The 60,948-nt window shown below is 49.0% G+C and overlaps 1 protein-coding gene across 3 annotated transcripts; it reads right to left on the bottom strand.

Moving 5' to 3' along the window:
• Window positions 1–993: 993 nt before the first annotated feature.
• Window positions 994–47,992, bottom strand: CALCOCO1 (calcium binding and coiled-coil domain 1). 3 transcript variants are annotated; one of them, XM_081898642.1, is made up of 15 exons: window positions 47,886–47,992; window positions 38,189–38,337; window positions 30,865–30,970; window positions 27,590–27,789; window positions 26,137–26,295; window positions 24,764–24,912; window positions 23,928–24,018; window positions 21,460–21,615; window positions 19,015–19,269; window positions 17,077–17,202; window positions 15,309–15,404; window positions 12,518–12,629; window positions 10,606–10,820; window positions 8,507–8,613; window positions 994–7,874 (listed from the first exon to the last, which is right to left on the bottom strand). In XM_081898642.1, the coding sequence occupies exons 2-15, from the start codon at window positions 38,327–38,329 to the stop codon at window positions 7,673–7,675; spliced, it is 2,115 nt and encodes a 704-aa protein (XP_081754768.1). In that variant the 5' UTR covers window positions 38,330–38,337; window positions 47,886–47,992; the 3' UTR covers window positions 994–7,672. The 3 variants fall into 3 exon arrangements, with proteins under 3 accessions (XP_081754768.1, XP_081754767.1, XP_081754769.1); XM_081898641.1 differs by having other exon boundaries at window positions 47,858–47,926; XM_081898643.1 differs by lacking the exon at window positions 47,886–47,992 and adding an exon at window positions 47,671–47,833.
• Between the last annotated feature and the right edge of the window lie 12,956 nt (window positions 47,993–60,948).

Below are 60,948 nucleotides of genomic sequence, written 5' to 3'. Positions count from 1 at the left end.
CTTTTGAATTATGGTGCTGGAGGAGACTCTGATCGCCAAAGAATTGATGCTTTTGAATTATGGTGCTGGAGGAGACTCTTGAGAGTCCCATGGACCGCAAGAAGAACAAACCTATCCTTTCTTAAGGAAATCAGCCCTGAGTGCTCACTGGAAGGACAGATCCTGAAGCTGAGGCTCCAATACTTTGGCCACCTCATGAGAAGAGAAGACGCCCTGGAAAAGACCCTGATGTTGGGAAAGATAGAGGGCACAAGGAGAAGGGGATGACAGAGGACGAGATGGTTGGACAGTGTTCTCGAAGCTACCAGCATGAGTCCGACCAAACTGTGGGAGACAGTGGAAGACACGAAGAGTCGGACACGACTAAATGACTAAACATGTCCCTGATCATTTTCAGAGTTTCCATAATAATAACATTTTCAGAGGGCAGGGGAGGCTAGATACAAGCTCAATTAGTCAATACATTTCCACAGCTATGGGTAAGGGAATTGGTAATGGAAAATTTCATGGTGGCAAAACCCAGGCACAGTCATACCTCGGGCTACAGATGCTTCAGGTTCCATTTTTTCGGGTTGCGGACCGCCGAAACCCGGAAGTACTGGAACGGGTTACTTCCGGGTATTGCCGGTTGAGTATGCGCAGAAGCGCCAATGCGCAGCTGAGGGTTGCGAATGCTGTGGGTTGCGAACATGCATCCTGCACAGATCACGTTCGCAACCCGAGTGCCCATTGTATTGATCTTGACCATATGAAAACTGACCACATCCCCATCACTTTTTATCAATATTTGCTTTTCCCACTCAGCAAAACTTGTGGCCTGCTCGCATCCATGGTTGATGTCATTTCCGGGTGCTGGAAGCAAGCTGGCCAGGCCTGATGACAGAGAGAGGAGCCAAGGAACATTGTGTGTGTGTGTGTGTGTGTGTGTGTGTGATGTGTGATGTGTGTGTTTCCCCCCAGGAACCACAATATTCAACAGACAAGATAGGCAGGTTGTTGCAGAGAGGCCGCATTTTATTAGAATAGCTGCAACATGTCATATAAATATAAATATAAATATATATATGTACACCCTATACATAGACTTGGGGGTATGTCAAGATGTTGAGGGAGGGGAGGGAGGGGTTATTGCTTTGAACTTTTCGCCATTGACTATTATATTCAGTAAAAAACAAACAAACCACTGGGTGGGGAAAAAGCAGGTGAGAAGAGCTCACAGCCACAAATGCGTCACACAATCCAAAGGATCCCGCGCAAGCGAACAGAGGCGTCACAGCCTCCCCAAAAGGCACAGTCACTAGAGAGTCACCATCTCTGGTCATGTCCACGCCATGCATTTAAAGCCCTCCTACACCACTTTAATGGGGAATTCTGGGAACTGTAGTTTAAGGGTTCTGGGAATTGTAGTTCCGTGAGGTCAGCACTCTTAACTACAGTTCCCAGTGTTCTTTTTTTTTGGAGGGGGGAGGAGGCAGCATATGAGTGCTTTAAATGAGTGGCACGGATGTGACCTTTCTCTCCAGCTGCATACAAGCCTTGCATCCTTCTTCTCAGGGCCTGGCACAGACGCCAGGAAGAACAGGCAGAATAAAATGAAGGATTTGCAACCAAAAATTAGCAGAAAGCCAGTGCAAAGCTCAACTAACAGGGGGGAGCCAGAGGGTATATTTACAGGGAGGTGGGAGGAGGGATCAAAAGGGAGGGAAACTAATAAACCAAACACAATGGGACCCCAGCAAGGGGTGCAAATGTACTGGAAGGGAGATGCATGCAGTAGCAGCAGCCAGTAGGTAGTTTGGAGAGGCATGTGGCAGGGCACCATTGAGAAAGGGCTTCTTAAAAACAACAAAACAGGAAGGAAAAAGGGCAGGGAACCAAGTCTACTTAAGGAATTACGACTGGGGAGGAGGGTCACCTCTTCATTCATCCCTTCTCTGCTTCTGGCAGTTCTCACAGAGTACAGTTCCAAGGTGTAAATCTGCTATCATCAATCACCATGTGATGAGCCATCAGGGACCCTGGCCTCCAAACCGGTCTCAGAGCCCGTTGAAACATCCAGCAGAATCGGAGCATGCAACTTTCCCCATAAGGCACTGTTTCCCAAACTTAGGTCTCCAACTGTTTTTGGACTACAACTCCCATCAGCCCTAGCTAGCAGGACCAGCGGTAAGGGACGATGGGAACTGTAGTCCAGAAACAGCCAGAGGGCCAAGTCTGGGAAACACTGCTTTAAGGTATCACTTCAGGCCGCTGAAGTGTTCAGAATGCTCTCCCCTCAAAAAACTAGAGAAACTAGCAGAAAGCGAGGGAGGCTCCAACTGAACCGCTCTCCCTGCCACACTAGCTTTCAGTGAGCAGGGAGTTCAAAGGTGTAATTCCCCTACTACAGTTTAAATGGTACAGGCCGGCCACACATGTAGATTGGCTGTCAGACAACTGCCCAACAATGGGAACCAGGCTGGGAGACGACAAGGTCGTTGGGTTGGAGGGGCAGACTACTGTTCCTTAACTAGCTTTGACTATCACTGCAGCTAGATGTGGGTTTTGCTCCTGTTTCAACGGAGGCAGGAAGATCTTAGGGAATAACTGCTCAACCAGTAATGGTATGTCAGGGTCACCTTTGCTCCGGGTTGCTCCCCATGGCACCAATAACACACCTAACTGTGACTGTAGTGGAGATGCCTATTTTGTGGAAGTTGGGCATAAAAGAAACCCCACATGTCCTGCCCATGTCAAACCTGTGTGTAAGGTAAAGGTAAAGGGACCCCTGACCATTAGGTCCAGTCGTGACCGACTCTGGGGTTGTGGCGGTCATCTCGCTTTATTGGCCAAGGGAGCCGGCGTACAGCTTCCGGGTTATGTGGCCAGCATGACAAAGCTGCTTCTGGCGAACCAGAGCAGCACACGGAAACACCATTTACCTTCCTGCCAGAGCGGTGCCTATTCATTTACTTGCACTTTGACGTGCTTTCGAACTGCTAGGTTGGCAGGAGCAGGGACCGAGCAACAGGAGCTCACCCCGTGGCGGGGATTCGAACCGCCGACCTTCTGATCGGCAAGTCCTAGGCTCAGTGGTTTAACCCACAGCGCCAGCCACCAGCGTCCCAAACCTGTGTGTACTGGCAAGCAAACACACACACACACACACACACACACACGATCATTATCTTCCTGCTGCACAATAGCCCAAACATGCCAAACGTGTTTTTCCTTAAAGAAACTGGGTTTCCTCCATGTTAAAATGGGGATCATCACAGCCATTCTGTGTGTATTCTGCACATCAATGGTTCCCAGCTCAGAAAAACCCAAAAGCTCTCCTCGTTTCATGCACTTAGGATGGCAAAGATAAGCTGATGAATGTGATTCTGGTTTCCCAGGTATGCCCTCCCTTTCATAGGTTGGCATCCTTCCTCCACAACTTTCCTCTGTGGCTACTCTCGACTAACACCCCTCTGCTGCGGGCATCAGTCTCCATGCCCTTCTCTGCCCTTCTCATTCTCTCGAAAAGATCCTACAGTGGCTTGGTACTGTTTTTGATGATGCGGGCTCTTCCCTATTAAAATGCATGCTTCAATAAATCAGCAAATGATTTAAGGTGCTACTGGCCTCTCCTGTAGTCTCCTTTTCTTGCTTCTCTTCTGAAATTTAACCCCATTTGCTATCCTTTATTCTGGAAGAGTTTGTGCCAAAATGGTGCAAAAATATTCATACTTTGCCTAATTTATTTTTGGGGGGAAGAATGTAGGGGTATGGGCTGAGTAGGAAACACAACTCTGATAATCAGGACTGAGATGCCTAGTCCCCAGCTCTAATTCTGCACCCTACAAAATGCAGCTTCCTTAATTTCTTTTTTAAAGCAAACCCCAAGTGCTGCCCATGTTTTTAGCTCTTATTATTGCACCCTACAATAAATGAGTTGCTGCACTGTCTTTCCTGTAGTAGCCCAATCTGGCCTTTGATTCTGAAATATAAATATTTGCTGTTCTTTATTGTGGATGCAGAATTACTTCGCTGCTTGTGCATAATTTGCCCAATTTACATTGGGGCAGGGGGATGCAGACCCCCACCCTGATCAACAGCATGTGGATTCATCCTTAATTTAAAAATACCCCTTGTGAGTGAACTTCTCTACTTTTTATTCCTTGCTAAGAAAGGAATGGCTTTTACCTCGCATCACTCTAGCGCTCCTGTTCCCCCCCCAAAAAAGTTTAAATAATATTGCTGGACTATTTTCTGAGCTTGAATTATCATGGAATAAATAACCTTAGTGTTTAGCTACTTATGCAAAGGCAGCAGCTACATTTAGGAAATATATTGATCATGTTTAAAGTGGGAGGGGAACTGCCTGGAATTTATATAATTTCTTTCCCTGGCGGTGTTGAGGCACACAGAAGGTTTTTATTAGAAGTCTTTTCTCTGCTTTATTCTAATTTATGTGTCTACTACCCTGGTTGCTTTAGTTGTTATTTAAAACAAAACAACACACACACACAATGCCATATACCATATAAACGCAAGCAATAAAATCTTTTGGGTATTGCTGGAGTATGGGCTATAGCTAGAACGATAAATACACACTTTCGTTCATTTGCATCCATCTGTTTGCTTTCTGCTCACGCACACTCAAGAATTAAAAGTTAGGTGAACAGAAGCCTCACTAGGCATCTGTGGCTGGGCTGGTCCTTTTCAGACTGTGGGGAAGAGTGGGAATATATACTCTGACCAGGGAAATGCCATCCTCGCTAGGGAAACACTAGTTGTAAATCAGCCGTGGACCACCAACTCTTTACGTAGAAGGTTCAGTCCTAGGCAGGGGTCAGTAAACTTTTTCAGCAGGGGGCTGGACTATATTTTTTTTGGGGGGGGGGGAATAAACAAATTCCTATGCCCCACAAATAACCCAGAGATGCATTTTAAATAAAAGCAGACATCCTACTCATGTAAAAACACCAGGCAGGCCCCACAAATAACCCAGAGATGCATTTTAAATAAAAGGACACATTCTGATTCCCGGACCGTCAGTGGGCTGGACTGAGAAGGTGATTGGGCTGGATGTGGCCCCTGGGCCTTAGTTTGCCTACCCATGGTCCTAGACATCTCTAGGAAGGGGGTGAGGGGGAAAGAGAGAGATGCCGTCTGAAACCTGCCAGTCAGAGTAGACATTTCTGAGTGAGATGGACCAATTGTCTGACAACTCAGTAAAAGGCAGCTTCCTATGGCCTCGGGTGTGTGTGTTGTGGAGTTGGGTCCAGCTACTTTGGGGGAGGGCTACAGTCGAGTGGTAGAACATCTTGCTTTGCAGTCATAAAATCCCAGCTTCAATCCCTCGGGGAAAACCCTGCCTGAACCCCTGACGAGCTGCTGCCAGTCCATGCAGCCAGTACTGAGCTACGTGGACCAATGAGCAGACTCTGTTTAAGACGACTTCCTATATTCCTGACATGTAAATGTTGTACATGTAGGGGGCACTCTATGGGAGGAAAGTGCTCAAATCATTCAACCTGTAGTCTGGGATGCTGCTATTCATCAGTGTGTGTGGGGGGGGAGGGGGGTTCCTGCTCATTTGCTTCGCCCCAAAACCCCTCTCCTTGTGAAGATATATCCTTCCCTCTCCCTCTTTATTTATTTAAAAATTATCCTATGTCAAGCACGTCTAACGCGGCTTAGAACAAATAAAGAACATAACTGCAACTATATATATTTATATATAACCAGTGTTACAAAAACAAAAAAAAGATAACGCACACTCAAAACCTCCGTAACATTCCAGCTTCGATCCAACAAAAGGGGGCAACATTACTCGGAAAAGGCTGGCCAATGCAAAACAGGTTCAAAGGCCTTCTGAAAACCCTGCGGCATGCCACAGTTCTAGTGGGAGGGAGTTCCAAAGGCAAGAAGCTGCTACAGAGGAGACTCCCTTCCTTTGGGGGGGAGGGGGGGACACAGCTCACAGACCGAGGGTGTGGACTCCCCAAGAGGGCCTCTGACTGAGATCTCAAGTATGTGGGAAGGATGGTACAGGTCCAGACCCCATCAAGGGTCTTAAGACGGGTGCATGTTATGTGTGCTATGAATCCCTTTACCACCATGTCTACAGTATGCTTCAAACTCATGGCCAAAGCCGGTTCTAAGCTTATCAGTGCAGGGATCGCAGTCATGGCGCCCATGGGGCTTAGCAGTTCAATAATCCTTAAAATGTGTTTTGGGTTTTCCTGAACAACTTGACCCGTGTTGTTTCCTATGCTATCAGGGCCAACAGCTGGAGCGAACGGACTTTGAGTGAGAAACCCACCCGTTTGTGTGTGTCACCATGAACTTTTGGCATTCTGGTGCTCAGAGTGGAATACTGAAATGCCACGTGTCCCAGTGACTCTTCTGTCCCCAGGCTACAAACTGCAAAAGGATGTGAGGATGAAAGGGCGTTTCATGTCTGAACTGCCCAACACTATGAGGCTGTGCTTACCATTTTAAGAGTGTTCTGTGGATAAAAAAACAAGCAACCCATGTTGCACGAACAAAGAATCACAGGACACCCCTTCGCTGAGGTTGCAGTGGACCTCCGCTCAGCCCACCAAAAGGTGACAACCATTCGCAAGGCCTGTTTTGGGTGGGGGCAGCCAATGCGGTGCCTTCCAGCTATCGCTGTTACTGTAATTCCCATAACCCCTCATCACTGGCCAGGCTGGCCGGGGCTGATGGGAGTTGGAGTCCAATGGACAATGCCATGTGAACTACCCCTTTGTTATTGTTTCGCCAGGATGAGCAAGAAGAGGAGAGTCAAGAGGCCTCTGAGTTTGCCAGGGATTGACGGACCCTTTTTCAAACTTGCTTGCCATCGCAGGATAACTGGCTGTGAGTAAACAGGGTCTCATGAGGTGTAGCGGGTGTGTGTGTGTGTGTGCAATTTTTCCGAGGGCAAAATTTGCTCCTCACACCGCCCCTGCCAGCCCTGTGCTGCTTTGCGGGTCTGATCCCATATCCCAGCCTCACAAAACAGCAGAGGGTTGGCAGGGCATCAGGAGGGCACAATGGGCATGGACCAAAGGGCGCCTGCCTGCCCTGCTGCGCCCTCCTCACGCTGCCCCTCCAGCCCGCACCGGCAGGGTGGCATGAGAAGGACACAACAGCCATGTGCTCTTGGGTCCCAGCCTTGCAAAGCGAGGGTGAGCCTGGGATCAAGAGGTGCAAGGCTGTTGTGTCTTTCTCACGCCACCCTCCCTGAGCCGCTCTGCAAGGCTGGGATCATCGGGGCTGGCGTTGCATTGGCGACGAGGCTGGCGCATTCTGCCCCCCCCCCCTGCACACATGTGCCTACCCTGGGTGTCATGAAGACACGCTCTTAACTTCTGAGCTCTCAGTCACTGACACTCAGCTTGGCTGAATGTGTGCACATATAGGTGTGTGTGTGTGTGTACATAACTAACTTTGCTGCTCCTAATGCAAGTTGACTCTGACTGTGGAGAGGGTGTCCCAGGAAGCTGGGAACCCCTTGCTACCACCTAGCAGCTGAAGCCACCCTTCCTGGGGCAAAGCATTCCTCACAGCAATCTCACTATCAAGGGAGAAGGAAGGGACTATATCCCCAGCCTGGATCCCATGGAAGAGAGAGGGGAAAACAGAAGGGGCATGGTGGTGGTTGGGAGGAAGGGGGTTCGGGGGAGGGGAGAAACGGTTACTCAAAGGTGAAGGGGTCATGGGTGCTGAAAAAGAAGTGCCCATCAACATGTGTATCCAATGTTTCCTTGTCGCTCTCGGGCGGGAAGCGCTCGTGGCAGATGGGGCACTCCTTCCAATGGGCCGGTGAGGGCAGGTCTAAGGGAGAGACCCCCATGCCGCAAGCCCCCGGCTCCGACATCTGCCGCCCTGTCAGGCCACTGCAAACAGAGGGAGGGAGAAAGAGGAAACAGTGCAAAATGAGCTGGTGAAGTGCTACGTCATGGAACTGGAAATCTGGCAAAATGATGTCCTGGCTGGGTTCGGAGTGGAGGTGGTTGCTTGGGCTACAACAGGGTTTCGCAATCTTAGGCCTCCAGCGGTTTTTGGACTACAGTTCCCACCATCCCTAACCGCTAGTCCTGCTAGCTAGGGATGATGGGTGTTGTAGTCCAAAAACAGCTGGAGGCACAAGTTTGGGAAACCCTGGACTACGCCATGCAAACCCATGGTAGAGTAAAGAGTCTTGTAGCTTGCTGCAATAGCAGACAAGGTGCATGACTCCTGGAGATGCTAATGGGGCCGTCACGTTAGGTACAGTCCTATTTTAAGACATATGCACGCACACACCCTATCTCAAGGTGCTAATTCACTAAGAGCCTGTACAAGCGGGTCTGGGAAACCTGCGGACCTCCAGATGTTGTTAAGATTACATCTCCCAACATCCCTGAACCGGAGCTCCATAGCATCTGCAGAGCCACAGGTTCCCCCCCCCCCACTGATGTACAGCCCTCTCTCTGAAAAGGGGGAACTGTAATCAAAATAGACTCTGGAGCATCCTAGCTTCTGTTACCTGGCCACTTCATAGAAGCCGCTGCCCAGCTCTGGAAGGAGCAGGTTGGTTTCTTCGCCACCGCTCTGGGCAGCTGCCATCAGCACTGCCTTCTCGTCCTCAGCCTCCTAAATACAGAATGAAAAAGTAAGAAGCGGTACAGGAAGGCCTGGCTTCTGCCAACCCAATGCGGCTCAACCCCCAACTTCCTTTGCCCATCACTGAGGGGAAACAGATGATGGCATGCCTAGGTTGGCAGGGGAAGCTGTCCTGGGTTCTCTCTTGCGTATGTGAGCAAACGAGAAGCCACTAAAGGTAAAGGGACCCCTGACCGTTAGGTCCAGTCATGACCGACTCTGGGGTTGCGGCGCTCATCTCGCTTTATTGGCCGAGGGAGCCGGCGTACAGCTTCCGGGTTATGTGGCCAGAATGACTAAGACGCTTCTGGCAAACCAGAGCAGCACACGGAAAAAACGTTTACCTTCCCACCGGAGCGGTACCTATTTATCTACTTGCACTGGCATGATTTCGAACAGGAGGTGGGACCGAACAACAGGAGTTCACCCCGTCGCGGGGATTCGAACCGCCAACCTTCCGATCGGCAAGCCCAAGGCTCAGTGGTTTAGACCACAGTGACACCCGCTAGCTGCACATAAAACGGTATATAAGCAGGCTGGGCCGTGGGCAAGGTGGGGAACCCTAAAGTTTGCAGCATTACAAATATATACTTGGAAAACAGAAAAACTAGGGAGGTTAAATACCCCTTTGCCCACCTCCCATAAAACAGACCACTGAGGACTGAGCAGGCTCAGTGGCTAAAGAGTGATGACTGACTATTGGGGGTGGGGGGTAGGTTTGGGTGATATCTGGTTTGCAACATCGCGACATATCACTAGCTAAGCATCGCGATATACCGATATATCAGAATGTCCGAAATAAGGATGGTGCTGGGTAGAGGCATTGGCTGGCTTCAGTTTCTCCTGCATCACAATTTTTGCGTAGCACACCCATGGATCATGATTCACAATATATTGCCAGGTCAATAATTATGAAACTGATATCACGATATGGACTTCAAATCCTTTTGGGATGATATACTGCCCAGCCCTTAACACACATCATGATTCAAGATATATTGTCACGTTAAAAATTATGAAATGGATTATCACCATATGGACTTCAAACCGGTTTCGGATGATATACAGTAATACCTTGGTTTACAACCATAATCCGTTCCGGAGGTCCGGTTGTAAACCAAAACAGGTTGTAACCCAAGGCACGCTTTCACCAATGGGGCCTCCCCCCCCAAAAGGGTTGTAATAATATTAATAATAATAATAATGATAATAATGATAATAATGATAATAATGATAATAATGATAATAATGATAATAATGATAATAATGATAATAATAATAATAATAATGGGTCGTAATCCAAAGAAAGGGACACACACTTCAGGGTTTGACGTGGTTGTAATCAAAAACGGTTGTACAGTGGTACCTCAGGTTTCATACACTTCAGGTTACAGACGCTTCAAGTTACAGACTCCGCTAATCCAGAAATAGTACCTCGGGTTAAGAACTTTGCTTCAGGATGAGAACAGAAATCGTACTCCCAACAGCAGCAGGAGGCCCCATTAGCTAAAGTGGTGCTTCAGGTTAAGAACAGTTTCAGGTTAAGAACGGACCTCCGGAACGAATTAAGTACTTAATCCGAGGTACCACTGTCACCCAAAACGGTTGCAAACCAAGGTACCACTGTATGAATATACCGCCTAGCCCTAGTGGGGAGGAAAAGCAAGTGGGAGGAGGGATGGAATGGAGTGTTGTGGCGAAGGGCATTGCTTGCTGGCTGGCAGTGAACAAGAGCAGTCTGCACTGAAACAGTTTATTTCAGGTTCCACTTGCGCTAGCTAAAATGGGAACTTCTGCATTCTCTAACACGCCCTGCTTGAGAGCCTCCCAGGAGTATCTGACTGGCTGATGATTAACACAACACACTAGCTAGATGGAGTTTTGGCCACAACCAGCAAGGAAATTCTTCAGTTCTTAGGTTTGGCCAGATCCATGACCTCCCCTCAGCTGATTTGCACCCTTCTCTGCCTCCCAGGGCCTCACCGAGTCGGAACTGGAATCCTCGGGCGGCTGCTTGATCTGATTGGCAATGGGTGCCGGCTGGCTGATCACCACGGTGTGAGCGGGTCCCCGGGCACAAGGCGGAGTGGTAGTAGCTGCCCGGTTGTCACACAAACTGTAGGACCCAAGCTGCGCAGGCAGGCGCATGTCCTCGGGACACTCATCCTCCGAGTCGGACAGCGGCGAGTCCAGGGAGCCTGGGAGAAGGGACAGGAGAACAAAAACACACGGTCAAGGGAGAAAGTGTGTGTGTGTGTGTGTGTCAGAGTTACCGTATTTTTCGCTCTATAGGATGCACCTGACCGTAGGATGCACCTTGTCTTAGAGGGGGAGAACAAGAAAAAATAAATCTCCCCCTCTCTGCTCAGCGCCCCTTCAGTGAAACGGCAGGAGAAAAGGAGCCCCTTCCATTTCTCCTCCCGCTTTGCTGAAGGGGCTCTGCGCAGCTCTCCCTCTCTGCTCAAGCCAGGAGAGTCTTGCTCTCCCGGCTTCAGCAAAAGGAACCCAAAGCCTTCGGAGTGCAGCACGAGTTCCCGCTGGACTCCAAAGGCTTCAGGCGGCTATCCCTGAAGCCTGGAGAGCGAAAGAAGAAGAAGAAGAAGAAGAAGAAGAAGAAGAAGAAGAAGAGGAGGAGGAGGAGGAGGAGGAGGAGGAGGAGTTTGGATTTGATATCCCGCCTTTCACTCCCTTTAAGGAGTCTCAAAGCGGCTAACATTCTCCTTTCCCTTCCTCCCCCACAACAAACACTCTGTGAGGTGAGTGGGGCTGAGAGACTTCAAAGAAGTGTGACTAGCCCAAGGTCACCCAGCAGCTGCATGTGGAGGAGCGGAGACGCAAACCCGGTTCCCCAGATTACGAGACTACCGCTCTTAACCACTACACCACATTGGCTCTCAAAAAAAGCAACGCGTAGCCTCTGGAGCGCGGAGGGAGCGCTCCCTCTGCGCTTCGGAGGCTTCGCGTTGCTATCGCTGAAGCCAAGGAGCCTGCATTCACTCCATAGGATGTACACGCATTTCCCCTTAATTTTTGGAGGGGGAAAAGTGCATCCTATAGAGTGAAAAATACGGTAATTTTCCTAGAGAACAATGGTGCAATTGATGCCAGGTTGTGGCTCCAGAAGCAAATCCGTCTCTCTCTCTCGAATAATTTATTTTAGGATGCAAAATTAGACCAGGCCGCTTCAGAGACAGGTGGAAAAATCTCAGGTGCTGGGTTGCTTAGACGCCAAAAGATTAGATGCTGGCCCTCAGGAAAACCTTTAGGGCAGGCATCCCCAAACTCGGCCCTCCAGATGTTTTGGGACTAAAATCCCATCATCCCTGACCACTGGTCCTGTTAGCTAGGGATGATGGGAGTTGTAGTCCCAAAACATCTGGAGGGCTGAATTTGGGGGTGCCTGCTTTAGGGGAGGGGTCACCCAACCTTTTTGGACCAGGGGGCACATTTTGAATTCTGAGCAGCTGGAGGCACCAGTCACAAAATGGCTGTTATGAGCAGCTGTTGCATAACGCAACATGGTTGCCACGGGCAACGCATAACACAAAATTAGAGAAGCCTTTTCCGTAATTGTACTTCCATATGAGAAAAGTCTTAACTTGTTGGATTTCTTTCTTAAAATTAAGAGAGAAGCAGCAAAAGTGCATTAAAAGGAGAAAAGCTTAGAGTCTGGGGCCCCTACTTAGGCCCTTGGGATTTGGGGGCAGGGCGGTGGTGGTTTGGCACTCGGGAATGCTGAGCTAATAGATGTTTGGGTTTCTAGGATCTAAAGAGCTTTCAAGTTGTAAAAAGAAAATTAAATACATTTTTTTTTTTGCCACGACACTGAGTGGAGATGGGGATTGGTACGTATAACTGGGCATGCAAAGCGAGGCAGGGTGGCGGGAAGACTGACCAGGAGTCTCTGGCGCTGCCTCCTCTTCATCGCAGAGAATAGATTCACTCCATTTCTCGTCGGCCACTTTCTCCAGACGCTCTTCAAGGCGTCGTATGTATACCAGCAGCTCCTGAGGAGCAGGGAATCAGGAAAAGGTGAGCACCAACTTCCAGAAAGAAACTGGGTAGGAGGCGTCACTCCACCCACCTTCTGTTAAAGACTCTTCCCATACACCTCCCACATTCTAGGTTCAAGTTCTACATTATTATTATTATTATTATTATTATTATTATTACATTTTTTAAAAATTACAGAGAAAGCATAAATTAAGCATTACATCCAGATATTCAAAAAGAAAAAGCAAAAAATACAAAAGAAAGAAAAAAATTAGAAAGAAAATAAAAATAAAAAACAAAAAAGGAGGGGGAAAGAAAACTGATACATAATAAAAAATGAAAAAGAATTAGTCAAGAACAAAATTGTTCAAAAGATGCAAACACTAATTTGAATGTTCTACAGGTTCTCAGAAAGAAATACATTTTAAATCCTTCTTTTCATTCTGTCTTTACAGTGACTTTCTTTCTGTTCCAGAAAACTAGTTTGAATCCCTGCTATATTAGTTGACTTCCCTCTACCTCTTTGCGGCTTCAACACTTCTCTTAAGTGACAAATATTCTGTATTCGTGTATTAAAACCAGTTTTTCCTATTATATCTATGAAATTAATCTAAGCACAACCAAATACTGCTTTTGGAACCATATTTTGTCAGATAGTTTTTAAAGCAATCCCATTCCTTTTTTTACCTTGTCACCTGAGTGATCTCTTATTAATTCTGTCATTTTGGCTAGTTTGAGGTACTCGCATAACTTTAATTGCCACTCGTCTTTTGTTGGTATTAACTCACTGTTCCACTATTTCCTATTAGCATTCTGGCTGCTGTTGTCGCATGAAGAAACACTCTTTTATTTTCATTTGGGATGCTAATTGTTAGAATTCCTAATAGGAAAGCTTCAGGTTTCTTTAAAAATGTGTGTTTTAGTATTCTTTTTAGTTCCTCATAGATCATGTCTCAAAAATTTATTAAGGGACATGTCCACCACATGTGGAATAAGGTTCCTTCGTTTTGTTTACATCTCCAACACATATTGCTGTTCTTTTTATTTATTTTTGCTAACTTGGATGACAATAAGAGCAATATGTGTTGGGAGATGGAAACAAAATGAAGGAACCTTATTCCACATCATCATAATATTATTATTATTAATAATAATTGATTATTTATACCCTGCCCATCTGGCTGGGTTTCCCCAGCCACTCTGGGCGGCTTCCAAGAAAACACTAAAATACAATAACCTATTAAACATTAAAAGCTTCCCTAAACAGGGCTGCCTTCAGATGTCTTCTAAAAGTTTGGTAGTTGTTGTTCTCTTTGACATCTGGTGGGAGGGCGTTCCACAGGGCGGGTGCCACTACCAAGAAGGCCCTCTGCCTGGTTCCCTGTAACTTGGCTTCTCACAGCGAGGGAACCACCAGAAGGCCCTTGACGCTGGACCTCACTGTCTGGGCAGAACGATGGAGGTGGAGATGCTCCTTCAGGTATACTGGACCAAGGCTTTTTGGGCTTTAAAGGTCAGCACCAACACTTTGAATTGTGCTCGGAAACATACTGGGAGTCAGTGTAGGTCTTTCAAGACCGGTGTTATGTGGTCTCGGCGGCCGCTCCCAGTCACCAGTTGTAGTTTCCGGGTCACCTTCAAAGGTAGCCCCATGTAGAGTGCATTGCAGTAGTCTAAGCGGGAGATAACCAGAGCATGCACCACTCTGGCGAGACAGTCTGCGGGCAGGTAGGGTCTCAGCCTGCGTACCAGATGGAGCTGGTAAACAGCTGCCCTGGATACAGATTTGACCTGTGCCTCCATGGACAGCTGTGAGTCCAAAATGACTCCCAGGCTGCGCACCTGGTCCTTCAGGGGCAGATACCCCATTCAGGACCAGGGAGTCCTCCACACCCGCCCGCCTCCTGTCCCCCCAAAACAGTACTTCTATCTTGGCACGATTCAACCTCAATCTGTTAGCCGCCATCCATCCTCCAACCGCCTCCAGACACTCACACAGGACCTTCACCGCCTTCACTGCTTCTGATTTGAAAGAGAGGTAGGGCTGGTGGACATGTCCCCAAATCAAGTTCTGTGTTCAAGTTCTAGCCATGGGCTGTGGGCAGCATCCAGCGAATGTGACCCGTCAGCGCAAGCATATCCGCTTGCACAATGGGACTTTCCCCTCTCCTCCCCCCACACTAATGCCATACCCTTCCCAAAAGGGGCTGCAAGGGCAACCCCTAGAACAGAGAAGAGGACACGGAGCATTGGTTCCCAACTACAAGAAGATTCCACCTAAACATTAGGAAGAACTTCCTGACAGAAAGAGCTGTTCGACAGTGGAATTTGCTGCCAAGGAGTGTGGTGGAGTCTCCTTCTTTGGAGGTCTTTAAGGAGAGGCTTGACAACCATATTTCAGGAGTGCTCTGATGGTGTTTCCTGCTTGGCAGGGAGTTGGACTCGATGGCCCTTGTGGTCTCTTCCAACTCTATGATTCTATTCTATGATTCTATGATTTAGGGGGTGTGCGAGGGCAACGAGTCCCCCTGCGCAAGCGTAAACCCTCACGCAGAAGGGGGCCACGATGTCGTGCAACCTAGCAACCTATATAACCTAGGACGCCTTTCCCCTCTTTCTCAAACTTGTGCTTCCTGGTTGCTCTCCCCTTTTGCACCTCTTCTGCAAGCTTTCCGAGACGGCCTCTCACCAACCTGCTTTTCGGCTTGGAGCTGCTCTTTCTCCTTCTGGGCAACCTGCAGTGCAGCTCTCAGCTCTCGCAGTTCCCGGCGGCTCTCAGAGACCTGCACCTGATGGGGCAAAAGCGAGAGTTTGCACATTCCAGAATATTATTCCACCCCCCAATAATATTTATTGAATTTCATACAAACACATTACTTCAATAAAACAAAAATAAGAAAAATAATAGTAAAAGAAAAAAGTGAAATAATATAAACCTAGCAAATAATAACCAAGAATACAGCCATATACACAAATACAATAAACCTTGATTAGTTAGTTAAGCTTCCAACTTCATAAACATATTACTTGACTTCCTCTAATCTCTTCCATCTGAATTGAATGTAGCAGTTTTGCAATATCATATCGGTTATAATCAGATTTCTTAACTTTTCTTCTTGTTCTATTTCTCATTTATTTATTTAATCCTAATTTAATCCTAGGCCTATTTAGTTTTTTCAAGTAATTACTAATCTTTAATGTTACAATATTTCTACAAATAATCTTTAAATTTCTTCCAGTCTTCTTGATATTCCTCTTCTTTCTGGTTGCGGATTCTCCCAGTGAGATCAGCCAGCTCCATAAAGTCCATCATCTTCATCTGCCTGCACATTCCAGAGTATTAAGGCAATGGGTGGGATGCAGGGTAGGGCAGCTGGTGAGCCAGGGAACTGGCTGTGGAGCCAAATATCCAATCTGCAGAGTCTTACGCATCCCTAAGGCTTCGGCTGTTTTCAACTATGAGCCAGACCTCACCCCTCTCCAACAAATGCCCCCTAAATACCTGCTGTTACGGTCCTCCTGTTGGGATCTGACCCTCTTTTCCTTCGATTTCAAATGTTCGGGAGCGAGTGTCAATCCCTTTGGAGCCAAAATGACAGCATCCACACAAAAGAGGGAGGCGCCAGCAAACTTGGGTGATGGGGACCCCAAGGCTTGTAGTACAATGGTTTTTTGTTTTGTTTTTAAATTCAAAAATCCCTAAAGGGGAAGGCAAGAAAAGCTTCCCAAAAGAGTACAGTGGTACCTCAGGTTCAGAACTTACAGTGGTACCTCGGGTTACAAACACTTCAGGTTACAGACTCCGCTAACCCAGAAATAGAACCTCGGGTTAAGAACTTTGCTTCAGGATGAGGACAGAAATCGTGCTCTGGCGGCGCAGCGGCAGCGGGAGGCCCCATTAGCTAAAGTGGTACCTCAGGTTAAGGACATTTTCAGGTTAAGAACGGACCTCCAGAACGAATTAAGTTCTTAACCCGACGTACCACTGTAATTCATTCCGGAGGTCCGTTCTTAACCTGAAACCATTCTTAACCTGAGGTACCACTTTAGCTAATGGGGCCTCCCGCTGCCGCGCGATATCTGTTCTCATCCTGAGGTAACGTTCTTAACCCGAGATAATATTTCTGGGTTAGCGGAGTCTGTCACCTGAAGCGTCTGTAACCTGAAGCGTCTGTAACCTGAAGCGTCTGTAACCCAAGGTACCACTGTATAATGTATCTGATGCGGGCTTTACAAATTGGTAAGGACACTGCGTTGTATTGAACCAACCTTGACTCAGAAAACACACACGGAAATTAATGGACCTGAGTTGGTGACACTAACAATAAACAAGGGCAAGTAGTTTCTACTGGCGGGTGTTAGGTGCTGTATAATGAAACCATCAGAACTCAAAGGGATTATTATTTTTCTCCTGCCCAGGGCAATGGGGACCCCCCCAACTCCCTCAGGGCCCCAATTTACCAGACTGGAGTCACGTTCCTGTGCCAACTCCAAACGCAACACCTGGCGCTGTGCCCGCTCTTCTTGCAGGCTCTTCTCCAGGCGCAGCACTTCGGCGCTCAGCTTCAGGATCTTGTCCTTCTCTGCCTGCCGAGACCACAGGGTTGCAGTGAATGGGTGGGGAGGGGCTGGATGGGACTCCTCCCCACCCCATGCCCATCCCTCAACGCAGCAAACTAATCATGCAGTAGTTTTGGAATCATTTTGGAGCGTGTATGGAATCCACAAATCGGAGGGAAAATCGTGCCAACATTTAAAACACACAGTTCCAAAGTCAAATTCAAAGACGTGATTTCTACAAGTAACATGGGAGATGACAGAATGTGCCTCCCATGCATTCCCTGCATTTAAAACGTAGCTTTAGTTTGCAAATCAGATTGTCTAGTGCAGCATACTTGGAAATGTTTATTCACATCTCCGTATGCCTTATAGGGAAGAAGTAACTTGGGGGAATATTTCATGTTTGAAAACACAGAACGCTGAGTTCCCTGATTCCCTACCTCCACCCTGAACATTGGCCTGCCATCAGAATCCCTGTACAAAGAATGACTGACTCCCATCTTCAAATATCTCAAGGACTGTCACATGGAAGAGGGAATAAGCTTGTTTCCTCCTGCTCTGGAGGATAGAACTCGAACCAATGACGTCAGGCTACAAGAAAGGTGATTCCAACTAAACATTAGGAAAAGTCTTCTGACAGTAAGAGTTGTTCAATAGGGGAACAGTCTGTTAGAATTCCTACTTCCGCAGTCATGGGATTTTTGTCTTTCACATGACGGTATATTTTTTTATTCCACAGAGTGGGAAATGATGGAGACATGATGTTTGTGTTACTGTGTTCTGTGAAGTGGGACTATTGTCCTTTGTTCTTTTTCCTCTTTGCTGTCTGATGCTAGAGAGAGAGGGAGCCATGTTGCAGTGCTCCGTGTGTGTTTATATGTAAATAAAGTAGATTAGCCAAAATGCTGAGTTGCTGAGGTCTGTTACGCAACTGCGCAGACTCTGCGGATCCCTAAGTGTGCCGGTGTCGGTTGGCATCGGTCGCTGTGATGTTTAGGCAGAAGAAAGCTTTTGAAGCTCCCGAATGATCGACCAGGAGGGAGGGAACATGCCAGTCGGGCATGTGTCTCTACCAGGGTCCAACTCGTGTGTAGGCTGAGCTCCTGACACGGAGGCTGTGGACTCTCCTTCCTTGGAGGTTTAAAAGCAGAGGTTGGATGGCCACCTGTAATGGATGCTTTAGTTGAGATTCCTGAATTGCAGGGGGTTGGACTAGATGACCCCTGGGGTACCTTCCAACTCTACAATTCTATGATTGAATCTGTGTTTGCTACGTTCCACTTCATCCATGGCACTTTACCCCTTTTCCCACTAAAAACAGAAGACAATGCTGAATGCGTGCTTGAAGCAGGTAGCAGCTCTTGGGCCGAGGATGCTTCCCTGACCTCCCATCCCTGGGCAAGGGGCAGGCTGAGGCTCTCGCCAAAATCTCACAAGATCTCATGCACTCTGAGAGATCTCACTGGAACCTGCCGTGGTCACTGCTGCTTTGCAGGTGCCACCACGCAACCCAGGTAAGGGAGGCTTCGGCAGGCGTGGGGTAGCGGCAGCAGGGTGGGGTAGCGGCAGCAGGGTGGTGTGGCAGCTCCCCTCTTTGCCTCAGGTGGCAAAATGGGACGCAGCGCCCCTGATCACCAGTGTCGCTGCAACTTACTGAGATGGAAAAGGGAGATGTCAACATGGTGCAGATGCACTGGGGAACCAACTCAGAACTTCCAAGGGTGAGTTTGCACTGCGCTGACCTTCATCCTCCCTTGTCTCCCTCCCGGGAAGCCAAAGTGATAGGGTTTACCATCAGTTACTAAGCACAACTGGGGAACCTGGGTGGCTCAAACGAACCTCCATGCTCTGCAGCAGTGTGGCCTTCTCCTTCCACCACTGCCCTTTGCCCTCTTTCCACTTGAGAGTCATGTCAGCCAGCTTGATGTTGATCTCGGCTGCCTCCAGGCGGCTCTTGTGCAGATCGGAGATGGTGCGGTCCCGGATGGAGGCCACGCTGGCCAACTCTTCCCCCAAGAGAGCCACTTTCTGCTGGCTGGCAGCCAGAACGTCCTGCGTGGAGCGCAGCTGTTCGCACAGAGACTCCATCTGCACCTGAGACAAGACAGGATGGGGCACGGGTGGGACAAGGGAGGCAACGAGAGGATGCGTGGGTAGGGATGAGCCCATATGACCTCCCAGAATTCTCCATGCTACTTTTGGGAAGGGTGGCAGCTCAGTGGAACAGTATTCGCTCTGCAAGCAGAAGGTGCCAGATTCAACCTCCAGGTAGGGCTTGGATCATATCCCATCTCAAACCCTCAAGAGCTGCTGCCAGTGTAACTAATGTGTGGGTTTGGGGTTTGATGGAGTGGGGAGGTGAAGTCCTCCAATAGGCTTTCCATGAATCTTCTCTTCTGACAAAGTTGGGCTCCATGTTGAACGGAACTGTTTACAGTTGGTTTCCATTGGTGGGTGAAGTGGGCAAAGAGAGATAGGACTGGAAGGAGCAGGGGGCCAAGGTTATTGCTTCCTTCAACACTATTAAAATAATACTGAATGATTATTAAAACACAGTTGCTGCCAAAATATATGGTGAAATTGTGGAGGCCATTTTGCGAAACATCCTCTAGGGAAGAATTGGCGTTCTGCCAATGGTTTGGGAGCAGCATGAAAAATAATAATAAAAAAAAACCTGTCAGAAGTTTTCTCTCTTTTGGCAAAAAATCAGCCATACCCTATTATGGGATGTCTTGCCTGTAGCGAGGCCTTGTGGGAACTGTGGTATAATAGCAAGTGGCCCATACCCCTCGCAACCATCAGTGACGCTAATCAATATGCAACCTAATCCAGCGAGAGCCAATATGCTATCCCTCAAGGTGTTGTTGGGCTCCAACTCCCATCAGCCCCCAGCCAGCATGGCCAGTGGTCAGGGATGATGGGAGCTGGACTCCAAGAATATCTGGAGGGTACCATGCTGTCTATGAAAAAAGGTAAAGGAACCCTGACAGTTAAGTTCAGTCGCAAACGACTCTGGGGTTGCAGCGCTCATCTCGCTTTACTGGCCGAGGGAGCGGACGTTTGTCCACAGACAGTTTTTCCGGGTCCTGTGGCCAGCAGGACTAAGCCGCTTCTGGCAAAACCAGAGCAGTGCATGGAAATGCCGCTTACCTTCCCGCCGGAGTGGTACCTATTTATCTACTTGCAATTTGACGTGCTTTCGAACTGCTAGGTGGGCAGGAGCTGGGACCGAGCAACGGAAGCTCACCCACATCTCAGGGATTCGAACTGCTGACCTTCTGATTGGCAAGCCCTAGGCTCAGTGGTTTAGACCACAGCGCCACCCACGTCCCACCATGCTGTCTACTCCCACCCTAATACCTCTCTCATTCCTTGTTCTCCACTGACACCCAACTCTTACAAACCCAAGACTACCACCTGACTTCTTTCCCAGAGACAAGAATCAAACCCTCCTCTTCTCTACAAGGTCTGGGGGAGCAATAGTTTATGGTGGACCAGGAGTCTATCTGGGTTTTGGGTCCGTGAGCTTCCTTATCAGGATCCAAGCCCAATTTCCAGCTTTTTCCCCACTTCCCCGGTTATCTCTACCTCACCCTGTTTTGAGCTCCTCTAGAATGGGGGTAACGGGACGCGGGTGGCGCTGTGGGTTAAACCACAGAGCCTAGGACTTGCCAATCAGAAGGTTGACAGTTTCAATCCCCGCGACAGGGTGAGCTCCCGTTGCTCGGTCCCATATCCTGCCCACCTAGCAGTTCAAAAGCACGTCAAAGTGCAAGTAGATAAACAGGTACCGTTCCAGTAGGAAGGTAAACGGCATTTCCGTGCGCTGCTCTGGTTCGATAGAAGCGGCTTAGTCATGCTGGCCACATGACCTGGAAGCTGTATGCCGGCTCCCTCGGCCAATAAAGCAAGATGAGCGCCGTAACCCCAGAGTCAGCCACAACTGGATTTAATGGTCAGGGGTCCCTTTACCTTTAGAATGGCGGTGGGAGGGGAAAATTGAGTCCCCACTGCTTTATTTCATGGTTACATTCATATCCTGCCTTTTCCTGCAAGGAGCTCAAAGCTATATATGCGGTCCTCTCCCGCTCCATTTATCCTCACAACAACCCAGCGAGATATGTTGGGCTGAGAGACAGTCCCTGGCCCAAGGTCACCCAGCCTAGTTTCATGTCTGAGTGGGGATTTGAGCCCTGGTCTCCCAAGCCCAACACTGTAAACACCACTGCCTTGGAGACAGAGTGCCTTGCTGTGGTTCAGAATATTCTGCCGTCCGGCACTTACGGTGCGGCGATTAGCAGCTGTCAGCTTCTGCTGCAATTTGCTGATGTCCTCCTGCAGCCCCAGAGTCTGCGAGACCTTCTCCCCATGGAGGGTCTTCGCTTCCTGAAGATCAGAGGCCAGGCTGCGGCTCTCCTCTTCTGAGGCCTGCAGCTTTACCTGAGAAGGAGAAAGGAGGTCATAGTCACAATTTTGAGGCTGCGATACTTCCCTTCCATTGACTCAGAGTTCCTACTCTCCGATTTGGTCTACTCAAGGACCTCATTCCCTTCTGGGAAGCCTTTTGGGGTCAACATCCCAACGGCAATAGGGCTTGGTGAGATCTAGTTTTCAACGCTGTGATTTATCACCAGCTAAACAAACCAATATATCATGTTGTCTAAAATAAGAATGGAGTTATGCAGACGCGAACAGTAGGGCTGGGTGATATTTGGTTTCCAACTTCGTTAAACATCGCAATAGAATCATTTTTAACAATGTCTGGAAAAAGGATGGAGCTGGTTTTCAACTTTGTGATATATCGCCAACTAAACACCATGATATACAGTGGTGCCTCGCAAGACGAAATTAATTCGTTCCGCAAGTCTCTTCGTCTTGCGGTTTTTTCGTCTTGCGATGCACGGTTTCCCATAGGAATGCATTGAAAATCAATTAATGCGTTCCTAGGGAAACCGCCTTCAGACCAGGTCCGGGGACAGTCTGTCCCCCGACCTCTTCTGAAGGCTGGGGGGGGGGACAAGGGCTTTTCTTCCCACTGCCAGCCTTCAGAAGGCTGTTCTGAAGGCTGGTGGTGGGAAGAAAAGCCCTTCTTCCCACCTCCCGCCCCGCAAGCTCCGGGGACAGGAGGGCTTTGCTGCCGACCGCCAGCATTTTAAAAGCCCCTGCTGTCCCGGGGCGATTTTAAAATGCTGGCGGGCGGGAGCGAAGTCTCCGCTGCCCCAAGGAGATTTTAAAATGCTGGGGGTCGGCAGCGAACGCTTCGCTCCTGCCCGCCAGCATTTTAAGATCGCCCGGGGCAGTGGAGAAGTCTCCGCTGTCCCGGGAAGGCAGGCGGGGGGAGCAAAGACTTTTGCCCCCGCCTGCCTTCAGAAGAGGTCCAGGACCTCGTTCCGATGCCGGGCGGCGGGGGGAGAGGTTCCCGCCCCACCGCCCGGCATCGGGGCATCGTTCCGATGCCGGGCGGCGGGGGGAGAGGTTCCCGCCCCACCGCCCGGCATCGGGGCATCGTTCCGATGCCCGGCGGCGGGGGGAGAGGTTCCCGCCCCACCGCCAGGCATCGGGGCATCGTTCCGATGCCGGGCGGCGGGGGGAGAGGTTCCCGCCCCACCGCCCGGCATCGGGGCATCGTTCCGATGCCCGGCGGCGGGGGGAGAGGTTCCCGCCCCACCGCCCGGCATCGGGGCATCGTTCCGATGCCCGGCGGCGGGGGGAGAGGTTCCCGCCCCACCGCCCGGCATCGGGGCATCGTTCCGAAGCCGGGCGGCTGGGGCAGGTGTTCCCGCCCCCCCGCCCCGCTTCGGAGCAGCGTTCCGAAGCGGGGCAGCTGGGGCAGGTGTTCCCGCCCCCCGCCCCGCTTCGGAGCAGGTGTTCCCGCAAACCCTTGCTTCAAAAGAGGTCCGGGGGCAGCGCGAAGCGCTTCCCGCTGTCCCCGGACCTCTTTTGAAGCAAGGGGCGGTGGGGAGAAGCGATCTCCCCACAGCCCCTTGCTTCAAAAGAGGTCCGGGGGCAGCGGGAAGCGCTTCCCGCTGTCCCCGGACCTGGGGCTGCGGGGAGAAGATCGCTTCTCCCCGCTGCCCCTTGCTTCAAAAGAGAAGACCCGCTGTCCCCTGGGCAAGCTTCGTTTTGCGAAGCAAGCCCATAGGGAAATTCGTCTTGCGAGGCAACTCGAAAACGAAAAAACCTTTCGTTTTGCGAGTTTTTCGTCTCGCAAGGCGTTCGTCTTGCGGGGTACCACTGTACTGATATATTACAATGTCTGAAATAAAGATGGAGCTATGTAGAGGCATGGGCTGGCTTCACAGTTTTCCCACATTGTGATTTTTGCATAGCACACACTAACATCATGTTTTGCCAGATCAAAAATTATGAAACCAATATCATTATATGGACTTGTAACCAGTTTTGGATGTTACGTTGGTCAGCCCTAACACAGATCCTGATTTGCGATATATTGCCAGGTCAAAAACTATGAAACCAATATATCAATATGGAGTTCAAATCGGTTTTGGATGATATCTCGATATATCGCCCAGCCCTAGTGAGCAGGTCCAGAGGCAAAGAACAACTGACACAAATTTTACCTTTGTGTAGTAGGCTAGCACTCCACTCTGTCCAGGGAAGCAAGGATGCATTCTAGCCAGGCAAAAACACTTAAGGGCCAGCGAGGGGTGTGGCCTGGAGAGAGCTCTGAGGGCCAGGAAGAGAGGCCCCGGGGCCACATTTGGCCCACACGCCTGAGATTTAGCACTCACCTGGTACTGCTCCTTCTCCGCATTCTCCTCTTTGAGCTGGTTGTGAATCTGCTCCTGTTCACGCAGCAGAGACTTGACAGTATCTTTCATTCTGGGGCCCAAAAGGAGAAAGGAGAGGGTGGGGTGAGAAGCAGTGGACCTACTCAGCTTGTGGGCCAGAGTATGAACAAGGCTGAAAAAAGAATTAGCACCCTCTGAAGGACTCAGCTCAGTTTGTAAGCCATAGTGGAGGCCGCCAACTGTGATGGTGGGCAGGTAAGCTTAGGGAATTACATGGTAAGGTGAAGGTGACCCGGAAACTGCAATTAATCCAGAATGTGGCAGCCAGACTGGTGACTGGGAGCAGCCGCCGGGACTACATAACACCGGTCCTGAGAGATCTGCATTGGCTCCCAATATGTTTCCGAGCATGATTCAAAGTGTTGGTGCTGACCTTGAAAGCCCTGAACGGCCTCGGCCCAGTATACCTGAAGGAGCATCTCCACCCCCATCGTTCAGCCCGGACGCTGAGGTACAGCTCTGAGGGCCTTCTTGGTAGTGGCGCCCGCCCTGTGGAACGCCCTCCCATAGGATGTCAAAGAGATAAACAACTATCTGACATTCAGAAGACATCTTAAGGCAGCCCTGTTCAGGGAAGTTTTTAATATTTAACGCTGTACTGTTTTTAACACTTGATTGGGAGCCGCCCAGAGCAGCTGGGGAAACTCAGCCAGATGGGCGGGGTATAAATAATAAATTATTATTAATTATTATTATTATTATTGTTGTTGTTGTTGTTGTTGTTGTACCATGGCAACTAGGCCATATGGCACCAGACATTGAGCCATGACCCTCACCTGTCTAACTCCGTCTCTCTTTGCAGCATCTTCTCACCCATGGCCTGGATGTCACCCTCCAGCTCTCGGATTCGGGCCACGTGCTCAGCTTCTTGGAGGCTTAGTGTATCTCTCTGCTCGGATACTTCCGCAAAAGAATTCGATAATTCCTGGTAGCATGGGGAGATGGAGAAGTGAGCAACATTCATGGCATTGGGCGGATGCTTGAGACATAACACAATACTTCTGATAATGTGTGTGTGGCAGAAAACCTGGTAGTTCCAAGGAAGGAAACACAGCCTACAGGCATGCGTAGTATCTGAGCACAAGGCGACCATCACGTAAATTCTTCCTACTTCTTTTCTACACCCTGAAATCTATACCTCCCTTTTCAGTGGCTTCTCAGCACATTTCCATTTATTTATTTGCTCATTTATTTAGGTTGCTGCTACTCCTCTTTGCTATTTCTTGTCTACAGTGACATCACTATGCAACTAAAGCTGATTGGTTAGGTGGTGTCTGGCTAGGTGGCATTGTGACAATCAGGAGCTAGCATGACAGTGATTCCAAGATGAATGGGTAAGATGAATGGATCAGAGTGGAACTAGATGGGCAGCTTCTATTTTTTTAAAAAAGACTATCATAATCTATCATATCAGTGGTGTAGCGTGGGTTGCTGGCTCCCGGGGCAAGGCAAGTATTACACCTACTAACCCGTGGTTCCTGTCAGGGCTGGGGCAGTGTTGGTCATGGTGGTGGGGAAGGGTGTTCCCAGCAGGGAGAGGGAAGCTGGGGAGGGGAAAGCTGAGGCAGCCATTTATTATTATTATTATTATTAATAATAATAATTTCATGACATTTTTACACCACTTGGTTGCTAAACATAAAACCCTCAAAGTGGTTTGTTTTTCTTTTGAAATTTTGCACCTGGACAACAGTCCCTCGTGCCCCTCCCCCCGCTACACCACTGCCCCAGCTATCTGAAGAGCAATAACTACGCTGATGTCTTTAAATCAAATAACTTTTTCATTTTTTTCAGGCTTTATAACATCCGTTGATTCATTTTACTTGGACTAGTTTGGTGTTGTTTCCACAGATCAGATGCTTTTATTTTGTGTATTAGGTACTTCATGGCATTTAAAACATTTTAACGTTCAAAGTGCTTGAAGGGCAGTGCATAAATCTTAAACGAATGAAGGAATGAATCGCACGAGCCATTCCACTGGGAGACAGACGGTGACATTGTGAGGAGTTGCCCGTGTCTAACAAAGAGGCTATGACAGGCAGACCCTTCTCAAGGCAGAAGAACAGGGCACAATTCCCCTCTGGCCCTGAGTAGCTTTGGGGACCTGGAGAGATTGAGAATTCCCAGATCGCTGGGCTTCCTCTCTTGCCTTGTACTGTGCAGCCAGCTTGGTGTGCTCATCCCGAAGTGTGCCCAGGACTGCTTCCAGCTCTGCCACACGACTTCTCAGCTCCTGAACCTCATCCTTCAGGCGGCACGACTCCTGCAGCAGGGCTCCTTGCTCCTGCCGGCTCTCTTCCAACTGCGTCTGTGAAGGATATAAGGAGAGACACCCGCGAGGCTTCATTGGAGGCCAGGGAACACGTTTAGCAGACTTGCTTAAGCCGCTACCTTAAAGTCACCATCCCTGTGTTGCTATCACACAGGGTTGGAATTGAGAGATGGCTCAGAAGAAACAGCATGACAGAGCCCCTCTGGGCTGTTAACTGATGAGGAGCTTTCCTAGACCATGACTTTGAGGACAGCAGAAGGAGCTGGGAAGAGAGAAGCTCAGGGATTTTTACACACACACACACACACACACACAAAGTCATACATTGGGTTACACTTCAGGTTGCGTTTTTTTGCGTTACGGACACGCCGAAAACCTGGAAGTACCGGAACAGGTTACTTCCGGGTTTCAGCGGTCGCGCATGCGCAGAAGCACCGAATCGCAACCCACGCATGCGCAGACGCAGCACTGCGGGTTGCGAACTCTGCAGGTTGCGAACGTGCCTCCTGCACGGATCACGTTCACAACCCAAGCATCCACTGTATATATTTATACGCTGTGTGTCCTTTCCCCCTCAATTTGATTCTTTTGTATACTTTTGTGGTATTTTATGCATTGCGACTTGTTTTTAGTGATTATTGTAATGGTTCAGTATAAACTGTTTAATTATTATTTGCCGATATTTCATTTTACTATTTACAATTACATTCTAATGGATTGTTGCATATTGCTTTTATTTGATACAGGCTGTTTATTTTAAAGTTATGCTTTTATCATGGCTTTTTTGGTATCAGATCAGGTTGTTGTTAGGTGTGTGATCTTTGCTGTCTCTTTTGTTGTTTCCAGAGCTTGTAAGCCGCCTTGAATACAGTAATTTAGAAAGGCGGTATACAAATTAAAAGTGAAATGAAATGGGGAAAAAAGACTTGAAGGGGCAGATATGTGAGTGCTCTAAATTTATTAAAAGAGACACACACCACTGCTGGACATGGAAACCAGAGAGAAGAAGATTAGCGTAGTCTTTTACTAGACAAATTAGCTTTCCATCTACAGGAAGACTGCTTCCACAGGGAGAATTCAAAGATGCGATTCCCCTCCTGCAGACCGATGTGGTACAGTTTGGGAAAGACCGTACCATGTTGCTTTCAAGGCCAAGTCATTATTTTAGTGTTGGGAAACCTGTGTGGATTTTACTGGGCTCCCAGCTCCCATCAGCATGGAATGGTACAGCCAAGGGCTAGGGATGATGGGCATTGTTGGGCAAATGATCCACCAGGCTGAACAGTCCGGGGGATTCTGAAATTCAGGGTGTTGCTTGGGAGTACGTTACCTCCAGCAGGGCAGCCTTGGGAACCACCAGCAACATGTCGGTGCCCCCACCGTCATCGCTCGCCTCCTCCAGGGTGACGAGCTCGTCCATGGGCCGCGGCTCGCTGAACTGGAAAGGGGAGCTTTGACCACGCACCTCCCCACGGCGATCCACATAGCGGAACTGGTACTGCTGGGGGCCTGGCTTGGGCAAGTAGCTGGCTGTAAACACAACAAGTGGGTTTGTTTACTGATCTGTGTTACGTACAGTCTGAAGAAAGCAAAATGGTTGACACCGCAGCAAAGGAAAGAAATTAGGCTCTTTAGCAGGGGTCAGCAAACTTTTTCAGCAGGGGGCCAGTCCACTGCCCCTCAGACCTTGTGGGGGGCTGGACTATATTTTGGAAAAAAATAAATGATGCAAGAGCACCATGAGCCCTGGTGGCTGCTTACCTGTGTCTTGCGAGCGGCAGGGGTTTATGGCAGAGGGACGATGAGCGGCATGCGAAAAGGCTCCGGAGAGGGGCTGCTTAAAATGGCGGCCGCTCAAGCGCTGCTGCTGGCACCACCAAAGCCCAGTCCCCTTCCTCCTCTAGGCAGGGCAGGGAGAAGCCAGGAGGAGGGAGGGAGGAGCTGCCGCCACCGTGTGAGGGAGAGGGAAAGAACGCGAGCAATGGCGATCCACACGGTGATTCTCAGACCGTCTGTGGGCCAGATCCATAAGGCAATTGGGCCTGATCCGGCCCGCAGGCCTTAGTTTGCTGACCCATGCTCTTGAGCAGGCATAGGCAAACTCGGCCCTCAAGATGTTTTGGGACTACAACTCCCATCATCCCTAGCTAACAAGACCAGTGGTCAGGGATGATGGGAGTTGTATTCCCAAAACATCTGGAGGGCTGAGTTTGCCTATGCCTGCTCTTGAGGTTGGTTGGCTTCCTCTCTTATTTGTATTTCATGAAAACTGCATTCAGTCAAAGCTGCTCTGAATTTATTTTATAAAGAGACTTTATATAAATTTAACAGTTGTGTAACAGTAGTAGTAAAAAAAACAAGGTAGCACTTCTTCATTGGTCAGAATGCTTACGAGCATTCTGTGATGTCACAGCAGCTGAGCGAATGGCTATGGATAGAAGCATTTTTTCAAAAAGGCAAAGCCTAGTATGGGAGGAATTCAACATCATGCTAAGGCAATCATTTTGTCAGGGCAAATATTTTGGCTTGCCAGATGGTAGAACACCCCCCTCTCCACCCCCATATGCTATTCCAGGGGTTCTCCTAACTCTTCCAAGAGTCAATTTCAGGGGACAGGGGACACATGGGGGGGGAGAGTGGGGGAAAGCCCCCTTGGGCAAGCTACCGTTCTTGCGGAGAGTTTCCGCTGATGGAATTAATTAGCTGACTCCCATCCACATATGTGCGTGCTTTTGAACTTATGCATGGGTTTTGAAAACAAAGGACAAGTCAAAATCGTTGCTCAAACCAAATGCAGCAGGGTCCTGTGGTTACCACCTGTCCCCTTCTATGATTTCTGAGTCACCTTTCTGCCTTGGTTAAGGTAAAGGAACCCTTGGCCGTTAGGTCCAGTCGCGGATGACTTTGGGGTTGCACGCTCATCTCACTCTATAGGCCGAGGGAGCCGGCATTTGTCTGCAGACAGCTTCCGGGTCATGTGGCCAGCATGGTGAACCAGAGCAGTGCGCGGAAACGCCATTTACAGTGGTGCCCCGCAAGACGAATGCCTTGCAAGACGGAAAACTCGCTAGACGAAAGGGTTTTCCGTTTTTTGAGCTGCTTCGCAAGACGAATTTCCCTATGGGCTTGCTTCGCAAGACGAAAACGTCTTGCAAGTTTGTTTCCTTTTTCTTAACACAATTAATACAGTTGCGACTTGACTTTGAGGAGCAACTCATAGAACGCAGTGTACATAGTAGCCTTTTTTGAGGTTTTTAAAGACTTTGGTGATTTTTTGAAGCTTTTCCAAAACTTCTTTTGCAGCCATTTGGTAAGTTAAGCTTTTAAAACTTTTTTTGGGGGGGTTATATTTTGGGTTGGGGTGTTTGGAATTCAAGGACTTGGTGTTGGGGAGGAGTTTGCAAGAATCTGGAAGCTTGTTTTTTTTTCTGCATTTTTATGATAAAAATCTGGATTTGAATTTCTGTGTGCTGGGTGGCTGGGGGAACAGTTGGGGAGGGGTTTACAAGAATCTGGAAGCTTGTGGTTTTTTTTCCTGCATTTTTATGATTTTCTGTGACCATTGGGCCACTCTGCTGTTTTTTTAAAAAATTTCTGGATTTGAATTTCTGTGTGCTGGGTGGCTGGGGGAACAGTTGGGGAGGGGTTTGCAAGAATCTGGAAGCTTGTGGTTTTTTCCCTGCATTTTTATGATTTTCTGTGACCATTGGGCCACTCTGCTGTTTTTTTAAAAAAATTCTGGGTTTGAATTTTGAAATGCTCTTTACAGTATGTGTGACTTTAAAGAGCACTTAATAAACTCTTGTTGTACCAAATTTGGCTTTGTTTGGACTTTTTTGACCATAGGAACGCATTAATTGATTTTCAATGCATTCCTATGGGATTTTGTGCTTCGCAAGACGAAAAATTCGCTAGACGAAAAAATTCGTGGAACAAATTAATTTCGTCTTGCGAGGCACCACTGTAACTTCAAACTGCAGCGGTACCTATTTATCTACTTGGACTGGTGTGCTTTCGAACTGCTAGGTTGGCAGGAGCAGGGACCCAGTAACGGGAGCTCACCTCGTCGCGGGGATTCGAACCGCCGACCTTCCGATTGGTAAGCCCTAGGCTCTGTGGTTTAGACCACAGCGCCACCCCGCCTTGTTTTAGAAAAGCACAATTTAAGTATTGCTTTGGCATCTCTGGGACGCGAGTGACGCTGTGGGTAAAACCTCAGCGCCTAGGGCTTGCCGATCGCATGGTCGGTGGTTCGAATCCCCGCGGTGGGGTGAGCTCCCGTCTTTCGGTCCCAGCTCCTGCCCACCTAGCAGTTTGATAGCACCCCTAAGCGCAAGTAGATAAATAGGTACCGCTTTATAGCAGGAAGGTAAATGGCGTTTCCGTGTGCTGCGCTGGTGCCAGGTCGCCAAAGCAGCTTCGTCACGCTGGCCACGTGACCCGGAAGTGTCTCCGGACAGCGCTGGCCCCTGGCCTCTTAAGTGAGATGAGCACACAACCCTAGAGTCAGACATGACTGGCCCGTATGGGCAGGGGTACCTTTACCTTTTGGCATCTCTAGCCATGAGTAACCTGCTGCGGACCATCGGACCTCCTAGCACCCACCTTGGAACTGAACGTTACAGTGAAGAAGGGCTCCTGCAGAAGCTCCTCCATCTGGAACTGTGCACCACACAAAGGTATAATAATCACGCACTGAAGAGGACTCCACCTAGTGATAAAATGTGAAGATTTTTATGGTAAAAGTAAGTGTGATTTAAAAAATGGTTAAAAATTACTATATATGTACAGTGATACCTCGGGTTACATACGCTTCAGGTTACATACGCTTCAGGTTACAGATTCCGCTAACCCAGAAATATTACCTTGGGTTAAGAACTTTGCTTCAGGATGAGAACAGAAATTGTGCTCCGGCGGCAGCAGGAGACCCCATTAGCTAAATTGGTGCTTCAGGTTAAGAACAGTTTCAGGTTAAGAACAGACTTCCGAAACGCATTAAGTACTTAAGCTGAGGTACCACTGTAAACAGCTAAAGATGAGGTAAAATGAAAATCAGATAGGGGGACTTGGGGAAGCCCACCTAACAATGTTTAGAAACAATATGGAGCTGTATATAAGAAGGGTGACTGAGCTCCTCAGCTTAGTTCTGTTCCAGCTTACAAAATAAAGAGCTGCTTTAGAGAAATCGCTGTGTCGTCTGCTAGGTCAACCCACAACTTAACACTAGGGAAAAGCTGAAGTCGCCCTTTGGGGAGCCTCAGGGTCAACTTTTATGGTAGCCCAAATCTCAGTTGTACAGGTGTATGTATATACAGTGGTACCTCAGGTTACATACACTTCAGGTTACATGTACTTCAGGTTACAGACTCCGCTAACCCAGAAATAGTGCTTCAGGTTAAGAACTTTGCTTCAGGATGAGAACAGAAATCGGGTTCTGGCGGTGTGGCAGCAGGAGGCCCCATTAGCTGAAGTAGTGCTTCAGGTTAAGAACAGTTTCAGGTTAAGTACGGACCTCCGGAACGAATTAAGTACTTAACCTGAGGTACCACAGTATCTCAATTTTAACTCATGAGCTATTGCTGCAATCTGCTCTGATTGTATATTTTATCTTTATGAACGCTGTTTTTATTGTGTTATGCGAGCTGGTCTTTGACTGTAATAAATTCTATCTATCTATCTATCTATCTATCTATCTATCTATCTATCTATCTATCTATCTATCACAGGCTTTCCCTCCCCCCCCCCCCCGCAAATTCACTTTGAGTTGTGAAGCCATTTCTCCAGTACTGTTGGGGGCATGAAGGAAGGAATCATACTGACTTGGGTCCCTGAATTTCAATTTCTAATGAGAGCTGGACAGAAAAGGAAACCCACAGCCTGCGCCTGCATAAACAGCCCTCCACTGTGCTGCACAAAGGGACTGTGTTCCTCCTTTTCTCTCTCCTCCCTTCCCCTTCCCCCAAGGACCACACTGGATGGACGCTGGGTCTTAGACGTGGAGCAGGGTGGAAGGGAAGAAATGGCATTTTTAACGCTCCCTTGTATATAGAACATCCTGTAACAGCAGGCTCAAAGTGGGAGAACGAGAACATCAACCGCCTACTGTGTTGGCGTTCTATTTACAAAGCTCCCTAAAAAAAATGAAATGTGGAAGAACACCGCGAAAATGAGACACCCTCGTCACTGGCAGTCTGAAGTGGTATAGCCCACTCTCCGCCTTCAGGACTCTCCCATCTCATTCTGCTCTCTGTGCAGACCAGAATTGACAATTGTGTGCATCAACAGTGCAATCAAGGCCCTCTTTGAGTGAGGGTCCGGGAAGCCAGGGTTCAAATCCTTACCTGGCCATAAAGCTCACTGGGTGACCTTGGGTCAATGACAGCCTATCAGGCTTATTCACCTCACAGGGTTGTTGTGGGGGTGGGGTGGCATGGGGTGTGGGAGAGCAAGATATGCCGCCTCAAGCTCTTTGGAGAAAAGGGTGGCATATATAAAGGCAATAAAGCAACAGCTGAGGGAAATGAGAACATACCGTATTTTTCGCTCTATAAGACGCACCTAGTTTTTGGAGGAGGGAAACAAGAAAAAAAATATTCTGAATCCCAGAAGCCAGAACACTAAGAGGGATCTGACTTCTGGGATAGCCTCTTGCTGTCCTGGCTTATGGAATAGCTGTGCGCAGCTTCTCCCGGGCAGCGGGATGAAGGCTCCCCCAAGAGCCGTGCTCCCTTTAAAGTTTGTGTGTGGCTCTTGGGGGCTTTTTCCCGAGGAGGGAGGAGGGAGAAGGGCAGCCCTCCTCCCTCCTCGGGGAAAAGCCCCCAAGAGCTGCACACACGCTCCACGCGGCTCTTTAAAGGGAGTGCTGAGCAGAGCCTCCCGCCTGCATTCGCTCCATAAGACGCACACACATTCCCCCTTACTTTTTAGGAGGGGAAAAGTGCGTCTTATGGAGCGAAAAATACGGTATGTGTCCTGTGTTCAAAATTAGTCAGGTGCTGGGCACATTTCACACCTGGCTTCCAACAACTTGTGACCAAGTAAAGATGCCTGACACCTCCACCGTCTGGAGGTACATGCCTGGGGATAATTGAATCTGGACTGTTTTCACACGCTAATACACCATCCTGTATAATTCTATCTGTTATATTTTATCTGCACAGTCAGAATGAATTTCTGGATCAAAAACGTTTATTTCCTATGCAGCCTGAGCAGGAGCAGTGAACAACTGTTGCAGCCTGTATGTCAGCAAAAATGTATAAGACAAGTACAATAATCAGCTAGAAATGTAAAGAAAAGGAAGGCACCTTTTACCATGTGTGGTGGACCTGTAAGGTAATAAAAGCATTCTGGGAAATGATATATAATGAATTGAAAAAAACCCAGACACTTTTCTATTAGGAATTATAGGTATTGATATTCCTAGGGAGCAGAAAAGACTTTTTATGTACGCGACAACAGCTGCATGGATGTTACCAGTCCAGAGATGGAAAGAAGACAAAGTCCCCACCAGAGAAGAATGGCAAACTAAGCTGTTGGATTATGCTGAAATGACAAAACTGACTGGAAAGCTCAGGAACCAAGATGACCAAAACTTTAATAAAGAATGTGGGGAAATTACAATTGACCTGACAGACCAATGTAAGCAGATGAAAACATTAGCAGGATTGAAATAACACTTGTAATGTAGTAAATATTGCGGATAAAATGGAGAAATATAAAATACAGTGGTGCCTCGCAAGACAAAATCAATTCGTTCCGCAAGTTCTTTCGTCTTGCGAGTTTTTCGTCTTGCGAAGCACGGTTTCCCATAGGAATGCATTGAAAATTAATTAATGCGTTCCTATGGAAACCACCTTCAGACAAGGTCCGGGGACAGTCTGTCCGCGGACCTCTTCTGAAGGCTGGGGGGGGGGCGGACAAGGGCTCTTCTTCCCACCCCCAGCATTTTAAAAAACCCCCGGGACAGCAGAGGACTTCTCCGCTGGCCGAGGTTTTTTTAAAATGCTGGCGGGCGGCAGCGAAGGCAGCCCCGGGGCGATTTAAGACAGTCCCGGGGCGATTTAAAAGCCCCCGGGAAGGCAGGCAGGGGGGACAAAGACTTTTGCCCCCCGCCCGCCTTCGGAAGAGGTCCAGGACCTCTTCTGAAGGCGGGCGGGGGGCAAAAGTCTTTGCTCCCCCCCGCCTGCCTTCAAAAGCCGTCCGGAGGCTTTTAAATCGCCCCGGGACTGTCCCGGGGCGATTTAAAAGCCCCCGGGAAGGCAGGCAGGGGGGACAAAGACTTTTGCCCCCCGCCAGCCTTCAGAAGAGGTCCTGGAAGGCAGGCAGGGGGGACAAAGACTTTTGCCCCCCGCCCGCCTTCGGAAGAGGTCCAGGACCTCTTCTGAAGGCTGGGGGGGGGCAAAAGTCTTTGTCCCCCCTGCCTGCCTTCCCGGGGGCTTTTAAATCGCCCCGGACAGCCTCCGCTGTCCTGGGGTTTTTTAAAATGCTGGCGGGCGGCAGCGAAGGCTTCGCTGCCGCCCCGCCAGCATTTTAAGATCGCCCCAGACTGCCTCCGCTGTCCCGGGGTTTTTTAGAATGCTGGCGGGCAGTAGCGAAGCGGAGGCTGTCCGGGGCAATCTTAAAATGCTGGTGGGCGGCAGCGAAGCCTTCGCTGCCGCCCACCAGCATTTTAAAAAACCCCGGGACAGCGGAGGCTGTCTGGGGCGATTTAAAAGCCCCCGGGAAGGCAGGCAGGGGGAGCAAAGATTTCCCCCCCTCCGGACATCAGAAGAGGTCCAGGAAGGCCGGCGGGGGCGAAAGGTTTTGCTCCCCACCGCCAGCATTTTAAAAGCGGTCCGGGATAGCAGGGAAGCGCTTCCCGCTATCCCGGACGGCTTTTGAAGGCAGACGGGGGGAGCAAAGACTTTCGCCCCCGCCGGCCTTCCTGGACCTCTTCTGAAGTCCGGAGGGGGGGAAGTCTTTGCTCCCCCTGCCTGCCTTCCCGGGGGAAGCGCTTCCCGCTATCTCGGACGGCTTTTGAAGGCAGGCGGGGGGAGCAAAGACTTTTGCCCCCCGCCCGCCTTCGGAAGAGGTCCAGGACCTCTTCTGAAGGCGAGCGGGGGGCAAAAGTCTTTGCTCCCCCCTGCCTGCCTTCCCGGGAGAGTGGAAAACACAGCGCTGCCTTCCCGCTTTCCGCGGAAGGCAGGCAGGGGGGACAAAGACTTTTGGCCCCCCGCCCGCCTTCGGAAGAGGTCCAGGACCTCTTCTGAAGGCTGGCGGCAGGCAAAAGTCTTTGCTCCCCCCGCCTGCCTTCAAAAGCCGTCCGGGATAGCGGGAAGCGCTTCCCTGCTATCCCGGACCGCTTTTAAAATGCTGGCGGTGGGGAGCAAAGCCTTTCGCCCCCGCCGGCCTTCCTGGACCTCTTCTGAAGGCTGGCGGGGGGCAAAAGTCTTTGCTCCCCCCCGCCTGCCTTCAAAAGCCGTCGGGGGCTTTTAAATTGCCCCGGGACAGTCCCGGGGCGATTTAAAAGCCCCCGGGAAGGCAGGCAGGGGGGACAAAGACTTTTGCCCCCCGCCAGCCTTCAGAAGAGGTCCTGGAAGGCAGGCAGGGGGGACAAAGACTTTTGCCCCCCGCCCGCCTTCGGAAGAGGTCCAGGACCTCTTCTGAAGGCTGGGGGGGGGGGCAAAAGTCTTTGTCCCCCCTGCCTGCCTTCCCGGGGGCTTTTAAATCGCCCCGGACAGCCTCCGCTGTCCCGGGGTTTTTTAAAATGCTGGCGGGCGGCAGCGAAGGCTTCGCTGCCGCCCCGCCAGCATTTTAAGATCGCCCCAGACTGCCTCCGCTGTCCCGGGGTTTTTTAGAATGCTGGCGGGCAGTAGCGAAGCGGAGGCTGTCCGGGGCAATCTTAAAATGCTGGTGGGCGGCAGCGAAGCCTTCGCTGCCGCCCACCAGCATTTTAAAAAACCCTGGGACAGCGGAGGCTGTCTGGGGCGATTTAAAAGCCCCCGGGAAGGCAGGCAGGGGGAGCAAAGATTTCCCCCCCTCCGGACATCAGAAGAGGTCCAGGAAGGCCGGCGGGGGCGAAAGGTTTTGCTCCCCATCGCCAGCATTTTAAAAGCGGTCCGGGATAGCAGGGAAGCGCTTCCCGCTATCCCGGACGGCTTTTGAAGGCAGACGGGGGGAGCAAAGACTTTCGCCCCCGCCGGCCTTCCTGGACCTCTTCTGAAGTCCGGAGGGGGGGAAGTCTTTGCTCCCCCTGCCTGCCTTCCCGGGGGAAGCGCTTCCCGCTATCTCGGACGGCTTTTGAAGGCAGGCGGGGGGAGCAAAGACTTTTGCCCCCCGCCCGCCTTCGGAAGAGGTCCAGGACCTCTTCTGAAGGCGAGCGGGGGGCAAAAGTCTTTGCTCCCCCCTGCCTGCCTTCCCGGGAGAGTGGAAAACACAGCGCTGCCTTCCCGCTTTCCGCGGAAGGCAGGCAGGGGGGACAAAGACTTTTGCCCCCCCGCCCGCCTTCGGAAGAGGTCCAGGACCTCTTCTGAAGGCTGGCGGCAGGCAAAAGTCTTTGCTCCCCCCGCCTGCCTTCAAAAGCCGTCCGGGATAGCGGGAAGCGCTTCCCTGCTATCCCGGACCGCTTTTAAAATGCTGGCGGTGGGGAGCAAAGCCTTTCGCCCCCGCCGGCCTTCCTGGACCTCTTCTGAAGGCTGGCGGGGGGCAAAAGTCTTTGCTCCCCCCCGCCTGCCTTCAAAAGCCGTCGGGGGCTTTTAAATTGCCCCGGGACAGTCCCGGGGCGATTTAAAAGCCCCCGGGAAGGCAGGCAGGGGGGACAAAGACTTTTGCCCCCCGCCCGCCTTCGGAAGAGGTCCTGGACCTCTTCCGAAGGCGGGCGGGGGGCAAAAGTCTTTGTCCCCCCTGCCTGCCTTCCGCGGAAAGCGGGAAGGCAGCGCTGCGTTTTCCGCTCTCCCGGGAAGGCAGGCAGGGGGGAGCAAAGACTTTTGCCCTCCGGACTTCAGAAGAGGTCCTGGACCTCTTCTGAAGGCTCCCCCCGCCTGCCTTCAAAAGCCGTCCGGGATAGCGGGAAGCGCTTCCCTGCTATCCCGGACCGCTTTTAAAATGCTGGCGGTGGGGAGCAAAACCTTTCGCCCCCGCCGGCCTTCCTGGACCTCTTCTGAAGTCCGGAGGGGGGGGAAGGCTTTGCTCCCCACCGCCAGCATTTAAAAGAGGTCCCCGGATATTTCCCTACGGGCTTTCGTCTTGCGAAGCAAGCCCATAGGGAAAATCGTCTAGCGAAGCGACGCACAAACCGAAAAACCCTTTCGTCTTGCGGGTTTTTCGTCTTGCGAGGCATTCGTCTTGCGGGGCACCACTGTATAGATTATGAAATAGTATGCAGTTGAAAAGGTTGACAATAGGACCCATAGAGAGGAAAGTGGGAAGTCTAGAGATTTGGAGAAATCTCTAAATATGGATATGTATTTTGCATTGTTATAATTTTACACTTGTGAAATCAAATCAAAATTATTTCAAAAAATAAAATAAAAATTGTTGCAGCTTGTCTTAGCTTACCCCACCTCACAGTCCTGCTCACAGTTGTGAAGAATATTCTTACGTTATGAATGGTCCGTGTCACCATTAAGAAAAAGAGGTTGGAATAGGCCAATAGATATTTGGACTATCCCTGAATCAAGTGCCTTTACTTCTTTAAGTTCTCAAAGCTCTTAACTTAGCTCAAGTTTGTCATCTGAATTAGCCAGATGTTTAACTGAGACTCAATCACAGTCAGCCCATCATTTGAAAAAACAAGACTTTAGAGCCATCTTGCCCCCAAAGGGCAACTAGACTTTCTGTTTTGGTGACTGTAACCTTGGTTTAAGGAGCTATTTGGCGCCTAGCTTGTATATCTGAGTTTCTAACACTGTAGTGTGTCCCACTCCCCCCCCCCACTGCCCAGCTGAAATACCTTAAATATCCCAATCCAGTCTCTGGCGGACGGCTTCATGCCAGGCGGCAGGCTGTAGTGACACTCCACCTTGGTATGGGGCACATAGCTCGAGGTCACATTCAGGAAAGCCACGCCGGGTTGGGACTGCACTTCTTCCATCTTGGCGGCTGTGAGGCAAATGAGGGTGGTTAGTGGAGTAAGGAAGGCCAAAGAATTGTACAGTTGGAGGGGGCCCCATGGGTCATCTAGTCCAACCCCCTGAAAGACAGGAATCTGAACTAGCTCCATAGGCATGGACACCCAACCCACCAAACATCTGAACATTTCATCTGGCTTCTCTTCCCCACTGTTGAAATCGAGGTTGTAAGTTCAGTGGGGCAGGGACCAGTATCTCTCTCTCTTTTAGGGGGGTGGGGTGGAATGTTGTCTTCCACGACAGAAATATCTGCCCAGGCTGGGGGGGGGGGGGAGACACCGAAGCTACAACCCTTATGGGAGTACGCTGCATTGAATAATATGGAATTTATTCCTGAGACACGGGTGGCGCTGTGGTCCAAACCACTTGCCAATCAGAAGGTTGGTGGTTCAAATTCCCATGACGGGGTGAGCTCCTGTTGTTCAGTCTCAGCGCCTGCCAATCTAGCAGTCTGAAAGCACGTCAAAGTGCAAGTAGATATATAGGTAGTGCTCTGGCGGGAAGGTAAACGGCATTTCCATGCACTGCTCTGGTTCACACATGCTGGCCACATGACCCGGAAAAACTGTTTTGGCTCCTGAACGCCACAAACCCAGAAGGGAGTGTTTCAGTTTGTGAACGTTCTTTGGAACCTCAATGTCCAGAGCAACATCCAATTGGCTGCAGCTTCCTGCAGCCAATCAGAAGCCGCGTCTTGGTGTCCGAACGTTTTGGAAGTCAACCCAACTTCCGGAACGGATTTCCATTCAACATCCGAGGTACGATTGTAATAATAAACAGGCTTGCACTATGCTGATTCTTCAGATGCAAACTTCTCAGCACAGTTTCGGTTTCCACATCTGGATGATGTGATTGCATCAGGCCTGACCTTGTTATCCTCCCTTACCCCAACAAATTACAAATTCCGTGGATCAAAATAAGACTGCAGTGCAATTATGTGCTTATTATACATGTGTACTTAATCTCATGTACTTCGGCGGTGGGGAACCATTTCCTGTCTGAGGGCCACATTCTGGGCAATCTTTCAAGGGCCAAATGCCACTGATAGGAGGCAAAAAAGACCCGTGTCCCTATTTTCCAGGGACAGTCCCAGATTTACAGAAGCCGTACTGGTTTCCAATTCGATCCCGGAATGTCCTGCTTTTCCTAAGGATGTCCCTATTTCCATCAGAGAAATGTTGGAGGGTCTGGAGTTATGTGACCCCTGATCCAAGAAGATAATAAATTATACAACTTTTAGAAGACATCTGAAGGCAGCCCTGTATAGGGAAGTTTTTTTTAAAAAAAATGCTTAGTGTTTTATTATGTCTGTATATATTTTGGAAGCTGCCCAGAGTGGCCGGGGCAACCCAGTCAGATGGGGTATAAATAGTAAAATGATGATTACGATGGAATAGGATATCCCTACTTTCATCAGATAAATATTGTGAGGAACAAACACAAATTTCACCTTTGTAAAGTAGGCTAGATTCTGCACATCTCTCTCTAACCTCCCACCTAGGCAAGTGAGAACTCATTCCGGCAGTCAAAGCACTCAAGGAAGTTTGTGAAGCATGGCCTGGTGAGAGTTTTAAGGGCCAGAGAGCGAACCCTGGAGGGCCACATTCTGGGCCCAGGCCTGAGATCCCCCCACCCTTGACACATTTCATTCCCAATCCAATAACTGGGTTTTGTGTTTTTGTTCTGCACAACTAGGAAACTTTCGGCAAAATGTTGCCTTCAGGCAGGAAGGGGAAATGTAAGGATGCAATGGGCAGTGGGGGATGCATTTGCAGAGCAGCGTTGATAGAGATCACGAGGAAAGGTCATAGCCACGCAGGACACAGAAATATCACCCCCTCGATCTTTTGCAGATTGTATTTCCACAACTACGAGGACCTATTCATTATGAAGTGTCACGGCTGATTTATACCACTGCATTGCAGTGTGTGTGTGTGTGGCAAGTCTCTGCTCCAAGGAGCTTACAGTCTGCACTGAGACAATGAGGAAAGTCAACAGAGGGAGAGGAGAGGCAAGGATAAAGACTTAATGAATGTGATTCAGCGCTATTGCATATAAGGTGTTGTTTCAGTAGGGCTAACGGGTTAAGTTAAGGACATGGCAGAAGAATCATAGAGTTGGAAGGGAATCTTAGGATCAGTGCAGGAATATGCAGCTATGAGGCTTCAAGGGGTGGTGGCAGTGGGGAATTTGGGGGGAGAAAGAGAGAGGCGATAACGTGTTGATATTCTGCGAGCAAGGGATTTAGAAAACGAACATGGAGATTCTGGATTATTCACCAACTGCGCCTTTCCAATGCAAGGTTTTTTGCTTGTGCAGCACAAATGCCAACCCCCCCCCCCCAATCGTGCACGCCACACACTCCCCAAATTTGCTTTAGAGGGTTGAGGTAAGCCCTACAGCAGATTTAGACTGGGGGAGAGGAGAGAGGGGTTAATGCCCTGTCGGGCAAGGAGAAATTCTCGCACCAGCAGAACAAGAGACTTAGCATGAGATTGGATTCCGTCCTCTGTAAAATCACAGAGGTAGACCAATGTTGGTTACAGGAAATGACACAACCAGGTCATGCTCCTTTCCTGAAAACTAATGACAACAACTGTGCAATGCAGAGTTGTGGGAGGGAGTGAACAGCCACACCCAGACAGGTTGGCCACCTTTATCGGTGTTTGTTTGGCATTATTATAATTAAGCGCAACAATTTCTCTGTCACCTTCAGTGGAAAAGGCACATGGCTGCATCCAAATCTTTGATTCACACAACCAATATGATAGGCTGAGGGAGACATTGCCTCCGAGCCACGCAGCAAGTTTCATTACTGAATGGGCAGAGATTTGAAGCAGGATCTTCCACGACAGTTCCCTTCGCTGCCAGAGGAAATAGACTTCTGAATACCAATTGCTGAGAAATGAGGAAGTGCTGTTGTATTGAGGTCCAGCGTGTAGGCTGCCCACAGACTGGCCATTGTGAGGACGGGCTGCTCGAATAGATAGGCCATTAGCCTGATCTGGCAGGGTTTGTATTGTGTTCTTATGAGGGGCTGGCGCCCCTGTATGTGTTGCTCACCAACCCCGCCTATCCCCTACCCTCTTCCAAATCTCCCCTCACAGCTTGCCCAATCCCAGGATCCCACTGCTGACACCACTCATGGAGAAGGGAACGGAGAGAAAGTCTTTCTCTCCTTCGCCCTGTGCTGATCCCGACAGATGGAAGGGTGCATTTTGAAATGCATGCTTCCTTCTGATGGTGGTGGTGGCAGACAAAGCGGGAAAACACTCCCCCCGCCTTGGTGACAACAATGCCTGCCTGCTTGCTTGCTCGCTCAGCTGGGCTGCCTGATTTCTTGGACCCCAGACTTCCCTCACCCTGCTGTGGTTGCATGCAAACAAGTAGAGAACACCCTCCCATCAGATGTCAAGGAGATGAGTAACTACAGTGGTACCTCTGGTTATGTACTTAACTCGTTCTGGAGGTCCGTTCTTAACCTGAAACTGTTCTTAACCTGAAGCACCACTTTAGCTAATGGGGCCTCCCGCTGCCACTGCTGCTGCACGATTTCTGTTCTCATCCTGAAGCAAAGTTCTTAACCTGAGGTACTATTTCTGGGTTAACGGAGTCTGTAACCTGAAGTGTATGTAACCCGAGGTACCACTGTATAACCTTTATAAGACATCTGAAGGCAGTCCTGTATAGGGAAGCTTTTTAACGTGTAATGTTTTGTTGTGTTTTCATATACAGTGGATGCTCGGGTTTCAAACATGATCCGTGTGGGAGGCACGTTCGCAACCCACAGAATCACATCTGCGTGGGTTGCAATTTGGCGCTTCTGCGCATGCATGACCGCTGAAACCCGGAAGTAACCTGTTCCGGTACTTCCAGGTTTCAGCGCGTCCGTAACCTGAAAAAACGCAACCTGAATCGTCTGTAACCCGATGTATGACTGTACAGTGGTACCTTGGGTTACAGATGCTTCAGGTTATAGACGCTTCAGGTTACAGACTCCGGTAACCCAGAAATATTACCTCGGGTTAAGGACTTTACTTCAGGATGAGAACAGAAATCATGCTCTGGCGACGCAGCGGCAGGCCCCATTAGCTAAAGTGGTACCTCAAGTTAAGAACAGTTTCAGGTTCAGAACAGAATGAATTAAGTTCTTAACCCGAGGTACCACTGTACTGTATGTTGGAAGCTGCCCAGAGTGGCTGGGGCAACCCAGTCAGATGGACAGGGCATCATCATCATCATCATCATCATTATTATTATTATTATTAATGCGGGGGGTGGTGGCAACAACCAAGGGAACATGAGAAAGTCAGCCTGGCCACCCACCTGCCCACTCATTTGTTTCCTCTGCTCACTGGAGCTGCTGGCCTGCTTGCTTTGCTCAAACGCTCCATTTCATCTTACAAAAATGCTATATAATATTATGTAATAGGAAGATAGGTCTCCACTGCTTCACATAGATTTGCTGCACTTCCATTGTCAAGTCAGGAGTGGGTGGGGCACGGCTGAAAAGGCTTTTGGCAGTAAAGAAATTAAGAGTTCAGGTTTTGCCAGTGCTGCCCATAACTGGAACTGAAAGACCAGCGGCCAAGGTGGGTGAGAACGATTTGCTGGTGTTCTCCATGAAGTTTTATTTCCAGCCCCAGGTAGCAGTGCCATGGCATACAGCTGGGAAAACTGAGAGACTAGAAACTCGTACAGACTTGGCTTAGAGATGAGTAAGAATTCAAACACTCATTGATTTCATTGGACCCAGTGGTCTTCAAATTGTGTTGTGAGGAGAAATTCAGGGGTTCCTTAAAAGCTCACATAGAATCATAGAGTTGGAAGGGACCACAAGGGCCATCGAGTCCAACCCCCTGCCAAGCAGGAAACACCATCAGAGCACTCCTGACATATGGTTGTCAAGCCTCTGCTTAAAGACCTCCAAAGAAGGAGACTCCACCACACTCCTTGGCAGCAAATTCCACTGTCGAACAGCTCTTACTGTCAGGACGTTCTTCCTAATGTTTAGGTGGAATCTTCTTTCTTGTAGTTTGGATCCATTGCTCCGTGTCCGCTTCTCTGGAGCAGCAGAAAGCAACCTTTCTCCCTCCTCTATGTGACATCCTTTTATATATTTGAACATGGCTATCATATCACCCCTTAACCTCCTCTTCTCCAGGCTAAACATGCCCAGCTCTCTTAGCCGTTCCTCATAAGGCATCGTTTCCAGGCCTTTGACCATTTTGGTTGCCCTCCTCCTCCTCACTGTGGGCTCCTCACCCAAAACACCAACAGAGATGACCAAATTTCCTTGAAAGACAGTTTAGCCACTACTATTTGTTGTCCCCCTGTCACACACAGCCACTCTTGGTGTGGGGCAACAGCTAGACCCAACAGGCCCAGTTAGCACTGCATATAGATTTACTGGGCAACTGGCATGCATCCCAGAATGCATTGCAATACTAATTGGTTCTGTGGGAAATGTACAGTATAGGATTTCCTTAGCACAGAAGTCAACAGACGAATAATTCCCTGCAGAGTGTTTGCAAACCACCGACTTAACCTAAAGAATCGAGGAATTGGAGGTTTCTTTCTTGTGTGGGCCGCTGGCAGACAGCACTCTCTTTAGTTTTGCCCAGAGCACAGCATATATAAGGACTGCTCCTACAATATGAGCCTGTTCTATATGTATTTATTTTAGAACACTAATATTTACCGCATCATAGACCTGAGAGGCTTTCAAAGAGGCTCACAGAAGATTCTCAGAATAAAAACAACATTCACGTCCGGTTTCAGCAACAGAAATAACACGGTGTCCCTAGGGTGCCCAGATTATTTCGCTGGCATTTCCTGCCCTCATTCGTGGTCTTCCCAGGTGTTAATTATTGGCCTCTGCCTACAAGGGAGCAGAGCCCACTGACAAACTGAGCTGCTGGAACTCACTGAGCGCATGGTAAAAAAAGGTAAAGGGACTCCTGACCATTTGGTCCAGTCGTGACCAACTCTGGGGTTGCGGCAATCACCTTGCTTTATTGGCCGAGGGAGCCGGCATCCACTTCCGCACAGAAACTCCATTTACCTTCCCACCGGAGCAGTACCTATTTATCTACTTGCACTTCGATGTGCTTTCGAGCGCATGGTAGAGGCCATTATACGAGTCCCCTTATATGCATCCTCAGGGGTCACCATATGAACATCAAAAGGCAGGTGGGAGATAACAAGATAAAGGTCTTTATTGGCTGTGGTGTTGCATATTTGGGACCTTTTCCCCAGAAAAGCTTGTCTGGTACCCAAACGTATGATGGTACTAGGGCAAGAGACATTTGCTTATTTGCCCAGACATTCCAACTTTTTCTTTTTTCTTTAATGGGATGGCTTTTCTAGGGTTTTGTCATCTGGCTATGGCCTGCTGGTTTCGTGACTTTACTGGTCTTGTTTATTTATTTTGACTTGAATTTGCTGCACTAGGAAAAATACATTTTACTGGGGACCTCAAGCTTATACATTTATAAAAACAAAACGTAACAATAAAGACCAGCCGCAAAGCGGTTAAACCAAGACCCAGGCTCATAGCATCGTAAATTTGAAAGCAGAATGAAAAGGATTCTTTGTCATCAAGGTAAGGCATCAGTCATCTACGGTGGAATGTAGTCCAGATACCAGCACTCTTGGCTTTTACTATATACAGCAATTATTATTAACTTGGGCCTTGAGACAATGCAAGGAACCGATTTGTTTCCTAATACTTCTCCGCTCCCTCACCCGCAAATCTTGGAGCCTGCCCAGACCAGGAATGAAGAGGTCTCATGTGACACTTTGCCATGCTGCAGCACCGAGTATTTTTTTTTTAAATGAAAAGTTTCTAGTCTTCATGGTAGCACAATAGCTTTTTTAGAAAGAGGTAGGTTTTGTCACCCCAAACCTTGCACAAATAGGGGTGATATTCAACTGAATGGTTGTGCTAGGGCAAGGATTAGTACTAGCACAATGGGATGGAAGAGGGAATGCGGAGTGATATGAAAGTTGCTGTCACCCAGCAAGGGCAAGGCAATTCTTAGATTCTTATTAGCATAGCTTAAGGATCAAAAAACCGAGTTCTATGTTGCTGCTGGAGTAGCAGGCGTGTTGCACAGGGATGGGAGTACACAGCGCAGATCTCTTGACTGGGTGCTTGTAAGCGCATGAAACGGACCCATCACAATTACCGTATTTTTTGCTCTATAAGACTCACTTTTCCCCTCCTAAAAAGTAAGGGGAAATGTGTGCACGTCTTACGGAGCGAATGCAGGCTGCGCAGCTATCCCAGAAGCCAGAACAGCAAGAGGGATTGCTGCTTTCACTGTGCAGCGATCCCTCTTGCTGTTCTGGCTTCTGGGATTCAGAATTTTTTTTTCTTGTTTTCCTCCTCCAAAAACTAGCTGCGTCTTGTGGTCTGGTGCGTCTTATAGAGTGAAAAATACGGTACTTTAACACATACAAACATATCGTTTAGTGTACAGAAACATAAGAGCAGCCCTGCTGGAAAAAACCAAAGGCTTATCTAGTTCCTCATTTCGTTTCTCACAGGGGCATATGGGAAATCCATACAGCAGAGCAAGAGAGAAATAGCCCTATGACCGTGACCAGGCTGCCAGTGTTATCCTCCATTAATATGCGAAGAAGTACATCCTTTTGTTTGTTTGGATTTCCCACCTCTCAGCTTCCTTGGATGACCCCAGGTAGTGTGTACATTAGAGTAAAGGTAAAGGTAAAGGGACCCCTGACCATTAGGTCCAGTCGTGAGTGACTCTGGGGTTGTGGCGCTCATCTCGCTTTATTGGCCGAGGGAGCCGGCGTACAGCTTCTGGGTCATGTGGCCGGCATGACTAAGCCGCTTCTGGCAAACCAGAGCAGCGCATGGAAACGCTGTTTACCTTCCCGCCGGAGCAGTACCTATTTATCTACTTGCACTTTGACGTGCTTTCGAACTGCTAGGTTGGCAGGAGCAGGGACCGAGCAACGGGAGCTCACCCTATTGCAGGGATTCGAACAGCCGACCTTCTGATTGGCAAGTCCTAGGCTCTGTGGTTTAACCCACAGCGCCACCCACGTCCCTTTGTACATTAGAGAGAGAGAGAGAATGGGGGGGGGGGGGACGACATTTCCCCTGTATACTTGCCACACACCATACATAATTTGACCAACCTCACCAGTCCACTTTTTCTCAGATCGATTCTAAATAGGCCTTCCAACCTTTCTTAGTAGGGGAAGCCTGTGATGAAACCTTGTCACACGAGATGCTTTCGGATCTGCACAACAAGTCAAGGCAACAAGCTTATCCCAATATGCCCCATGACCCAGGCAGAGTCCCGGCCAAACCACATGGGTAATGAACGCCTGGCAGCTCCCAGCACTTTTGGCCAAATTCCCTTCTCCCGGAGCATCTGGGTGGTGCTTCTGCAAGAGGAACACCAATCAGAGACCAGCAGAGAGCCCAGACATGTCTGTGCAGGGTACAGCAAAACAAACCAGCAATCAGATCTCTCCATCTAACAGGCAGAAGCGTGGGAAGGCTCAAGGAGAAGCCTTGAGGACCTGGCTGGCCTGCTGCAAGGCTTACGCAAGAGAAGCCCATCCTCCTCCTTTACAAGGGGATGGTGAAATGGCTTGCCATTCGGAGTCCTCCATCCCCACCTTGTTTTGGGAAAGGCTATTATGACTCTCCTGTAAAAGCGTCCTCCTAGCAGGCGTCAGGGCTGGGAGTCCTGCGGCTGGAAGCCAAACAAAGGGAAACTTTGTTTTCAAGAAACCAGAAGTCCCAGGCTGTCTTCAAATAAACACAAGCCTCTCGCGCAGCAGACCTCGCATCTCATTCGCAGTTAAGACATTTTCTGGGAGGCCCCAGGACAGGAATAATATCCAAGACAGAGAGAGAGTAATAAGAAGAACAGAGGGGAGGGAGACATGGCAGGCATAGAATATCCCAGGCCTATTAAGTATGGAGGCAGGAGGGTTTGGGCTGTCTCCAAACTGACAGATTCTGGAGGCTTGTGTGTGCAAAGACAGGGTGGCAGAAAGAAAGAAAAAAAAAAAGAAAGAAAGTAAAAGTAGCCAGGAAAGACCTTAGCATTTGGTACAGGGGTTCAGAGATTCGCTTGGTCTTTTTCCCCCATCACCACCTCAACCCTTTGTGCCGCAAGCTCAGGATTAAAGGCCCGTTGGAGCAATTCTTGCCCTCCCCAGCCCTCCCCAGATTCATTTCAGCGACGAAGGAGTGGAAATCAATGCAAACGACTCCTTTGACTGCGGGGGAGGCAAGTCACTCCCCCTCTTTGCTTACATATTGTTTTGCTCACAGCATTCGCAGGAAGTATGTGGGGGGGGGGTTAAAAAGCTCCTGGAATAGAGGATTGCGCCCCACTGCACCCCGAGTCCGTTTGAGCCATCCGCTTTCCGAGCAGCCAAGAAAGGCGAGGAGGAGAGAAAGTAGCCACGTCCCCCTCCCCAATCCCGAAGACGTCTCTTACCCAGAGAGCAACCAGCTGTTCCACTAACCTTTTAGCAACAACAATAACAGCCTTCAAGCCAGCTGGGGAGGCGGAGGCAGGCCAGGCTCGCAGCGCTGCTGGGAATTGTAGTCCTCTCCGCCTGCTCGTAAATGGGCAGGAGCGCAGCGCAGAGACTGCATCTCCCAAAGAGCCGCGCGAGGCAGGGGAGGCCGCTAAGGATTGTGGGCTTCGTAGTCCCAAGGCTCGGAGAAACAAGGGGAGGATGGGGCCCCGGGGACTCCAAGTTCCAGGGAGCAGCATCGGCTGGGGGGGGGGGGACACGGGCGCAGTTTGCTGGAAGGAGATAATGCAGAAGGGGGCTCAAGTTGCCCAAGAGAGGGATGCTGAGAAGGTTTTGTGGAGTAAAGGGCCCCGCTTCTGGCCTGGGTGCTTTAAGAACATTGCAAGCACTTTACACGCGGGTTCGTGGGGAGCAAATTGCACGGATGGAAAAGAGACGTGGAAGCACAACGATGGAGCACAGACAAGTAGGAAGGAATAAGCGGAGGAACGCGTGCAAAAATGTGCAGCTCCATGCACACGCACGCACACATACACCCCCCGACATGCACATGGAGAGTTTATCCAAGCAGTCAGAGATAAAAGGGAGTAGCTGGTTTGCAGCTGCCTCCACAAATAAGCAGAAACAAATGCGCGTGCACCCGCAGGTGTGCGAAACTCTCGAGAGAGGCATTCGCATATACCGCGCAAAACCCGCAGAGAGCGAAATCGTGCACAGGAAGTCGGTGCCATGTGTGATGAGTCATCGCCAGAGCCAAACACTGCACCTGTTCTAGTGTAATTGATAGGAAAAGATGGGCGGTATGTAATGCAAAGCTCTCGGTGTTTCATGTAAAAGCTGTTGCCTGCCTCCAAAGCCTCAGACAAGTTTCACCTGCCCTTTCTGCTTTCTGTTCCCTTCTCCATTTTCAGGTCTCTGGTTTTCCTGTTCCCTGTTCCTTGGAATTCCTGGCTTTCAAGTTCTTTCTCCTCCTGGCCTGGTATAGCTTTAGGAACGGCAGGGGTTGGCACCCTAGACATTTCTGATCTATGCTCCAAGCATTGCAACTTTGTGCCCCCAGCCCTGGGAAGTCCTGCAATTTGCCCACATTTATCTAAATTAACTTGCTAAAGGGCTCAGGATGTCCCAGGACCTATTGCTGAATGTGGCAACTTGGGTTTTTGCAAAGCTCAGTTTACTTGCGGAGGAGTTGAGCTCTTGCATGGTACTGCTTTGATTTGGCAAGACCAGGTCTTTACACAACTTCAGTGACAGGGAAAGTCACCAGAATTAGACAGAAGCTAGGGGATAAGGGGGACACAGGTGGCGCTGTGGGTTAAAGCCTCAGCACCTAGGACTTGCTGATCGAAAGGTCGGCGGTTCGAATCCCTGCTGCGGGGTGCGCTCCCGCTGCTCGGTCCCAGCGCCTGCCAACCTAGCAGTTCGAAAGCACCTCCGGGTGCAAGTAGATAAATAGGGACCGCTTACCAGCGGGAAGGTAAACGGCGTTTCCGTGTGCAGCTCTGGCTCGCCAGAACAGCAATGTCACGCTGGCCATGTGACCCGGAAGTGTCTCCGGACAGCGCTGGCCCCTGGCCTCTTAAGTGAGATGGGCGCACAACCCCAGAGTCTGTCAAGACTGGCCCGTACGGGCAGGGGTACCTTTACCTTTACCTTTTAGGGGATAAGGATTTCAAGGTGAAAGCAGGGTTTTGTACTCCTACAACATGGATGTTGACTAGAACACAACAACATGCACACATGCACACAAAAAGAGGGTTGGAAAGACTTCAGGTTTGCAGGATTTATATTATTGGTGTTTTTGCTATTATTATTAACATGGTAAGAATTCAGGGAGAGTATCTGTGATTAGGGACAGGTGAATCTGTCCTTTACAGCTTCTCACATTTTCTCAGTTTTCTAATCTTCAATTCAACTCATTTCCACATCAGTTTGCAAATTCTGTTTCGAAAAGTCCTCATGAAAATTCTTCAGCGATTTAACGCGCGTTTCTCCTAATACGTACATGTTTGTATACATTTTCCCCCAATGTACACACTTTTTGCAAAGCAGATTTCCCCCAAGATTTATATTTCCCCTAATATAACACATGATTTTAAAGTTATTTCCACCAATACATATTGTAGGCACATGTCACCTTGGTATATTTTGGTGCACGTTACTTGCAGTGCATTGCAAAAGTCGAAAAAGTGTGAATTTTGAAAGACACCTGCACTACAGTTCACATCGTGTTTCAGAAAGTGCCAAATAGGTAGATTAACCTTTAAATGTGAGCCATATAGGATGTCCCTCCCATCGTTATCATGAGTGACAGCAACCAGTGAGTTGCCAGCATCAGTGTTTGATACTCATTCTATTAGCTAAACCCTACTGGATGGGTTCATTGCCTTCTCCTCCCTCTTTTCTCTGGCTATTGCGAAGGGGAGCTACTACCATTGCTACCAATCCAGCAACAGTGAGAGGAGGAGGAGAAGGAAGCGAGGTCATCCATGCTCCTTTGCCTAATAGAAGCCTGACAAAAGATAGGGAGAACATTAAGCTTCCTCCGTCTCCATGCCAGGAAAAATGTCATCTGGAAAATGTCAGTGAGATAGGCTGCTGACTAAAGCAGGAAAACAGAGCCAATCCAAACATTGGCGGCACTGCTAGGTGGGGGCGAGAGGGAGGCCTTGTCAGCTACATCCTTGAAAGAAGTGGCTCTGCAAGGACTTTTCCGTGAGGCATCTCCAGCCTGTTTGTCTCATGCTGTGGCCGGCATCACACACATAAATTTAGAGGGTGCAAAGGGATAGAGAGATGACTCTGCCTGCACTTAAGGAGACAGGTTTTTCAGTCCTCCTAGCTGCTTGTTTTCCTCCCTGCTAACACTCCTGCGCCAGGTTATTCATGCTGTGACTTTGTGGAAATGCAGAAATACCATAAACCATGAGACTAACTGACTGCAGGGATCTCAGGTTTCATTGCTTAAAAACAAAAACAAAACAAGTTTCTAGTCCTTACGGCTCCAAATATATACTTAAAAGTATGCGTGTGTAATGTCTGGTGAAAGCTTAAAAGCTCAAGAAGTAGCTGCTTATATATGATTTCCATCCATCAGAGGCTCCCGTAAACGTAAAGGGACCTCTGACCATTAGGTTCAGTCGTGGCCGACTCTGGGGTACTGCGCTCATCTCGCTTTATTGGCCGAGGGAGCCGGCGTACAGCTTCCGAGTCATGTGGCCAGCATGGCAAACCAGAGCAGCGCATGGAAACGCTGTTTACCTTCCTGCCGGAGTGGTACCTATTTATCTACTTGCACTTTGACGTGCTTTCAAACTGCTAGGTTGGCAGGAGCAGGGACCGAGCAACGGGAGCTCACCCCGTCGTGGGGATTCGAACCACCAACCTTCTGATCGGTAAACCCTAGGCTCTGTGGTTTAGACCACAGCGCCACCCGCATCCCTTACTTCTCTCCAAAACAGAATAATGTGCAAAACAATGGCAGAATCATACAAAATAAAGGGAACGAACACAAATCTGTTTAATTGGCTGAATTTATGCAGATTGCAGAATGTGTTTGGATGTTGCTGCTTAGGCGAACCTTGATGCAGAATTTGGGTCTTTCTTTGTTGTTAGAATTCAGTACACAACCGGTGTGCTGTGCACTCTGTCCTGAATCTCACTGGGCTACATGGATGTAGCCGGGTAGGGGGGTGGGAGCCGCCCCCCCGTCAAGTAAACAAATAAAAACACTTAACTAAAAGTAGGAATTGTAGAAAGACTTTGACAGATTTTTCTGAGCGCTTGGGGTCAAAAGAAAGTAATCTAAAGCAACTGTTGTTGAGACATTTCATTCTGAATCTGCTGGACAGAGCCAGACAGAGGATGATAACGGGTCGGTATCATCCTGTCCCTCTAACATAAATCTCAGCTATGCCCATGCTGGGGCATATGAGTACCCTGCTGGTTCCTGTCAGGCAGATGGGCTGATGAAGCATCCTGCAGCTTTAAACGGAAATGGCAGCACAAAAACAGCACTCCTGTTGTTTCAGAACCAATTGGAAGAAGCATCCAGACTAGATGATCGCGCAGGAGCTGCTACCCAGTGTTAGAAACTGAGAGATGAAAGCTAGGAGCTAAATGGCACCTTAAACCTAGGTTATGGGTACAACAATGGAATGTCTAGGCACACTTTTTTAGTACAGTCATACCTCATGTTGCGTCCACTTCAGGTTGCATTTTTTCGCGTTGCGGACTGCCAAAACCCAGAAGTACCGGAATGGGTTACCTCCGGGTTTCGGCAGTCACGCATGCGCAGAAGCGCTAAAACGCGCTTTGCACATGCGCAGAAGCACCAAATCGCAACCTGCAGACATGCAGACACGGATTGCAAATGCTGCGGGTTGCGAACGTGCATCCCCCATGGATCGCATTCGCAACCCGAGCGTCCACTGTACAAGAATACAAAGCTGAAAATGAATGAACTGCAGCTAAAAGTGTTATGTTCCTTTTTCACATGGTTTAGTCTTCATCTGAAGACTTCAAAAAACAACAAAACAACCAAAGCCATGCTTCCCCTGCCCAGCCCCCTAATATTTTTAAGATGGTCTCTTCTCCATTCTTCAGAGAGTGGCTGGAAGTGGAGAGGCAGAAAAAGGTCCCCCTTTCCTTCCACTCTGCAGTTTTAATCTGAAATCTCAGGCAGGGCACTGCGCCCAGAGCTCAGAAACTACTGGCGCTAATGAAATTCCCTGTTGCAAAATGCGCCCAGAACAATGGGAGTTGTCAAGCACTGCTGCTACCTTTGTGGGCGCTGGCAGAGAGGCCTACCATTTTGGACCCATAAGCCTGATCCCCAGAGGACACACCCCTGCTTATGTGCTTTGGCCAGAGTTAATTCTGACGGTGCACTGCACAGGTTTCGCTCAGCGGAAGCGAAGATACAGCAAGAAATATCTGCCGCTATAAGCCTTTGCTTGTTATAGCTGCTTGGGGCCTCATGCCGTAAAAAGCAACAAGAGTCTTGTTGGGTTTTAAGCAGGAGTTGGAGTATCTTGAGAGAGTGCTTTAAGATCCCGCAGAGCCCCATGTCAGCAGCTTTCAGGCTAGCATGGAGCGCATGGATGTGTGCTGAGAGTGCACGAGTGTGTGCGTCTATGCGCTGGTGGGTAGGCTGAGGGCGTCGTAACTTGGACATAAAAAATGTTTTCCTGCACCCCAGCATGCTGTAGATGGGGCTGCCGTTTGGAGGCTGATGACGCGGCGCAGTGCTAAAAAACAGAGACCACGGCTTGATAGGGACCTAATTAAGTCTTCGATCCGGCTGGCTCATCTGCCTCTCATTAGTGCCTCTGATGCCAGGCCTGGCACTAAAGTGAACAGAAGGGGTTGTCGGCTCAGCATTCTGTGGCCAGCCCCGCACTGAGTGCCAGCTCGCCTCGTCTCGCCAGGCTGCTCCTGTCCTCCTCTAGCCTGCCAATCACTGGGCTTAAAGTGAAAATGCTCATCAGAAGAACATTTGGCAGTGCAGTATTCATCCAGCATCTATCTATCATCTATCTGTCTGTCTATATCTATCTATCTATCATCTATATCATCTATCTATCTATCATCTATCTATCTATCTATCTATCTATCTATCTATCTATCTATCATCTATCTATATCTATCTATCTATCTATCTATCTATCATCTATCTATCTATCATCTATCTATCTATCTATCTATCTATCTATCATCTATCATCTATCTATCTATCTCTATCATCTATCTATCTATCTATCTATCTATATCTATCTATCTCTATCTATTTATCTATCTATCATCTATCTATCTATCTATCTATCATCTATCTATCTATCATCTATATCTATATCTATTTCTATTTCTATTTCTATATCTATATCATCTCTATCTATATCTATATCTATATCTATATCTATATCTATCTATATCTATATCTATATCTATATCTATATCTATATCTATATCCATATCTATCTATCATCTCTGCCTGCCTTCAATTTGTTACTGAGGCGAGTTAAAGGATTTGATTTACTGTTTTTCTCGTTCTTCACGTCATACAGAACGAGGAACCTGGAAATGCAACCCTGATATTTAAACTGAACTAATAAGAATGATGATGCTACCCGAGTCCTGCACCCCCATCTCAAATATATACAGTTAGCCTGCAACTTATGTGCATTTAATTTGTGCATGTTTAGCTTCACATGCGTGTCAATTTTTTTTTAAAAAAAAGTGTACAGGGTTCTGGGGGGAAATGACTTTGGCGATCTCACTCGCCATTGAACTCAATGGGCTTTGACTATATATGATTTTGGCTTTAGGCGTGGTCTCTGGAACATAACCCCCACTTAAGTTGTGGGATTAATGTATGTATTTAAGGTTGAGTCTTGCTCACATTCATCCCATCACACTTGCCTCCCAGTGCGGTGTAGTGGTTAAGAGCAGTGGACTCATAATCTGGTGAACCGGGTTCGATTCCTCGCTCCTCCACATGCAGCTGCTGGGTGACCTTGGGCTAGTCACACTTCTCTGAAGTCTCTCAGCCTCACTCCCCTCACAGAGTGTTTGTTGTGGGGCAGGAAGGGAAAAGGAGATTGTTAGCTGCTTTGAGACTCCTTAGGGTAGTGATAAAGCGGGATATCAAATCCAAACTCTTCTTCTTCTCTTCCTTTGTTACTATAAACTCCTTGGGACTAGAGATCTGTTCTGGGAGCTATAGTTTGCTAAGGGCACTGAGAACTGGTAGTAGACCCCTATTCCTGTCACGGGACGCAGGTGGCGCTGTGGGTAAAACCTCAGCGCCTAGGACTTGCCGATCGTATGGTCGGTGGTTCAAATCCCCACGGCAGGGTGAGTTCCCGGCGCTCGGTCCCAGCTCCTGCCCACCTAGCAATTCGAAAGCGCCCTCAAGTGCAAGTAGATAAATAGGTACTGCCTTATAGCGGGAAGGTAAACGGCGTTTCCGTGTGCTGCGCTGGTGCTGGCTCGCCAGAGCAGCTTTGTCACGCTGGCCAGGTGACCTGGAAGTGTCCTCGGACAGCGCTGGCCCCTGGCCTCTTAAGCGAGATGGGCACGCAACCCCAGAGTCGGACACTACTGGCCCGTACGGGCAGGGGTACCTTTACCTTTACCTTTATTCCTGTCACAGAGCTGCAACACTCAGAGTGGCTTAACAATCAATCCCTCTTCACGGGGAACTCTGGGAATTCCTGGAAGCCATATACTTAAAACCAAGGTTCATAAATCAACAACAAACCATGGTTTCAGATTGTGGTTTGTTGGCAGTAAATGAACCATAGTTAAGCCGCTAGATTCACAGATAATGGGAAACTGGGGCTCACCACACCTGCAGGCAAGGCCGTCTTTAGCATATGCGGTGCCGGGGTGCAAAGATCCGCCTAGTGCCCCCAAATATTCATCTTGCTGCTGCCACCTCCTCCTCCTCCCGAGTCGTAATAAATGCTACTTTCATGGAGGGAAGACTGGGGGTGAGGGAGGGAGGCGTGGGAAGGAAGCTGCACGCCCACCAGCCATCTAGTTGGCGGGGCACAGCTTCCATCCTAAGCCTCTGTGGGGATCGCTTTCTTCCCGCGGAGGCTTGGAAGGCAAGCTGTGCGCTTGCCAGTTATATGGTTGGTGAGGCGCAGCTGGCGGGCATGCAGGGAAAGTGGAGGCCGCAGGCAAAGCCACGCAGCTCCCCCGCTTGCTGGGGTGCCCCTGAGAGGCTGGCGTCCTGGTGCAACGAACCACTAATCCCTATGGGAAAGAAGGCTCCGCCTACAGGCACCAATATGCACCCCACTACCTCCCAAGACTGATTGCTGTTCCTGCTCAGTTCCTGTTTGCATTGGCTCAGTCTCTCCTACATTGAACAGATTTCATTGAATGGCAAGATCAGGATGCTCACCTGTCCTGAACAGGGGAGAGGTGCAAAGAGCAAGTGAGCAAGTGTGGTGGTGGCTGATGTAGGTGCTCCCCCCCCAATTGATGGTGTAGCTGTTCAGGGCTGGGGGGTCATGCCCACACTATTTTGTGGTCCTTTCTGTTTTTCTGCTCTTTTAGCTTTGACGGCCATTTTGTGTCATGGCCACTTTGTGACTGGCACCCATGGCACTTCCTCAGAATTCCAAATGTTTCCCCCAGTCCCCAAAAAGGTTGCTGGCCCATGTGCTAAACCACAGCAACTAAGCCATAGTTCAGTAAACCATGGCTCATGTTACTGGATCACTGACACTGTTGACTGTATAAACTGGGCCACTGAAGCAGTGGTGGGCCTTTCTTTTTGGCTGTGTGCGAAAGTTTAAAATGGGCGCTTATGTTTGTTTGCCCTGACTGATAGCCCACATAGAGGCTCAAGTTAAAAGCAGACTTTCAGAGCGGCCCTGTGAGAAAGGTTACCAGTGCTCCCATTTAACAGTAGGGGATTTAAATCTGAGAATGAGGGCTGGTACTACTTCGGAGTTAAGGGGCTCACATGACTTAATGCCCATCTACATACCCTCCAACATTTCTCCAATGAAAATAGGGACACGTCAATAATAATAATAATAATAATAATAATAATAATAATAATAATAATACCCCATCGATCTGACTGGGTTGCCCCAGCCACTCTGGGTGGCTTCCAGCATATATAAAAACATAAAAAGGTAACCGACCCCTGACAGTTAAGTCCAGTCCAGTCGTGGCCGACTCTGGGGTTGCGGCGCTCATCTTGCTTTATTGGCTGAGGGAGCCGACGTTTTTGTCTGCAGACAGTTTTTTCTGGGTCATGTAGCAGGCATGACTAAGCCGCCTCTGGCGAAACGGAGCAATGCATGGAAACGCCGTTTACCTCCCTGCCAGAGCGGTACCTTTTTATCTACTAGCACTTTGACATGCTTTCTAACTGCTAGGTTGGCATGAGTTGGGACCAAACAACAGGAGCTCACCCTGTCGTGGGGCTTCAAACCGCCGACCTTCCGATCAGCAAACCTAAGGTTCAGTGGTTTACACCACAGCGCCAACATACTAAAACATCAAACCATAAAAAGCTTCCCTTTACAGGGCTGTCTTCAGCTGTTTTCAAAAGGTTGTATAGTTACTTATCTCCTTGGCTCAGGGATTGCATAACCATACTCTCCAACATTTCTCCAATGAAAATAGGGGCAGCGGGACATAACGGGATCAAATCAGAAACTGGGATGGCATCTGTAAATCCAGGAGTGTCCCTGGAAAATAGGGACACGTGGAGGGTCTGCAACTAATCTCCCTGCACTGGATGTTAGGAATCAAAGTTCTGGCTGAGCCTTCTCCCTAAAACACTAGTTTTCTCAATGCAGGGTTCCCCCTTCCCGACACAGGAGCATTCAAACATGCAACTTACAGTCTGAACACGAATTTACCATGTGATCTCCTCCCCGAGTGACTTGCCCAGAGAAAGTATGGCTGGGCCACATGGTAGCTATTTTCCATCTGAACCTCACCATGCGCATTGCCTACATGGATGCTTGGCTGGTATCACTGAAGGCATCTGCGGGGGAGATATTCAAAAGGCTCCATCACACTGCCACATTGCTGGCACCTCCTTGTTTGGGGCCAGCTGGTCTGAGCAGACGGCCCTGTTTGGCCAGGCTGTGTGTGAGTGTGGCGAAAGCCAGATGGGACCCATGCCACAGTGAGCCAGGCTTTACTGCAGTGCAAGGGCTTGCTGGCGATGGCTGTGCATCTTCACAAGCTCCTTCTTGTACGAAGTTACAGATTCCATCAAACTAGAGGCCAGTTCACCTTCCCCGAGGTGTCAGGGAGATGGGCCCTTTCACCTTAACACTCAAATGAGATAATATTGTGGTCATGAGGAGTGCAGAGAGTTTAGAGACCCATTTCTTCCTACGAGCTCTCACCGCAAACCACAGCAACAGGTGGGATTAGCCACAATTATTGTACTGGGAGGATAGGTGTGACCTGATATTTACTGGGCAGCAGACTGGTGTTCTCTCTAGCAAAGGCCACCTTCATCTAATATTTTGTAGCCCATTACAGTGGTACCTTGGTTTACGAACTTAATCCGTTCCAGAAGTCCGTTCTTAAACCAAAGCATTCTTAAACCAAGGCGTGCTTTCCCATAGCAGTGGGGGACTCAATTTACAAATGGAACACACTCAACAGGAAGTGGAACTTGTTCTGCTTCCAAGGCAAAGTTCACAAACCAAAACACCTACTTCCGGGTTTGCAGCATTCTTACTCCAAGTTGTTCATAAACTAAGCTGTTCTTAAACCAAGGTACCACTGTACACCCAAACTTCTTCAAAGTAACCTTATTCTCAAAAGGTACTTATTCTTTCAATGCAGGGGCATAGCGTGGTAATGGGGACTGCCAGGGCGATGGCCCAGGACATATTTCTATGGGGGGCACTGCTCATGCTGCTCTGCCAGCCCTGAGCCTCTTTGCGGTGTCAGCGTCAAGGGCTGGGCTAGTGTTGTGGGCATGTTCACTCTCCACCCCCGGTGCCTGTGCACCTGCCCCGGGCTCCAGCAAACCACGCTATGCTACTTCATTCTATTCAAAGACATTAGTGGTGGCAGCCCAATAGGAAGCATTGCAAGAACTGAGCTGCTAGATCAAAGCAGGACTCCTGGAAGTTGAGTCCCAACATTTCTGCAGTTGAATTAACATAAGCTTTAGAGAAAAATGTGCCCAACCTGTCATAGATTAATAAGCACAGTGGGGTAAAAATCTATTTTTTGGTTGCTGCTGCTTACTGCTTTGTGTGTTGGAAAGCTTTTACCTTTTCTGAAATCAACATTACAAAATTCTCTTTCCCTCCCCTGCTCCTGTTACCACCCCCTTGCGTTCTCTACTCCTGCATATATTTATGGGGACATTTTATTTATTGAGAGTCCTTTAAGGATGTGGACACTGCTGTACAATTCAGATCTGCTGCCCTGAGTGGGATATAAATCAAAACAAACAAACCGCTAAATAAAATATGACAACAGGAGAGTGTTTTAGCTTTTAATAGCTCTTCAATAGGATGATACAGATGAACCAAATTATTTGACACAGATGTATTGACTCTGCTTTCAGCAGGGATTGGGGAGGGAGTCCAGATAATGATTCTGAAAAGGACATTATGCAGTCCCGCAGTAGAAACTGAACCACTCTGGACCTGAGATATAAAATAACTGAGAAACGTACACTCATACATGTATTGCTCAGAAGCAAGTCCCACTGAATTCAGTAGAGCCGACTCCCAGAACAGTCAAATCTACTGATGGTCATAACCTTGGGCCAGAGGTAGGGAACAAGTGGCTCTTTGTGAAATCATAGAATTGTAGAATTGGAAGGGACCGCAAGGGTCATCAAGTTCACCCCCCCTTCAATGCAGGAATCTCAACTGAAGCATCTGTGACAGCTGTCCATCAACTCTGCTTAAAAACCTCCAAGGAAGGAGAGTCCACAACCTCCAGAGGGAGACCATTCCACTATCAAACAGAAGTTTTTCTGTATGTTTAATTGGAATCTCCTTCATTGTAACTTGAAGCCATTGGTGTTTGAGCCCTACCCTCCATCTGACAGCCCTTGAGATATTTGAAGATGGCTATCATTTGTCCTCCTCAGATGTTGTTGCTGGACTTCAGCTCCCATCAACCTCAACCAGCATGGTCAATGGATGCCCCTCCCCATCCTTCTTGTACATGTTGAACTCAACAGTAGTTCCTTCAAAGTCAGCCTGCATACACACTAACCCATTTGCAGTGCAAAAACGTAGTTTTTCCTCAATCTGAAATGGTTCACCTGCATCCTCAACATGCTGATTTCAATCTAGATTGATTCTAGATCCTGCTTTCTGCAAGAGTAAGCACAGAGGCATATCTGGTGTCTCTTGCACCTTTGGCAAGATGTATCGGTGGCTCTGAAGCCAGGAGAGACCATGGATGAGAAACTCTACCAGTGACCAGAGGCGTATTGAAGCACCTGTGTGTTTTGCCCAGCCACCCAGAGCACCAGAGGAGTGGCCCAGGGAACACCTGGATGGGTGGGCAGATGCCTAACCAGAGTGGAGAGGTGTGATTTTGGGGCCCTTTGTGGGGGTCACCATCTAGGTACGCCTCTGGGTGGGTAGGGCCATTTGATAGCATTTGAAAATCTCCCCACGCCTCGATTAGGTTACCCACACCTTTTTCTTCCCTACGCACATCTCAGACGAATGAAGTAGGAAGTGGGGATTGTGATCTTGCTATATGCCCACCCACAATGTTATTGGACAGGTGTAGATATAGCCCCTCACCCATTGCCAGGGCCACCTACATCTGTTTTCAAGTTGAGTTTTTACTTTTGGAATGGAGCCAGTTTCTCAATACAGTGGTACCTCAAGTTAAGTACCGTATTTTTTCGCTCTATAAGATGCACTTTTCCCCCTCCAAAAATTAAGGGGAAATGTGTGTGCATCTTATGGAGCGAATGCAGGCTCCATGGCTTCAGCGAAAGCAACGTGAAGCCTCTGGAGCACAGCAGGCGGCTATCCCTGGAGCTGGAGAGCGAGAAGGGTCGGTGTGCACCGACCCCTCTTGCTCTCCTGGCTTTGCTTCACTGGAGAGGCACTGCGCAGCTTTCCCTCTCTGCGCAGCACCCCTTCAGCGAAGCGGGAGAAGAAATGGAAGGGGCTCAGTTTCTCCTGCTGCTTTCCTGAAGGGGCACTGTGCAGAGAGGGAGAGAATTCCCCCCCTTCTTCTCCCCCTCTAAAACTAGGGGCGTCTTATGGTCAGGTGCGTCCTATAGAGTGAAAAACACGGTACTTAATTTGTTCCGGAGGTCCGTTCTTAACTTGGAACTGTTCTTAACCTGAAGCACCACTTTAGCTAATGGGGCCTCCCACTGCCGCCGGAGCATGATTTCTGTTCTCATCCTGAAGCAAAGTTCTTAACCCGAGGTAATATTTCTGAGTTAGCGGAGTCTGTAACCTGAAGCGTATGTAACCCGAGGTACCACTGTAAGTGCTTTTCAGGGGCAAAAAATATGCAGTAGATCTAAATTGGGTTCAGACTACATAAAACAACAACA

Source organism: Podarcis melisellensis, assembly GCF_964234715.1.
Source record: "Podarcis melisellensis genome assembly, chromosome: 2".
Taxonomy (NCBI): domain Eukaryota; kingdom Metazoa; phylum Chordata; class Lepidosauria; order Squamata; family Lacertidae; genus Podarcis; species Podarcis melisellensis.
This window is presented reverse-complemented; position numbering and strand designations above follow the sequence as displayed.

What these genes read in the sequence shown, in the direction of transcription:
- CALCOCO1 (XM_081898642.1), bottom strand. Translation starts at nt 38,329, where the DNA reads ATGGAAGAAGTGCAGTCCCAACCCGGCGTGGCTTTCCTGAATGTGACC. An exon ending in CTGTAACGTTCAGTTCCAAG is followed by an intron (nt 27,790 to 30,864) that starts GTGGGTGCTAGG and finishes TTGTGTTTACAG; the next exon opens with CCAGCTACTTGCCCAAGCCA. An exon ending in GGCTTCTATGAAGTGGCCAG is followed by an intron (nt 7,875 to 8,506) that starts GTAACAGAAGCT and finishes CTCTGTTTGCAG; the next exon opens with TGGCCTGACAGGGCGGCAGA.